Below are 72,089 nucleotides of genomic sequence, written 5' to 3'. Positions count from 1 at the left end.
TGAAAACCAGATGACTGTCCATCTCAAGGGGTTAAACTCACTCACTGTCCCTCCTCTCCTCTGCACGCGACCCAAACCATCTCGACTTTGTTGATAATTCATTCAAAATGAACTTGTAGAGCTGTTTAATAGAGTTTCACTAAACACAGCAAGGGGAAACTTACCAAACAATATTATTAATATTCTATGATTTCCTTAGAAGATAATTACAAATAATGTTCATTAACTTTCTCTTTGCATGAGCCAAACCCACAGATTGGGAAAAACTAACACTGTTGCATTAGGATTCTTCTTTTCCTTTTATTTCGACAAATCTTGAAAGGATGTAATGTCGTAAACATCGACGCTGTTGATCACAGCAGAGTTCCAGTACAGGAGCAGGTGCAATGGTTTCCCATTGCTAAATAATCACTCCAATTAGGCAATTAAAATCTGAGGCAGAATCAAGTTATGGATACCCCCCCCCCCCCCCCCCCCCCCCACACACACACACACACTAATCACAAATCAATGAGGACACGTTGGATGGTTTCGCTCTCATTAACCTGTTGCTGTTGCACTGCACACGCAGATTTTACCGCAGCTCTAATTAGACGTAACACAATAACTCCATGTGTTGATGATGTTAGTTTTTGGGTTCATTAGTAAATGTTGTAAGTCACTGATTTGAGTCGTGAAAACTTAATCATGAGCCGAATGTGAACGGGATAATGAACACGACTGACCCTGAACAATCCGGGTCTTCACTCATCACTCGCATCTGTAAACCTGTGCTTTGTTGTCTTATAATCATCTTGTGTTTGTCTCTTGTCAAATGCTGTGAGCTTTTCTGCTGCTTTCCTTATTACACTTTTACATTTATTCTTGGAAGTTTTCAGATTGCAGCATCACTATCATTAAGAAACATACATGTTTAAACCTTCACGTGTTTCCATGTTCGTCTACAAACACAAAATACGGTTTCAAGTCAAACGTGATCTCAATTAAAGTGCGGTGAGACCTTAAATCACTCGCGTGTGAAACAGTCTGAACACTGAAGCTACGTCTACATCAGTGCAATGCCACGTCCTTATTATCCCTGTCATTTATGTGCACCAGCAGGGCCGTAGCAACAGGGTCAGCCTAACTGGCTGGCAGTCGCCTGGGGCCATGAGCGGAGAAGGGGCCCTCAAGAACAGGTGATGTTTTTTTTTTTTGCTAATAAGAACCCCCTCAACATTTAGACGACTGCAGTTCCACTAATGCCCTGGGGTCTCTTTTGCCTTGGGCCCCCAAAGTCTCTTGAAACGCCCCCCAATGCACCAGCAGTCAATAATGTGAATGAATGAATTCTGCTTGAATGTGCACTCCTCTCTTGCATTGCTCTGTCTTTTGCTCTGATGTCCCACAAGGGTTTGAATGTAGCACCAGCTCAGACACGGTATCATGCATACTTATAGTCCATAATTACTATTTTAATTTATCATATCCTCTAAAACTATGCATCTATATGGACACTGGACTCAAACCTCTCCTTAATCAGTGCAGCGACAAAGGAAAGAACATGGAGCAAATGTTTTCTGGGAAAGATTTATTTCCATTTAAAGCACGTTAACGATTTAAAAAACAGCATCACACAACAATAAAATATAAAGTGCTAATAGATGTGCCAAGTCATAGGAAAATGCATTTTTATTCATCTTCTGAAGGTCCAGTGAGAAGGAAAAGAGAACTACGGTGGCCTTTACATAGCATCCATAAATACGGATATATTCAAATATCATTGATTTTTGTTTTGTAAGATTTTACATCATAGTCATATAAGATATAGCAAGTATTAGTGTTACATAGGACGCTTAGTCATTGTCTCTGCTGCAGAAACAAGATGGTGACCTCCAAAAAGCAAGGCCCTTGACTGAAGTATTTTATATCATGAAAATGTCTTTGTTTAAAGTGATTATTCTCTGACATGAGCATATTCATGCTATCGTTTGTCAAATGTCTCCAAGCAACCACACTTTTTAAATCAGATTTTATTTTTAATAAACAACAACATTTGAGTTTGGTTCCTCATCGTCTTCGTCTCCGTACGCTGCAGACTGTCTCCACTGCTCTCTCATGCCTCCGTCCTGCCACCTCCAGCCAGGAGGGTCTGCAGGACACCGTGTAGCCATGCTGGAGTCACTGAAAGCTGGCGTGGTTGGAGCAGATTGCTGCCTAATTGTGCTTTTCAGAGCTGCTGTGCACTCGGGGTTACAACAGGGCTGCATGCGGTCTGGGGCCACTTCAGTGGACGCAGCACTGAAGGAATCCGACCTAGCAGGGTTTCATTGATGTGCCGAAGCAAAGGTCACCACAGTTATGCGTCTGTGGGCTGAGTGATGGCCACCACAGCTGCACCACTGAGGTCTTATCCCTCACTTCAGGCCCTAATCACCTTTTTTTATTTGGCTTGTGATAATTTCTAGCCTGCAGATCTCATTTCCACTTTGTTTCATCCACTTCTCCATTATGCACCCTGAGACTGAATGATCCATCTCTCTCTCTCTGTCTCTCTTTCTTTCCATCTCCTGCATCTCTGCATCCCCCCAGCACTCCACCAGCCAACCCCTGCTATTTTCACCCCACACACACATCCGTCGCTGCACTTATCCAGCCTCAGACGGCTGCTGGCTCGATAGCTAAACAGATTATCCAACAACAGAGCACCTCTCCTTCTCCCTCTCTTCCTCTCCCTCGCTCTCTGTCTCTCCATGCACTCTTCTAGCCCTGGGTCCTCAGAGGCGGAGGGGCCCTATTGAGCGGGGCCCTGGCTCTCCACTAGCCAGGCTCTTTATTGAGGCGTCTATGGGGCTTTATGCTGCCGGTGCTCGGCCTTGCCCTCGCCATCATCAATCATCCTTGGCTCCCGGGCTGCGATCACAGCCCAGACAGGCGGCCAATCACAGCCTTCCAGGCAACTCTAAAGGAGAGAGGAACAGAGAAGAGAAGAGAAAACACAGAGGATCAGTTTGTTTCTGTTGCTGCCAGTCTCAAGTCTGATGTGATTGGCATCTCGTGTACTTTCTGGGCGCATGACAACACTGGCAGATTGGCCTTGCATGTGTGGTATTTGATTAGATCATGAACTGAGAGTCTGAGTCCTGAAAGCACACGTAACCAAGTTAAAATAATAATTACAGAAGGCATTTGGGCAGCAATAACAGAGCCTTTTATGACAGATCTATATTAATCTTATAAGTTTGGGTTTTCAGAAAAAAAAGGGGGTTCGGTGTAGAAATAATAAAGAAAATACAGTAAATCCCTGAAGGAATAAGAGAGTATTACGGGATAGAAGCTGATAAGGTCACTGTACAGTGATGGATGGGCATGGCCGGCCTGTGCATGTCTGTGAGAAACATGTGGCAAACTACAGAGAGGAGTATTTAAAAGAAGATAAAGAAAAAAGAAGAAGAAGCTAATTCCTCTCCTTTTCATCAGCTTTTCAACAGCATGTTGAATTTCTTCTCAAGGCTTAACTTTTTTAATAACGATTTTCCTGTTTCTCCTCTCTTCTCTTCTTTTGCCCCATCTCTCTCTCCCTCTCTCTCTCCCTCTCTCCCTCTCTCTCTCTCTCCCCCTCTGCAGCCCTGAGCTCTCATCCTGCTCCAGGAGAAATAGGCGGAATTTGATTACAGACCTATTTTACAGCAGACGCCGGGGCGCAATAAAGGGAGAGAGAGCACGGAAACGGGACTCTGCCCATCAATTAGATCTCTATTAGCAGCCAATGCAGACCTCACCTCAGGAAACGCCAGGACCCTGAAATTAAACAATTCTTCAAGCACGACAAGCCGCTCAAACTCTGCCATGGCTCTGAGAAGAGGATCCAACAGTGGAAAAACATTAAAAATGGTAAATGCTTCATGGTAAAACACTCATTTCCAAAAATGTGCACATTGCCCTTTGAAACACATGAATTTCTTCTTTCAATGTCCTTTTCTAAATGATCATACATGTGTCATTATGCCACAAGAAATTGTTTTCCTGTACAATAATTTTGTAGGAACACGTTCAGTCGGCCTATTACGAGTTGGTGGTTATTGACATCAATGAATATGTAATTCAAAGCAGTTCATCATTTTTGAAGGGGGTGCCCTCTTTCAACTTGAGCCCCTGTCCCTGAAATGCCTGTGTACGCCACTTACCCACATGTAAACACATATATTATTATTATTATTATAATAACAAAAGGCTTCAAGAGAAGAAACACAACAAATGTATTGTTATTGTTGTGCTGTTTTTCCTTGTTTTCTAAAAGCTTCTTCCAGTGCCATTAATCTCCAACTGTTGACCCGCTGACCTGAGGCGGGACAAAACGTCAATATTGGATAATTAGCCACAGCAGCATTAAGGCCGTTTAGAGAGCGGACACCTTGAGAGGTGTCTGTACGCGCGCTCTTTAAATCATTATTGCTTTTTTTCTAATAAATGAAACGTTTGCATAGAAATTTGCTCAAACTTCATTCTGGCTCTGTTCAAACGAGGCCCCCCTGCACGTGAGAGAGATGCCAGTTAATTGGATTTTAGTCACTGCTGTGGTTTCTCCGCGTGTTGTTAACAGCAGAGTTATTTGATGTGCAGAGCTTCATGCGGTCCCGCACCAAACACTCCGGTAAATAGCTACATATGTGTCCTAATCTGGTTTGTTTCCGTCAGAATAATCTGGTTAAGAGGGGCTGGTTTTACTGTGGTGATGTCTGACACCACAGTCCCATCCTCTTGCAGTAACTGTTGATATTTGTTTATAGAATAAAAGTGGAAACTTAAAGAATTCAGGTAGTGGCATGTCCGTGCGTAATTGCGCCTCCACCCATGCTGCGTCCTGCTCCACAGTCTCACACATTTCTTATGTTTTGGGGGAAATGCTGTTGATTTCCCAGCCTTGTGTTTGTGGTGGATTCATTTCTGCCCTGACCTGACGTAAGAGCGCGAGTCCTCTCACAACAATCTTTGCCTGTTTTCTCACTATACTGTGGCACGTATTTTCCTCTCGTTGTTCAATCAAAGGATGGCCATTTATCATCGAGAGAGACAGCCTCGTATTTTCTACCTTGTCCGCTCGGTTCCAGGACCAAATTCAGCATTTTTATGGAAAACTGCAGTCATTTTGATTGATGAAATCCAAAGATGTCCACAACAATCCGGGGGATCCCCAACTGTGGCGCACCGGCGGGGTGCTCCAGTGTTGTCATTGTTCCCCAGAAAGAAAGGAGCTCGTCCGGAGAACACCAGGGGAAAAATCACGATTTTCAGTTCAAAGGAGCCAGAGAAGCAGCGTTTCTTTACAGGCAGTGGGAAAGTGGAGGAAAACCTTTTCCTCTTGCAGACGGAAACAATACTTGCTTGGCTTTTTCTCCCTCTTGGTGCATTCAGCTTTAAAGGCTTGGGCTATACGAGAAGCAGGCCAGAATAATGAATTGATTATTTTACTGTGAGGCTTGATGTTATTTGTGTTCTCGCCTCTGCAGCTGAATGGCTGGTGCAACACATCATCCCCCTGCATAGAATCAGATTTGCGCATATAGCCTGCATGGCTCATTGTGTGTCATGTAGCTGCAAATAAAAGCAAAAAAGTATTCCTTAAAACCTGATTTCAGAGCAGCTCCAGCGTTTATTTACCCACGCTTGTCTTGTTTGCAGTGATTCATAATGTCACTAGAAATGTCACCTGTCTGGCCTAATTGGCACCCTCTGTTATTAATACCGGGAGTGTGGCTCCCTCTTGCACCCGTGGAAATAAGCCTATATTGCGTACTTAATACAGCGTCACCCAAAGGGAGATTCAATAAATCTCCCTTTAACGGCGTTTCCCCCTCAAAACTCCTTCAGGCGAGTGGAGGCCGTGTCAAGATTGCGATTGTGCGCCAGTGCTTAGGACCAGCTGCTCCCAGGACAGACAAGCCCTTGTCAATTAGGCGGTGACAAGCAGGTCCTCCAACTGCCTGCAGGCGCTGCACCAGCCAGCAGTGTACAGTCCCCGCAATTAGTATCAATTTCTGTCGAGACCTCCTCGGAGCGCGCAGACACAGGGCCCGGGCTAAATGGCCAAACATTGTCCAAATAACACCAAGAGCCACAAATGACAACGTGTAATGGGCCAGTGTTAACCACGCCGCGCGCGCTGTGGGGGAAGCAAAACCTTTGAGAGCAGAAGACAAACCCAGGATAGTTTCAAATAAATAACACCTTAATAATAATTATTACTGATATTCAAAGAGTTTATATTTATGGAAGAATGACGTTCAGATTGTATTACTCTCAAAACACACTGACATTAATTATAGATTTCTCACTTTCTTATAAGCTTCGTGTCTGTTATTATAACATGGCACTGACGTGTTAGTGATATATTAGTAATATTGTTATAGCATCGTGTTATTTCTAATGCAATTTCCAGGTGGGTAATATCCCGTAATCGTGTGGTAATAATAAGATAATATTACAGTAATATCGTGTTAATGTCATGTAATACAATTTGCTACATGCTACAGTGGAATGTGGACTGTGAAAATGTTTGTCAATCAAAAGTGATCATTTCAAAATAATTAAGCTCGTGTTACATAATTATAATTCTATTGTTACTGAATGTTTAGCGTTGTTAAATACAACTGTCGTTTCTCTTAATACCAGGTTCATGTTGGAGGAATCATGTTGGGTGAAGCTGTGAAGAATGCCAGTCTTCCCAGTGGGTGCGTAATTTGGCACAGGTATGGCACACACTGAGACCAATGGTGGACTGTTTTGAAAAGGTATTATTATTATTATTATTATTATTATTATTAGTGTTGTTATTGTTGTTATTATTATTATTATTATTATTATTGTGGACATTATTAAATCGATTGGCTTCTGCTATTGCAAGTGTTTGAAGTTGTGACTCCATATATTGTTTTTATCAGTTCAGATTCAGTTCAATCATTGACCTCTTACATTGACATCATGATTAAAATCTCTGATGAATGACTTACATTAGTATTATGGTCTGTAGAAGATATATTCTCAGTCAATTCTTAAAAGATTGACACTGTCCTTCAATCATGATAATAAATCCTTTCTTAATGCTGTATAGATCCGTTATAAGTCATCAATGATAACCAAATAAATACTGGGTTTTTTTGGAGGGTGGGTAATAATAGGCCTATACATTAATGATCCAATATATGTTAATGGTTTTCTTGATTGTAGCTGCAAATGTAAAAAAAAGGGAAATTTAATAGAACCTGGCAACCCAAAAGTTCTTATTGATCATATCTTAGCCTATATTGTGCATATCCTAGTGTTGCACTATTTACATTAGGTGTATTCGTATGTCCTGTTGTTCTTATCTTATCTTATCTTATCTTGTGCTAAGGCCTTTTCTAAGGATTGCCTAATGACTGAATGGCGTCAGATTTTGATTTACAGTTGATTTACAATAACGTGGAAACAAACTGAACTTTGTAGGTCGGGTGCTTATAGACCAAACCACCATGTTGGGTCGTATGAGAGAGTAAATAAATGTCAGTCCAGCTCTGTCACAACACTGACAGCCCATAGAAGGATGGCTCACCAAGCCCCTTTTGTAAATGGTGTCACCGCAAGCAGCTGGTGGTGGCATTCCCGGGACTTGGACGCTGCCCTTTGGCCTCTGGGGGGATGGACTCCGGACAGGGCGGTCCAGCGTCTCCACAGCGCCCTGATAGCTCGGGTCAGCGGGGCCAAGTTTCCAGCAGGAGAAGATGGAGCAAAGTCAGCGAACAAAAACCCCAGCGCTCACCAGGCCAGTGGGATCATTAGTATGAGCGTTTGTTTAACTAATTAGCAAGCTGGGCAGCCAGAGGGAGGCTTGTATAGGCGACATGGACGTCATATATGGCAAAGGTATATGGACATCCGTCATTGTGCGTCCACAGAGGATAAATGCGGTTTGCAGAATTTGACAGAAGCGCAGAAATCAAAGGGAGCCCAAGCCTGAGCCTGGAGGAACACCTCCGTGTTCCTTATAATGTCCAGATTATGATACTGTGTCTGCTCCAACACGACATCCCCTCTGCTGCTTTCCGACTAATTAAAGCGTCTGCAGTGGTTCAGTGAAGTGACTTCATGCGTTTGTGAACAATAGCTCGTTATTTTCGGGGTAAAGTTGCAGGGTTCAAAGTACAGGATGAGGACATGGCAGCGCGCTGAAGTTCAAGAACAGTGCAAACAGCACATGCCAACAAAAGGAGCTGCAGAGCTTTCAGCTGCGGGCGAGCAGGAGAAGTTGGAGGGGGCGCGGCTCCCGCGTTAAATATGGGAAAGTTTGGGGAACGAGGTCGACGGGTCAAGAAAAGTCAACAAGAGAGCAGTCTTGATGACAGAAGGAATTTAATATCAAAAATACATAAATCTTCAAGTGAGGGCAGGCGCATAATGGGCACAATGGAGGCGAGTGTTAGAGTCAACACTGATTTTGTTGTTGGTGATTAAATGGATCAGGCAAAGTTGTTAACATTAACACAAAACGTTGGCACTAGAATAGAGGTTTTGGCAGAATGGAAAGGGGAGGGGGGGCAGCCATGACATGCACACGGAGACAACTGATGAGCTGGAACAGATCCGCAGGAGCATGCGCCAATGCATGAAGTTAATTCTTTAGATTTAAGTCAGATTTTATTTTATTTGTCTCGTATAAGTACAGGCCATCATTTGGCAGCTGTGTTGCGCATTTACGCACGACTTTTACGCATGAAGAGATGCACTGAATTCAGGGTAAACTCACTTCAGCTTGTTGAATCACAGTGCCACTGCATCAGTGTCTCTCTTCTTGTAGAGTGTAGAGATAAACATTCCCATTTTGTAGGAAATAGGCTCGCACTTGTCCCCACATCCTCCCTGGCTGAGTCTCTCTGCTGGTGCCGCAGTGGCCGCAGCTGAGAACTCTGCCTGACCTTCGCCCTCGCCCCTGCGAAGCCCTGCAAGTTCCCCAGCAGTCGCAGACAACTCTGAATTCCATAATTCTTCACGAAAAGGCACTATTAGGCAAAAATCTTCCTTTTTGACAATTTAATAGTGCAAACTAATCATCCGGTTGACACGGGCCATTTATCTCCGCGCAGGCAGACAAAGACAAGGCCTTTTCCATAGGTTCGTCTGGATCCGGCAGTCACAGCAGCCTCTATTTTGAGATCAAGTGCACAATAAAAGCATTGTGACTGCTTAATGGCTATGTTTGTGAAGCCACCCAAAACCCAGTTTATTAAATACATTTTTTTTTTTCTTTTTAACAAAGAATGAAGACGTGGACTCAGCGCCAGTGCAGTGAGAAGCAGAGCGGCATAAAAACTTTGTGTGTATACTAAAGCAATCAAAACACGAAACAAAGGAAAATATGAGAAAATTGCTTAAACCCCCCAAGTTATGAATTCGTTTCTGAATCAATTTAGCGGTGCAGGCATTTTCCAAACATCCTCTTGCGGGAGTAACAAGACAGGGAAATTGATCCGGTGAGACCTCACCTCTCGGTGCGCCTCAATAACAGAGACATCAGCCTCTCTCGACGACTGTATAATTTTTAATATATATGCAATAAATGTTCAATTTGTTTCCAGAAATGACGGGAAATAATAACGTCAAATTTTAAAGCCATCCATTATAGCCAAACAATGCTCATGCATACTTAGCTTATCGCAGAGTGCTTTGATTAATTCGCGCTTTTATTGTATTTGATAAAAGCAATAATGTTACAGCGCGTGCTTTTTGGGGCCATTGTTTTCCTCCTGGTGGTGGCAGGCGGCACATTTTCTTTTTTACTTTATACTTTATTATTATTTTGAGTTTTTTTGGCCAGTTGGTGTCTGATTATCTGAAAATATGAATGACATCTCATCACAGCTGTCACTTTATCGCTTGCAAAATATGAGATGTAAAAAGAAAACAGATATGAATCTGAAATAATGAGCTCGTGTTGTTTACAAACTCACCAGTTTAAGCCTTGAGGTTGTGCTTGATTTCTTAGTCCTTGTTAGTTAAATATATCTTAATATGTGCAGAAGTTTTGACTTAAAAATGTTCTTTTCTTTTCTTCTTCTCCACGGTTACCGGTCAGATTTGTCCCTATATGAATAGATGTACATTCGTAGTTGTATGCTTTTCTCTATTATTTATAATTACGTTAAAATACCAATAAAATCACACAACATACACATTTATTCACTTTAAACCACGTGACTGTGAATATTAAGGCGATAATTGATACATGTTCATGGATCAATAGAATCAAAGGTTTTTAGTGTCACTTCAAATGTCCCCAGACTTTTAACGACACAGATACTGCAGGTCTGTGTTTGGGATGGAAGCAGTGCAGGTATACAGCGCGAGGCCGCGGGTCTCAGATCAGCGCATGCAGACCTTGACGCAAAGTGCATTAAGTTGGCTGATCTCTCTCAAACCATTTGATTAATTCACTCCCCATTCAAACCCAAAGCGAGCAAGGAGTGGAGGGACGTGACCAATGACATAATGGGCTCTGTCAAACAGCCTCGCAAAACGCCCAGACCATTTGTGGTGACAATCCTGATGCCATCAGTTCCATTACAGGCCTCCTCCATTCAAGCCACAAACAAACATAGCTTTGCTCCTGAAAAGGGGGAAACGTCATTTTTCTGGTTGATTCCTTTTTTCTTTTTGCTTCAGGGACGTCAATCGTGTTTGGCTCAGGCCTTGATGAGGACATCACATCCCCATTTTGTCCAAGTATTAAACACAGACTCAGACAGAGCACCGCAGTGATTATATTCTGTTTATGCAGTAAAAAAAACAAATATCTAAATGCTGTGTTTCTGTGGTGGGCTTTTGTTTTTTGCTGATATACATGTGTATCAATGATTTCTGAGGCACTCAGTGAAGACTGTGGTGATGTAGCTGATATAGAGTCTTTGCTATGAAATGGATGACCTGCACTCATGAGGAGAGAGTGAAGAGGTCGGGACTGAAATCTGGTCACTGGGTGTTGGTTAAAAAAAGGGCAACATTTCAGCCACATCTACAAGAAATGACCGACCGAAAATATCACTCAACAATCGCCTATGAATATTCAGTCAGATAAAATTTTGCTGCTCGGCAAATATAAAAAAAAACACAAGAGGAACAAAAGTGTCTCTGCAAAGAGTTTGGAGATTTTATATTGAGTTGTCACATAAAACTAAATGTATTCATGACAATAATATCTGTACAATAATTACACTGCAGTGCATAACCTACATTTAATAGTGTGTTAAAAGTCTCAGATAAGTTCTCTCTTGGATGTGTTTTTAATCTACATTATTAAAGGTAAAAATGCCAAAATAATATAATTTAAACGACAGCGCGCTTCTTAATTCTGTAAGAAAACATATTTTTTAGATATTAGGTTTCTTTTCTGTGATTGATTAAAATATCAAAATTAAACCAAAAACATGTTATTTACCTGCTTTTCATCATCAGATTTATTTTATTTTATTTGCACATTATCAGAAAAGTTTGATTTTTACTCATTAATTGGCAACGTTCTTCCTCTTTCGTGTTTATAATGTAGTAAAAAAATATACACACAGTGAAAGTGTGTTAAAGGCCCTTTTACGTCCATAAATCATTCCCGTCGCAGTTCATCATGAAATCCTCTTGAACAGAGTCTGCACCGCCTCATCTATCAGGCAACAAAGACATAAAAGGCGGACGAGCCTGTTGATATCGCGCGCTATTGTCGCTTTAACCAGTTTGCTGGAAATTCACCGTGTCCTTCTTTTCCTCGCGAGCACAAACCGACTCTTTATGGCCGTCGTCTTCCTCGCTTGTCGCGATTTTCATTCCCTTCCACAGCCGTGTTTGTTTTTGGCCCAATGGAGCAAACACACACACACACACACACACACATTCATTTCACTTCACCACACACACATTACACGGTTTGTCCCTTTAAACAGACTTTTCTCTGCTTTCTCAGAGTTGTTGGTGCAGAAGCGTCGAGGGGAAAAGATTAAAGGCGGAATACAAAGATTTTTACTTCATCAATGCCTTCAAAAAAATCTGTGAAAATCATTATTATTCATTTAAGTATTATTATTTTTATTATTATTATTGACTGTGAGTGTGATTTCCCTAAATAAACGTATTTACAGTACTAACTAAAAACAATAAATAAACTAAAAAAAAACGACATGACTACTGAATAAACCGAATATAAGTGCAAAATTCAGATGTTTTTTATTTAGATTAATCGTTTAAAAAAACGTAATAGTTATGCTATAAAATGCAGAGAAGAAGATACAATGTTTCAAATTCCCCTGTTGTAGAAATATCCTATCCTTTATTTAACCAGTGAAACCTCAATGAGATGCATTATTATTATTGTTATTATTGTTATTATTATTATTATTATTATCGTTATTATTATTATTATCTTTTTACATGTACAGGCAGAGCAGCACATTTTGTACGATGATCAAAATCTGTAGAAACATTCATAATTATAAAGCACAATTGAAGTATTTCTAAGTAATTATTTAAGTAAAATCAGCAAAAATGGAATATGTAAGGTTTTCTCCCCTCAAACATTTCATATTACTCCTAAAATAAAAGTTATTTCAATATTATGAGCGATAATGTGTCTTCTATTCCTCGTCTCTGTCGCTCCTTGGCAACACTGCAGTCTGTTTAAAGCACCTCTCTCCTGTAAAAGCGTCTATAATATTCATATTTATCAGCGCTGCAGCTGCAGGAACTGTTGTTTCTGTGTGTGAAAACGCACCGAGGCGCTTTTACAGTTTGTTCCTCGGGAGCTCGAGCAAATTAAAAGAGCAGCAGAAAACGTTGTCTCATTTAAATTCTCACCTTGAGCTCTCTAGTGACCGTTAATGGTCCGAGAGGAGCTGACGCTTTAAAAAAACATCATCAAGCTCTGTATAGTCTCACTTTACACACGCGCAGATATAGAAACGGTTGCAACAGATTAAGACGAAAAGAGGAAGAAGGACATGAAAGAACGCTGAGGTTTTTGCAGCAGAAAGACAGAGAATCATGAATTAAACATAGAAATGCATGCAAGGCAGGAGGCTGCAGCCTTACCTACTCTGTGTGCTGTGCTGTGCTCAGTCCCCGCGGTTTAATTACGAGCTCTAATTTCCAAACTGCAGATAGTGTCAAAAAGCCTGCGACTATTTCTCAGAGATTCCCTTTAACAAGTGGAAACTTAGTGTCCTCCTGCACCATTTTATACATGATGAGCCGTCAGTAATGGGATTATTAAACAAAAACGTTTCAGGCGCTGGCGTTAACCTTTTTTAATGCCTAATTAGGTTTTGCAAAGAAATAATTAGATTCTACAGTGCTTACACTGCCTATATTTTCAAATGGCATCTGCGGCAAACACATCATCCTGCGACACTCGTGCCAATAATCTGCGCACATGTGCGCCGCAGTCGCAGTCAGATGTAACATTTTTAAACATGTTGGGACCAAATAAGGTGCACTTAAAGGTAAAATAATTATCAAACGCAGGCTATAGGCCAGACTGCGGCAGTGTGATCGTCTGGCCGAGTGCGCCCTCTGCTGGTGGCGCATCTAATAACATTCACATCAACAGAACCACACTTGGATCAAAGCAAGAACAGAAATAATCCACAAATTGAAATATAGCAATATTCTTCCTTATGAAATATACACAACCGTGTAATTATTTTTAAAGGGGAGTTAAGTGTTTTTTTTGTGGGGGGCGCTGACCAGGGCGCATGCGCTTTCGTTGAACGCGAGGCTCCAACAGAGTAACGTCACAGAGTGTGCTCGATCACAGAAGGGCCTTAGTAACGTTAGTGTATCGCTGTGTTCTTGTATTTCTTTCCTGTTGAGGACCTTAAACACCTTGTCAGGACCAGTAGTCGTAGTCTCGTGGAGACCAAAACCTGGTCCTACTGAGGCAGAACCTCATATCAGAGCTGAACTGTTTAAGTTTAGGGCTTAGATTTGTGATTAGGTTAGGGTTAGGGTTTTATGGTTAAGGTTTGGGATAAGGCCTTGTCCAAATGAATGGAAGTCAATGCAGTGTCCTGCGAACAATAGCTCTGCAAACATGTGTGTGTACTTGTATTTATATCTTTATTAGGTCTAAAAAACATACAAACCTATCTTTGTGAGGACATTTTGACAACGTTAAATGTCTTTTTAGTGTTAAGACCTGGGTGAGTAGACCAACCTTTGCTGCTTCATCTTTGCTGAATCTTATAGAGATCTGGTCTGAATTAATGTTTTAAAATGCACTCTCACTAACTATATGTTAACCTGATTTATTCTACACCTGACTGATCACTGAATGCTGATAATTTTATGGTGTAAATAGTATGTGTGACTGTATATTGTTCTAATGAATTTGCCATAGACTCTATGTAATCTGTAGGGTAAAAACAGTATCCACTCATACTAAAATAACATTAACATATATGTCTGTTGTTGTTTTTTAAATCTTATTTCTTATATTATGGACCATAATCCTACAGGGTGCAGTTATGGCCTGCACCCATGATTAACCCTGATTAAAGTGCAGTGATTACAATTATTTTATAAATCAAATGTATTATTATTATTAGAAAATAATAAATGTATTGTTATAATCCGATTTAAAAAGTATGTAAATCCAACTGAAATTGTACTACATCACATTTCTGTTAAATGAGTCGAACTGACTCAGTGTAAGCAATGAGGTTTTTGTCCACTAGAGGGGGCTGCCAGCACAGATCCGTTGCCAATTTCTGTGGACTATTACTTTGAAGGATTACTATTACTATGATTTTAACAGAAGTGATATGCCTTTTTTCTTCATAAGAAAAAACATATATATGAACAAAGATTAATCTTTATTTTATATCAAATCACACCTGTCCTTAAATCACTGCACTGGCCCTTGTGTGTCAAAGGATTGCGTTTAAATCTTGTTACTGGTCTACAAGTCACTAAATGGTCTTGGGCCTAAATCCATGTCAGAGCTGCTCGTGGGGTATAAAGCACCCAGACCCCTCCGTTCATCAGGGACAGGTTTACTCAGCTTCCCCAGGGTCAGAACCAAGCAGGGCGAAGCTGCATTTAAACTCCCTGATCAACGGTCAGCTTGTTAAAATCAGGGTTGAAAACATTATTGTTCACTGCAGCTTTCTGATATTGCATTCCAATGTTTTATTAATTTTAAGTTAACTGATGCTTTATCTGTTCAGTGTTTCTCTGAGTTAAAGGGGGACTAATTAGATGAAATGGGAAGAACAGGTAAAAGGGCACATGTCGAGTCTTGGAGAATCGAGCTGAGTGGGAGTGTAAGCCCTGTGACTTATTTCATTTTCACAAATAAGGGAGGGCAAACACAGAACAGATGAAAAACTCTTTGTCTGATTGATTTTAAATTGTTTAATGTTTAAAATTGTTTTTATTTCTATAATTGATTTTTTAATTGATTTTGTTTTAATTTCCAATGTATTTACTTGCCTCTGTAAAGCACTATGAATTGCCTTGTGTAAGAATGGCGCTATACAAATAAACTTGCCTTTCTTGCCTTAAACACAACCAAAAGCTATTTGGACTATGAATATTTAAAATATACATATGTAATATTTAAATGTACATTACTGTCTGTTCATCCTGTGTGTGTTTCATTATATGTTCTCTTTTTAAAAAATAAATAAACCTGAAAATTGGTGGGGGGAAAAGAGCGATGACTGAAGATCTCGCGATACTACTTCTCCTCTCGCACCGGAAGGTCAGGTGACGTACAGCATCAGCATACACATCCCGCAACATCACTGTCTCAGCTCGGCACGCAAAGGAACCTGTCGACAGTGTAACCCTGGTAGGCTACTCATTTCATTATCCGCATATTATATACATTATTAAAATGAGTGTGAACGGCGCGTCTCTTCAAACAGCCGATTCAGATAACCGTGAGATAAAGCCCCGAGCTAACAAGCGGCTAGGTAGCTAACCTTAGCTCATATGCTAGTAACGATAGTAACAGAATCTTCTAGAGACCTAGCAGTCTTGTGTTAGCTACCGATATCGTTAGCATCCATTCAATACATGAAATGATTAAATACACTGACACGCACACAAGTCACCGACCAGTGACATCACGCGTCAGTAACTAGTAAAGCGCGTATTCTGTTCACCGGCAACTAAAACAAAACGTCCATATACTCGCGCTAGTCTCCAACTCACCCACTTTAGCTTAAGCTAGGCAAGCTAGCTAACTCGGGTACGTCAAAATCTCCAAACGGTTAAGATTTAAGGAAAAAGATAATCTTATTGTATTCAAATAAAATACATTATATGATAGACGTCTGTAAGGATTCTATGTTACCTTCACTATCTTTATTATTTGAGTGTGTATTTTAGACTGTACACGTTGTTACTTGTTAATTCATTCTTCACTTAAAATGGGATTATATCTTTATTATATATGTATTATATCTCAGTATTGATTATTGGCCCAAGCACTCACAATAAATTGGCATATATGATAGAGACAAAAGTTCAATATCATGCATATGCATTAGATATTTGGATAGATGCCTTTTTCATCCCACTGGGGGAATGGTGTGCTATGACTTTAATTTGAATCGGGATCAAAGGCAGATGAAGTTTTATATATAAAAGAGATTAAAAACTTGTAGGAAAGGGGGGGAAAGAATTAAGAAAGGCAGTACTTCTCATCACATAGAATCAAAGAGGCACCGAGAAGCAGAGATATTCAAGTCAGTTTAATGAAAGTCACCTCTTGAAAACTTTCAACTTCTCTTTATTCATAAGAAGAGATGCATGGAACCTAGCAGATACTGGCTTGTTGTGTTGTAATTATTGGTTTTAAATGAGTGTGTTCTTTTCTACAGAAAGACCCCACACTTTCCCAAAGATGGCTGACAGTAACCAGCAAAGTCCTCCTCAGTTGGGGCCAGTGGTAAGTTTGCAATGCAGCAGTATCTTGTAGCCATTTCTCATCCATTAAACTGCAGTTTGCTGATTTGACATATTCATAGTCCAATTGCAAGACATTCTGCTCATTTCATTAAATGTGTAAGTCGGATTAACGTATGTTAGTGTGTCCAAAGTTAACCGACACACATTTATGATACAGAAAGTCTGTTACAAACTAGATCATTATGTTACAAACTGGGGCTATTTGCATAACAGAAAGACACACGGAACACACTGAATAGAAGCTGTAGGTGGTGGAGGTTTACCTGTAGGGGATTTAGGCTTGTGCTTTGTTTGTTTTTGACTAATCTTCCTCTGCCACACTGTCATTACTCTCTAATTGCTGTGCCCACGCGTTGGGATAAAGACTAGTGCCTTTCTATATTTGCTATATTTGAGTTAACCAGGCTTTGTAGAAATTTAGGAATTTGTAGTTTTATTTACAAACTCAGTGTTTCAGCTATGTTATACATTTAATGGCTGCAGTTCTGGATTGCTGTATGAAAGTTATTTTTTGTGTAATTTTGTTTATGATTTGTGTTAGTCACACTTTGCATTCTGTTTATTTAAGAAATACTGAAATGTAGAGTCGGCTGTACTGTGCCGTCTTCTCAGCAGGTTGTTAAATGAGTTACAGCTTGATCTTATGACCTGGTTTTTGATGTGTAAAATTAACAGTTAGATTGAATCAGGTTGTTTGTTTGTTTTAGTTTGACTCGCTGACTGTTGGGAAAACCAGACTAGTGAACCATCAGTGAAGCAGTCTTCAGTTTACATGAGAAAACAGATGCTTATCCCGTCTTTGCAATTGTCCAAACAATACAACACAACAGCATACTAATTAAAATGGATTATCCAACTCTCAGTTAGCCTGGCTCCTGTGTGCTGTCAACAACATACAATTTCTCACACATACTTGTATAAGCTTGAATCCCCTGAATGTATTTTTCTTTTCTGTTTTTCTTCCTCAGCAATTTTTATTGAGCAACAAGCTAGAAACTGCAATGTGGCTGTCACGACTCTTCACTGTCTACTGCTCTGTAATGTTTATTCTACCAGTTTTGGGGTAATTGCACTCACTGAGCACTGCTTACAGTATCAGCATTTTTTTTCTCCTTTCGACCATAGGATATATATCTCAATATTTGTCTTTGGTACTTTTCAGACCCTATGCAGCAGCAAACTTCTATCAGAGAGCATTGTTAGCGAACGCCCTCACCAGTGCTCTTCGCTTGCATCAAAGGCTTCCGCGCTTCCAGCTGAGCAGAGAGTTCCTTGCCCAGGCTCTGCAAGAGGACAGCTGTCATTATCTGCTGTATTCACTTATCCTGGTCAACTCATACCCCATCACAAGTATCCTTTCACCTTGGAAATCACAGGAAACAACAGATGTGATGTTTTGTTTACGATAACTGGTGAGACCTGTGAAATCACACAGAGGTGCTGTATATGTATATGTGTTGTATCTGCTTTCTCTTGTTATTTGATGTGTAGGAAAATACTGATACACTATAATGTTGTAGTATTTCATGGATACTGATTCTTAAAAGCGCTGTATTGATGTGGAAATAATATTGACAGTGGGTTTTTGGCAGCAGGCTTTCAGCCATTTGACTCTCACCGTGCTTCCAACTCCTCTCCCTCGACTAAAAGGAGTGTTTATGTGTACACTATTGTTTGAGCTTTTTGGAGCAAAAACAGTTTCCCAATTTATCGTAATGTATCTCATCGTCACCCCTGTATCAGGATATGTGTCGTTTGGCCAAATTTCTGGCAATACGCAGCCCTAAACATATAAACTGTAAACATATTTTCAGATTACTCATGTAACCTGATTTTCATGTTAAACCTGGTTACTTAAATGCATTAAGATATTCTGATTTGGATTAAAAAAAAAGTTCGCTCTCCACTTTCAATGATTCTTATTAGTATCTCATGATAGCACATGTTGTGTTGCACCAGGGCAGAGAGATGCAGCAGGTACCATGTGCTTCAGTAGTACTAAATCACATGTTATTAAGCATTTAATCATATACCATCCTATGCCTATTATCACCACTTGTTTGTCGGTTACTGAGGTTGATTCCGTCTTTGTTGTTGGTCTTTAACTCTTTTGTCCAGTGAGCATTTTCCCAGTCTTCCTCTTCTCCTTGCTTCACGCAACTACCTACACAAAGAAAGTCCTTGATGTGAGTATGAGGGAGCAGTCACCTGCTGTGACCTGTAATGCTGTTTAGTATCAAAATGTCTCGACTGGATGAAGCTATTTAAAGACCCAGTGGAAACATTAGCGGCAGCCAAATGGCGTTTTAATTATGTACTCAATCAGCCAGCCTTTGCTCAGGGACACAATTTCAGCCTAAAAATCTAATAATAGTCAATGATTGATAATGTTGTTCTTTAACATTTACTTTAATGTATCACTCTTTGCTTTAACCCTCTGACGTTGTGTTCTGTGTCCTGTTGCAGTCAATGGGTCCAAACAGCCTAATGATCATCAGAAATCTCCTGGACAAACTAACAACCAACCAGCAGAACATTCTCAAGTTCATCGCCTGCAATGAGATCTTCCTGATGCCAGCTACTGCTTTTATGCTTTTCAGGTATTTTTCAGTTCATTTACCCGCCTGTATCAGAGACCGTAGAGGAAGTTCTCATTGTCGTCAGTTGTCAGTTGTTCTGCTTATGCAGCCGTCACAAAGAAGTACTTCATGCTGTGTGATGATTTTCATCTAGTAATACACAGAAGTAAGGGTTCTGTAAACGATGTGAATCGGTCCTCCAGCACTCTTATACTTGTAGTTTTCATGTTAAAATTGTCTCTAGATTTACACAGAGGTGAGATTGTCTGTATTTTTGCCTCTTGCAAAAATATTTTTAGAAATTAGGATTAGCATTCACGTTATTGATTATTGTTGATTTTCACAGTCCACAGTTGTGTAATGTCAATTTTGTCACTCGTGTCTCGTTAACAGTGGTCAGGGGAGTTTGCTGCTGCCTTTCATTTACTACAGATTCCTCACTCTCCGCTACACATCCAGAAGAAACCCATACTGCCGGTAAGATGTTGATAAAAGAAAAAAAACATGCAGCTTAAAGAAATCCTACGTGAGCTCAGCTCAGACATAGTACAGTAGTATCAACCGGATACTTTTCATATATTGTGTGTAATTGGGAAGAACATCATCCAAAATGAATTGTTTATGACCTGTGATTAAACTCAATTTCGAAACAAATCTAATTTAAAGTTTTCGTGAAAACCAACCAAACTGTAACTTCATTTAAAACCTTGACGTCGCTCTCTCTCTTTCCACCGCAGCACGTTGTTCACAGAGCTGCGGATTCTTCTGGAGCACTTCATCATGAAGCCCGCTTGTCCCGCCTTCTTCAGGAGGATGTGCCTCAGCAGCATCGCCTTCGTCAGCCGCCTCGCCCCCACGGGCGTCTGATTTCCTGATGTAAAAAAAAAAATGTTGTTTTTCTTTTTCTTTTTAAATTTGTTTTTCACCATTTAGGATGTGACTTAAACTGTGATGGGGACTGACAATGCCATCAGCAGAAGGAACTGTTCTCTGAATGTCAGCTTTACAGCCTGTGCTCCAATCTCTCGTCACATGCGAGTGGAGTTGAAGAGCAGCCAGTAATGCACTGAAGTCTCGTGGTGATGTTTCTGTTCCCATCCTCCTAATGTGACCTCGTTCAGGCAGTGGACACTCCTCACCTTGTTACGTTCACTGACGGGAGCACAGTAAACATCGGCTGTGTTCTCTATTTATCAGCTGTGATTGTTCTTTCCTCTTATGTCCTTATTTATTCATGACAATTAGTTCTTCTGTGATGAAATGTTAACATTCTGAGATTAGTAACTTGAATTAAACGGTTCTTATACATTTTTTTTAAATTCTTTTCCTTTGAAAGATCATGCTGTGCTTGGATGGATGCAGAACATCATGTTTGCAGTTTCAATCGCTCTTTTTTTTTTACGTGCAAATCATCTGAGTATTCTAATACGTCTCAATGACTAACTTTCTATCAATGCCATCAACTGATTATTTTGATTTTGTAAAAATCTGTAGGTCTGATGTCAAAATGGATGTAGAAGTAAAAGAAAAAAAAACAAAGATATCGGCTGTATTTTATAGAATACTTTCAGGTACTAGATCTTTTTCAGTTTGTAATGAATTGCACAATGCATGTCATGCCTGTGTCTCCATCCTGACTCATTTTTACTTGTTTCTATTGTAGATTTCTTAATTATTGTGCGCCACATTTCTCTTTTTTTTCTGCCATGTTAATTGTGTTCATTTACCTACAGAGAAACCACATTTTTATGACGAGAATGAATCGATCCCTTAATTAAACTAATAAAAAATATTATAAAGTATAGAAATGTGGGTTTGTTCTCATTAGATCCTCGGGCTTTGGGCCTGCTGTATTTCTTTAGACATTTATTGGTTTTCATGGATCTAAATTCAGGAAAATTTCCCATATAAAAAGTCGCCAGTACAGTGCTTTGTAATATAGACAGAAATGTGAGTTTATAATATGATTTATGATTTCAAATAACTGAATTAATCATTGACAGGGGCCACTACTCGTGGGCAGTGTCCAACTGACTTATTTCCTTCATATAACAATACAGTTTTAATTCAGTCTGAATTATTTTGCATGTTCAAATTTGCCTAAAATAGATTTTTGCCACACTTATGACTTATTATTTAAACACTTTTATAATGTTATGGCTCATTGGTGAATATTAAAAAGAAGGGTAATTGTGAATGTCAATGCTGTAAATCTTGTAGTTATAGTAATTAGAATAAGTCAATTAAACATATCTGCTACAACAGTAAGCGTTTAATGTGGTCAGTGTATAAGAGGAGGATCTGGTTTATGTGGGTTTTTTATTGCATTGCTGGTTTGTGTGTAATATAATGTCATTCTGAGATGGATATTTAAGTTTTGATCATGTATCTGAACGTTAACACTACTGTTTGTGATGCAAAACCTTGAATGAAATACTATTATAAGAGGTTTAGTTGATTGACATTTAAATCAATCTGACTGTATTGTCCCCTTAAAACATGTTAATATGTTACCTTTATAGAAAAATATTGTGCGTTTATATCGCATCACACACAAAATACTAAGTAAAATCCGTATTTGACATAAGGAGCCAGGCAACCAATCAAACGAGAGCTCTAATTTTAAACATTCAGTTTTTGTCCAATGGCGTTGCAGCTTGTTAGCGCGAGAGCGTCACCATTGGCAACGGACAACTGCGTCTCATCTTTAGCATCACAGTACAGAGTCACGCTAATACGAGCTAATACGTGTACATTTACATTCAACTGTGCGGTTTTATTGAATCGTGTCGATTTATTTCGCTTTAGTTATTTATTTATTTTTAAAATCTCTTTTTAAGCGAATAAGAAGTCATGTTAGCCGTTTAGCTCGCTGGCTAACGCTAGCACGCCCTGCTAATCTCCTCGCTGTGGATAATCCCAGACTGTTTTCAGCATCAGAAATTATTCACTTATACACTGTGACAGCGAACGATTGCTGCGGATTTATGAGCGAATAAAGTGGACGTTTGACACCAGAGAGAGAAAGAACATGGAGCTTCACCTGAATCGAGTTGATTACATTCAGGTAAAAAGAAAATGATTGTGTGTTTTCATCTGGACTGAGATTATTTCAGTGTTTATCTTGTGTTTGTTTGTAACCTGATATGTAATCGATTTAAAAACTGCTGCACTGATCAGAAGTAGCACTGATCATTTTTGTTATAATATTTTGTACAAAGACAATGAAGACTTTGTGTTATGTTAGATGACTGATACTCTCTCCACTCACAGGTCGGTGTCACCTCCCAGAAAACCATGAGGCTGCTTCCAGCCGTGGGGAAAAAGGCAACTCAGAAGGTCATTTTACTGTCAGAGCAACAGCCGTGCATGATAGTCTGTTGTTTGACTGTAACTCTGCGTCTCTTTGTGTTTCTCTGTGTTTCAGGTGGCTATCGCTGATCACGACGGCATATTGACATGTTTTGGGATGAAGAAGGGAGAAGCAGTGGTGTGTGTGTGTGTGTGTGTGTGTGTGTGTGTGTGTCCTGGTTCACATTTTTGTTGGATGTTATTTTGTTTTTGACTTTTAAGAAATTTGAGTTTATGACGTTACGTTTCAGCCCGTGTTCAAAACACTCCCGGGGCAGAAAATATCCAGAATGGACCTGGGAGGAGCTGCAGGAACTCTGCAGGAGAAGATCTTTGTTTGTTCCGGTTCTCAGGTCCGAGGATTCACCAAGAAAGGAAAACAGTTCCTCACCTTTGAAGCCAACCTCACCGAGACCATCAATGCCATGTAGGAGCCACTAATGCACTTTTTCACACTTGTTCTGCTTGAAGTTTAGTTTAGTTTCATTTATGTTATTCGTACCCCTCATTAGCTTGGTAACAACTTCTCAACAGATCTGTAATACCATATATTTGGAATCACAAGTGCAACCACTAAAGAGTGGAAGAGCCACGTTGATTGTCAGGATTCCATCATGTCAAAAACCATATGAATGTGTGATTTTGTCTTGCAGGCACGTCTCAGGCGCTGACCTCTTTGTTTGTGCAAGTTACATCTACAACCACTACTGTGACTGCAAGGACCAGGACTATTATCTGTCTGGAGACAAAATCAACGACATCGTGTGTGTGTCCTCGGAGGACACGAGTCGCTTCAGCCCAGTCCTGGCATGTCAAGATCGTGTCCTCAGAGTCTTACAGGTAAACCTCATTTACTAAAACTGTTCTAATCAACTGTTCTGCTGGAACCAATAAGATGGAATTCACAGGTTTTTCCTCTTTTTCTTATTTTCTGTAGGGATCCGAGCTCGCCTATGACATTGAAGTCCCCGGCCCTCCATCTGTCTTGGAACTGTACAACAAAGATGGAGGCAAGCAAACGTCTCTGTGTTGCTCTGTATCGGGACAATTCTACAGCATCATGTTTTACACACAACATAATGTCAGTGATTTTTCCTGCAGGAGAGGAAATCCTCTTTGGTACCACAGATGGTAAAATAGGTTTGGTCCAGATCGGCGAGCGCTCGGCTGCAACCAAATGGGAGATCGACAATGAGAAAAAGAAAGGAGGTGTGTGTGTGTTGTTTGTGTGAAAATAAGACACATGAACCACAGCACGTCCAAGAATACTTCACTGAGCTCCTCTTGTCTTCCATCAGGAATTCTTTGCATTGACACCTATGACATCATTGGAGACGGCGTGAGCGACGTTCTTGTGGGCAGGGACGACGGGACGGTGGAGGTTTATGGTTTCGACAGCTCCAGTGAGCCCACGTTACGCTTTGATCATGTATGTTAAGTACAGTATATTCTCGCTTCAATAGAAGTCAATAGAGTTTGTAGTTTTGATAAAGAGTTACAGAGGAAAATCTTCACCAATTAATGTCATTATTTTCATCACAATATCCATTTAAAAGATGTTTTGTCAATATAATTGTGTGTAATTGACCAACGGTTTGCTGAGCAACAGCGCCCCCTGTATGCACAGTTGTACATGTTTTAAAAAAGATTTAGAACATCCAGCGTGTTTTCACATATTTACCTGAATCCTCCCTTTAATATTGTAAATCAAGTTAAAATGCAATTGCAATATCCTCCAGGAAAAAAAAACTGAATAGGATATTATCGTATGTTTTCTCTGTTTTCTGTCTTCAGATACTCTCCGAGAGCGTGACTTCCATCCAGGGTGGCTGTGTGGGGAAGGAGTCTTATGATGAGGTCTTGACTGCCACTTACACAGGTTCATTTTTAATATATATACATATATACATATATAAAGTACTTGCTGTTCATAGTTTCCTCTCAGAGTTTCTACAGGTAAATATGTCAATAAATGCCATTACGTCTTCCAGGATGGGTGACTGCTTTGACCACTGAGCCCCAGAAGGCTGAGGCCGGCCCTGGAGACGAGGTCAGGATGAGTAAGGAGACCCAGTCCAAAATAGAAGCACTCAGGTATCAAACATCAAAACACTGCTTCCTGTTCTTGTACCTTTTTAGTATACACGTGTTTGTGTGATAGATGACGTGTGACGTACGTGGTTCACTTTCAGGGCCGAGCTGGAGCAGCTGCAGGTCAAAGTCCTGCAGGGACGAGAGCAGTACCAGCAGACGTCTCAGTCGAGCACGGCCGTCTCTGCTGTGCCCGTCTTCAGCATTAATGACAAGTTCACCCTCTGCCAGGATGACGCCAGCTACAGCCTCACCCTGGAGGTGCAGACTGCCATCGACAACCTGCTGCTCCAGGTACAGCAACAACAAACAATCTCTGGTTAACTTGAGAAATGATGTAGACGTGAACATCTATCTTCCGTGCAGAGTGACGTCCCCATAGACCTGCTGGATGTGGATAAAAACTCAGCTGTGGTCAGTTTCAGTGAATGTGACTCTGAGGTGAGCAGCATGAACTTATGGTGAAGAGTCATGAAGCAGCTGCTGCTCTCACAGGCCTCACTCTTTCACTCTTTCACTCTTTCACTCTGTTTGCAGCAACCGAACGGCAACTTCCTGCTGGCCACATACAGATGTCAGGCTAACACAACCAGACTGGAGCTCAAGGTAAGAAACGTACTCCTGGATCAAAAATCTGTCCCGAGTTGACCTAGTTGGAACATGTGTTTTTGTCTATAAACAACTGTTTTCTTAGGTGAGGTCCATTGAGGGACAATACGGCACCCTGCAGGCCTACATTACCCCCAGACTGCAACCCAAAACCTGCCAGGTCCGCCAGTACCAGATCAAACCTCTGTCCCTCCACCAGCGCACGCACAGCATAGACCGCGACAGGTGAAGACTGCAACTGGAATATCTTACGGAGACAGTTTAGGGCTACAACTAACAATTATTTCCATAACTGATGCATCTGTCAATTGTTTTCTGCACAATTATGGTCTGAAAATGTCATGTTGTCAATGTTGAACAGTGTTTACTAAACCTGGAAATGATGATCTTTTTAAATGTCTTGTTTTGATTTGAATGATTTATTTGTGATATGGAGCAAAGAATCCAGAAAATATTCACATTTAAGAAGCTGAAAAATCAGAAAAGCTTTTTTTTTATTAAAAAGACACTCAAACCAATCAATTAATGTTAAAAATATTTAATAATTAATTTTGTAATCGATTAATGGTTGCAGCCCTTTTTAAAACACATTTAAAAAGGGGTTTTCTATTAATTGGATGCACTTTCTACGATTTGGTCTTTAAGTTAATGTGAAATCAGTCTGGTTGGTTAGTTATTGGTGATCAAAATCTCTTTTTACTCATTATTTTTGACTTGAAACATATCTGTAGTGTCTTACTTATCTCTGTCTCTGTTTGTCTTACAGGCCCATGAACCGGCTCAGCTTGGTGGGTCAGTTCAGTTTTGCAGAGATCCACTCGTGGGTGGTCTTCTGTTTGCCAGAGGTGCCTGAGAAAACACCAGCAGGAGATAGCATCACATTTCATTTCCATAACACTTTCCTCGGCACACAGCTCGAAGCCAGCTACTGGTAAACAACAACACAAAGATCACATATACATGTGTACCTGTGTGTATGATCTAGAGATTTTACAGTTGGGTTAAGAGTTTGTTTGAAAAGTGCAGTGGCGATTTGTGTCATCATTTACTCGGAAACAAACTAAAATGTCCTCTGTATATGTAATTTTAGCAAAGGGGAGGGTCACTTCAGGTCAGACAACATCTCCACAATCTCCATACTCAGTGATGTCCTCTCTAAAGAAGCGACTAAGAGGAAAATCAATCTCAACGTTTCATATGGTAGGTTTATTTTTTTTAATTTTATTTGAATGTCCAATTGAATCAAATGTTTAAAGAACTAAATCTTGTTTTTTTTTTTATTCATCCTCCAGATATAAACGATGACTCTGTGAGTCACACCCTCAACATGATTCACCCAAAGCTGGAGTACCAGTTGTTGCTGGCTAGAAAAGTTCAGCTCATTGATGCTCTTAAAGTAAGTATAGGTTAAAATATTTAATTAAGTTATTAAAATGATCTCCAATGATAAGAAAAACTACATTGTAACGCTAATGTTTATCTAATTTTGAGTATTTGTGTGTTTGAACTCTGTATTTAACTAAATGAACTACTCATTTGAGTTGTACTACTCAATTAATTGTCGTTTAAACAGTAAAACAATCTGAAACTCAGAAAGCATTAATATCTGTTCTTTTTAGATAACTTTATTGCTGCTTTGTTTGTTTTAAAGACTGATCTTGCTTGGACATTATCTGGTGGAGATATTTGAGAAGAACCAAATACCTAAATCATGAGAACTATACATTATTGTGACTTAATCCTGCTCATGCTGATGCATGAAGTTTTCACTTTTTTAAGGACATAAAATATGTTCCACTTCGTCTCTGATTGGCAGGAACTTCAGGTTCACGAGGGGAACGCTGACTTCCTTATCCCAGAGTATCGTAACATCCTGGACGAGTCTGCCAATCTCCTGGAGGAGTACAAGAAGCAGCCAGCGCACCTTGAGAGGCTTTATGGTATTTCTAATATCCTCACTACAGCTTTTTAAGTTTGCTGTTTTTGGTAACCGATACTTTCTTTACCTTTTTTTTCACCATAGGAATGATCACAGACCTCTTCATTGACAAATTCAAGTTCAAAGGCCAGAATGTGAAAACCAAGGTGTCGTCATTGTTGGAGATCCTCGACAATTATGACTTAAATTCTCTCTTAGACTTTTTCAGTGAGGCGTGATGTCCCACAGTTGAGAGGATATTTATTTAGTTGTCTGAGTGCTATTTTTGTATTGTAAATACATATATTTTGTTTATGACAGATGCTCCACTGTGTCCCACTGTCATTTAGATCATGTTTGTCCCAACTGTGGTCTGTAATATTTAAATATTTGTAATATGTTTTGATAGCAACCAAATCAAAGATGGTGATTAATAAACCATTAAATGTTACCCGCCTACAGTATTACCTCTTTTAATTTGTGGCTCCGGTCATTGAATATAATCCAATCAAAAGCACATACAGTATCATGTATATTTTTATCTTTATTTATAATTGTCATGAGTTATATCCCCTTCAAAATAAAAAAAGTATATACATACATATACATATACTGTACATATATATACAGATCCCCTCAAGATATATATAACCCTAATTATATATACATATATACACACATATATATGTACATATACACACACACACATATATATATATATATACAAATTCTAAATTTTAATTAAAAACAACAGTTCATACAATCAAAGGACTGTATGAATTGAATTCAGTATAATTATTTTATCTTCATATACATATTTTTATCTTAATTGTTTTCATGCTACTCTATATTTGTAAACCTTTATTGATAAATCAGTGTTTGGATTTGTGTTTTAGTTGGTAACACGTTCAAATGAATCATATTGGTATCATTTTGTTTTTGCAGGAGACAAAATATGTTTATAACAAAAACATATTTTGGGAATAAATTCACAAATATCTTGTGAAAAGCAACGTAGTAACAGTGGGAAACAGACGTGCTTCGTTTTGTTGTCGCCCCACTGAACATTATGCGATTTTCTCAAACCGGATTTGAATTTGCAATCAAGCGAATTGTGTACTCCGCCAGCTTCCGTCTACAGCCTACGTCACCTCCTGTGTCGCCTGTGATTGGTCCGTTTCAATCCTCGCGGGCTACTTGAATTGGGAGAGAGCGCAGTGTATCTTTGTAAATGGACCGAGGCTAACAGCTGCGCCTTTTTAGCATCTTTTGGAAACGTGTACGAGTATGGCGACTTAAGTTCACATTTTCCGCAAATTGTACGTGTCGAACCGCCGTTTGTGCGTGTTTCAGTTTGTGTTCCGGCTGCTCCGCGTGCCGTTGTTGTCGTTTTTTGACTGTAAACGTTTCTGTAACTTTCGCCTGCAAGGTAGCAGCTCATGCTAGCCTCGGTTTAACCTCTAACTGTCCACTCCAGAGTCACTTTGACTTTACATTAGCGAGAAAAACAGCACACGGCAGCCGCAGCAAAGGTAGTGCGAGGACGGTGTGGATATGTCAGGAGTTAACGGAGGACAAGCGAACGCGGTTAGCGAGCAACACAACCAGGAGAATATGCTGTCAAGACTGAGGGGCTCGCTCAAGACCCGGGCTGCCGCTGTAAGCGAAGATCAGGAAAACCTTCCACCCAAACAAGCATCCAACAGAGCCGTGCTTGCCCCCTTGCAGATCAACAACCAGCGGGGGAAAACTCAGAACCAGCGCGGCACAAAGCAGGTTGGTGGTAATAGTGATGCTAAATAGCTCGCTTAGCTGCAGCTGCTAGTGTCTGCTAATGATGGCTATTGTCACAACATGGTCCTATTGTGGGTTTTGGAGGCAACACGTATCACTCACCATGTCATGTGATATTACACTGACCAAGTCACTTTACTTGCATTATCACCTGACTGTGTAAATATGTGTTCTTTAGCTGCAGGTGTTTTAAATAGTTTACTACTTTGTGACGCAGTTGTCCGCCATTTTACTGTCACATAAGCGGCGATCAGTTTCATTTCACCCGCATCAGTGTTCTGCGTTTTCTCACCAGTTACTAACAAATGGGGAGCTATATAATTGAGGGCTGCACAATGTTTCCGTTTTCTATTTATATACGAGTTTGTCCTACTGTGACTTGTCATGAAGAACGCATGTCTAACAAAGTCCCACAAAGAGCAGAGTTTTGCTCAAATGCATTTACTTTTGTGTAAAATGCATTTTCAGTATCTTTAATTAAGTTATTCATATGTTTTCTGTGTATCTTTGTTATTATCACAGCTTAAACTTGACTGACTTTGCCCTTGTCTTGTGTCCATGCTGCAAAGAGATTCCTCACAGAACTAAGCTCCAATGAGACACTGCTCTGTTTTCAGGAGTCGTCACAGTCCTTGTCTTGTAAAAATGAAGATTCCAGCAAAAGCTGCCATGAGAAGCCCTCTACCAAGCAGTCTTTCCAGATCCATGTGGATGAGCCTGATGGTCCCTGCATCAAGAAGCCCCAGCAGGTGGTTGAGGCTGTTAAGGCAGAGACTGAGGAATCGCCACTGCCCATCGATGCCGTGGCACGGCTCAGGCAACCCCTCTCCACCATTGATATTCCTTCGGCAATGGATGTCAGCTTTGGTGTGTTTATGGATTTTCAGCTTTACGTCAGATAACAGTTGTCTAAATTGATGTATGGATTTCATACATTGGATTTCACTGCATTAACTGTAAATCTCTTTGTTAGACTCACCCATGGACATGTCGGTAATTGAGGGGGAGGAGAAACCCGTCAATGTAAATGCGGTCACAGAATATGCTGCTGAAATCCACACGTACCTGAGGGAAATGGAGGTGAGAAATTTGGTGTCAGAGTGCCTGTAATTTGTCTCACTAGAAACTTCATTGCTGTCTCCCTTTCTGGAACTTCATTAAACTTTCCTGCGTGTGTTTCTTCACAAAAATCAATAGGTAAAAACCAGGCCTAAAGCAGGCTACATGAGAAAACAGCCAGACATCACAAACAGCATGAGGGCCATCCTGGTGGACTGGCTGGTCGAGGTTGGAGAAGAGTACAAGCTACAGAATGAGACACTTTATCTTGCTGTAAACTACATCGACCGCTTCCTCTCTTCAATGTCTGTCCTGAGGGGGAAGCTTCAGCTCGTCGGGACTGCTGCTATGCTGCTGGCTTCGTACGTCTCATAAACTGATGCAGTCTAAGTTGTGCTTGATCAGTATGAGGTTCTTCATTTTTGTTTTCTAAATGCAGGAAATTTGAGGAAATCTACCCTCCAGAGGTGGCAGAGTTCGTTTACATCACAGATGACACCTACACCAAGAAGCAAGTGTTAAGAATGGAGCATCTGGTGCTTAAAGTGCTCTCCTTTGACCTGGCAGCACCAACTATTAACCAGTTTCTCACTCAGTACTTCGTCAACCAGTCTGTTGGCAAACAGGTGGAAAGTTTGGCCATGGTGAGTGTTTAGTTTATTTGACATTGGTGTGTTGACAAGTGGCATTTTATAGCCAGATGGTTGAACTATATTCTGACTGTTTGTTTTTTTTTTCCTCTCAGTATCTTGGGGAGCTCAGTCTGGTTGACTCGGATCTTTTCCTGAAGTACCTACCATCACAGACAGCTGCTGCCGCCTGGGTCCTGGCCAACAACACAGTGACTGGTGGTTCATGGGTAAGTTCCTGGAGGTAGTGACGCACAAAGTGGAAACTTATATTCCCATAACTTAAGCTGGTTTAAATCCAGCACATGGCACTGAAAAATGTATTCAAACATCTTCTAAACAAATTCATCAAAAGTTTAAAGACTTTCTGAGTCCAAACATTTGTTAAACCAGTTCTCCCTGTGGATAAACACTGGGCTCCTGTGACATATTTAAACATGTAGAAGATGCCTCCAGATTGACTCCAGTTGTCTCTTCTCAGTCCAAGTCCTTGATGGAGATGAGTGGCTACTCCTTGGATGATCTGATGCCATGTGTTGAGGATCTGCATCAAATTTACCTCAATGCTTCTCAGCATGCACAGCAATCTGTCCAGGAAAAGTACAAAGGCCCAAAGTGAGTGAAAGAAGACACGGTTGATCATTTTGACTGTATGATTTGTATAAATTGCCTGAACCCTGCTTTTCTGTTTCCTAGATACCACAGTGTTTCTACCATCAAAGCTCCAACTAAATTACAGCTCAACTGACTCCTCCCCCTTGTCCATATAGAGTTGCACCTCCTGCCAGTCTTTATTTTTTCTATTTTTGTTTTTTTAATCATGTCTACCTGTTTGTAATAACACAGCCTGCTCTTCTTGGAGTAGCGCTAGTCATTTAGAGTTTTTAATGGTATTTTTATACTCGATCCCCAAACGTTGAAGCCAGATTGCTACAGTTGTGTTGGCTAATCAAGCAGTTTTAATGTTGACATTTTAACTTGAAGGCAATGTACAAGTCTGGGATCACCACTGTGTAAACCCCACTGCCACTACATGGTCTCAATCTACTCCAACCCACAAAGGTGTCATTTACGCTTCACATTTTCTGGGTTGTGTTATGAGCAGCTGTTGCTGGTTACACTATATCCACGAGGAGATGCGACGCCGCTTACGCACTGTTAAGTGGTGTAACCTTCAAAGTGTTTGGCCTCATGAGATGCAGATTAAAGTGCATTTTTGTCTTTCACAGAGTCAACTGTCTCATTACATCTGTCTTGGAAACTGCTTTTCAAGGCTTCTTCTGCACTGTAAAATATGGATCTTGTAAATAAAATTCATTTAAAGTAAGACTTCATGTCTACATGTTATGATCACATTGGACTCATGGGGGCAGCAGAGGACCAGTTTTTAAACCTTAAGTTATATAGAACAAAATGGTAATTGAGTGTATGACAAGTGAAGCCTTTTTGTCCTATGCTATTACATGCAAATTCAATGTATAGTACCTTTTGTACATTACATGGAACAAAACTGGCTGAACCTTAAAGTAAATATAATTACTTAAACCCTTCAAAATCCTAAACTTTAACTGACCAGTTTCACTGGGCGATTTGCTTCATATTTTGCTATACATGAGAAGTTCAGGCCTATCGCAAAAGTTTAATTTGTGTGCTGTTAACATAATGTCACCATCAGTATGTGATAGAAAGTCTCTAAAACTGCACTAACCACCACAGGTTTTATATTTGTTAATCATGCAGCAATTCATGCAGAATAAAATGAGGCTGAATACAAAGAAAATGAGTTCCAGGTGGTGGTTTTTAATGGTGTTTAGGTAAAAACTAATGATGAACCATTACATTGAGTGTTAAAGCCTGTAAGAATACTGTAATGTGGAAGTAATGGTAAACAAAGGCTGCCCCCTTTGTCTACATTTTTAATTAGTAAATGACAGAACAGGATTGATGTTTTCATCAGGCCCCCCCCCCCCTTGTTAAATTGAAGTGAAGGCAGCCAATGGTGTGAAAGGCATTTCTCAGTCTCCCCACACTCTCTCTCACTCTCTCTCCTGTGATAAATTGGGAGGCTGGCTTTGTGCGAGGAGTCTGACAGGAGAGGAGAGGGGAGGCAGAGCCCAGCTGCGCACAGATTTCCACCATTTCATCTCAGGAGAATGGGAAGCTTAAAGACCATGCACACGCACTCAACAGGTCTGCTGTATCACTGACAGCACACACTTGTGGCTACCGGGAGGATTAAACCATGGGAGCAGACGGGAATTCTATAACATAGCCCAGACCAGCTGGATACCTGCTTCAACAATGGCACCAACAGCCACAGGACTGCGTGTTTCTAACGTCTGAGAAGATCAAGTGCAAGGAAAAGAGTTGTTTTTATTAGAGGTGGTGGAGGTGGGTTGCTGCCTAACCTCATGCCTGCCCCCAGAAAATTTCTGGTGGCTTCCACCTCGCTGCCCCTGGCTCTTGGCTGGGGCTGGAACCTGGGCTTATATGTGGGGATGCTTCTGGGGCTCCTGCTCCTCCTGATGCTTCTCCTCTGGGTGCTCCTCAAGCAGCTCAGGAACTCGGTGGCAAAATCCGTGCTGCAGCCTGTGCGCTCCTTTAGGAAGCCTTGCTTTGACCAGAGCTTTCAGCAGGTGATGTGACTCAAACCTGGGACAGTTCTGCCTCAACACTGCCAGGACTGAGGCTTGTTGGAGTGCTTGAATGTGCCTTTTGCAGTAAATTGTGTAAGAAAAATACTTTGAAATGGTAAAAACAGCAGTTTTTTCCTTATTTTCTCTCCCAAAATAAAAACTCATGGTGTTATTTATAGAGACCACTGTCTATTCTTTAAACATAATTATATTTAAACATGTTGCTCAGACAAGCATGAACAGGAGAGTCCTCTCCATGTTCCTCAGAGTAATTAAACGCGTTGTTATTCTTGTGCAACGGCTATTTGTTATCAACCCTTCAATTGAATGTGCGCAGCCGAGCTAAACCATCCGAATTACCTGAGCGAGGGCACAAGCCAAGATTAAATCTGCATCTCGATTCATGCTGATTAAAGCAATGCATTCAGGAGGGCAATTTGCACTCCTCTCATGTCATTGGAGAATTGGCAGGAGGAATATTCAGGATACGCCGCTGATGAAAAATGTAAAAGGACTTTCAAAACTCCTGTGTGTCCATGTCAGGGAGCAATAGAAATGACACTCTCCCAGGCTTAACACTGTTTGATATATATATATATATATATATATATATATATATATATACATACATGTGTGGAGAACCTGGATAAATGTAAGTTGGTAAATCAATGTCTATTGTGTTTTAGGTTCCTTCCTCTTCAACCATCAGTCACAGGTGGCCTGGCAGGTGTTTGATTGAACAGTCTGAGAGGAATCAATAACTCCTAAACCCCGGAGGCAAGCATGTTAATTAGACCCTGACAGTCAATGTCCTTATACGAGTGTGTCCATGATTCTTCTGTGTTTAAATCCTTTTATTAAAAAGTGTCTCCGGGGGATGAAACCATTTGCTTTAATTAAAATGCTATCAGCAACATGTAAGATGTACCGGCCACCGTTTCACATGCTACACTGAAATGATTCTTTTAAATTTGCAGCCTTGTGCAGCTCAGTGTTGCATGGAAATTAAAAAAGAAAAAGAAACAGGGAAACAGCTATAAGCATTTGGCCTTTTTCCAATAACAAGCAGCATCACTAAAGCACAGAGAGCAGCACATTATACTTCCTTTGTTTTATCTGTGTAAAAACAGATGGGTTCAAAATTAGGTCCAATGAATTAAGCTATTTGGACAGCCCTTTAGTATACAGCCATTAACAGTCCTCTCAGCTGCTTGGCGTGGTTCCCTGATGAAAAATATGAATGAATAATTTGAAATGATCATATTTTATCCATGTGAAAATGCAACATTTTCTCTCAGACATGTACAATGGTCTGTCTAAAAATAGCAGCAGTCTTTGAGGGATTCTTGTTTTGCCCACATATAAATCCTCTGTGGTCTCACTATCGTTCCTTAATAATCAAAAACACCAAGAAGCCAAGTTCTTTGTTTATTTTTTAAATGCACATTGGGAAAAATAACTAAACCCCAGACATGATGTGGTAAGAGAATTCTCTTAAATGTGAGGAAAACTGAAATCTAAATGAAATCTCTGTTGAACTGTGTTGACTTTGCAAAGAGGCAGCTGCTGTTACTTAGCATTTTTTATAAAATTGTATAAGCTAATTGTTTTCATAGAGCACAAAATATCTGAATCAGTAAAAATCCCTAGCCTAATGTAATACATCAAGATGGAAAATCACATTTACTGCAATGTTGATAAAGAATAACAGGGAAAACATAAAATAATCCGGCCTCTTTCCTGCCATTTTGGTAGAAAAACCAGCATTGACCAGAACCAAAACACAATGAATGCTGGTCTATGCTGGTCCACCACCATCATCATGCTGGTCCATGCTGGTCCATACTGGTCCACCACCATCATCATGCTGGTCCATGCTGGTCCATACTGGTCCACCACCATCATCATGCTGGTCCATGCTGGTCCATACTGGTCCACCACCATCATCATGCTGGTCCATGCTGGTCCATACTGGTCCACCATCATCATCATGCTGGTCCATGCTGGTCCATACTGGTCCAGCACCATCATCATGCTGGTCCATGCTGGTCCAGCATCTCTATCACGAGGTGTAATAATCAATCTAATGGAGGCGGGGTCAGTTTAGCTGCTACAGCTCGCTCAAATGTCAGGTCTTATAGACTCTTTTGTGTCCCGCCTTAAATGCGTCCGTCATGTGTTTGCATTTTGGCTCCACACTGGAAGCTAATCAGGCAGTTAAGGGATCAACCAACCGGCCGATAATGTGACCTATTTTCTGCCTTCACTTGTGTTTTGTGGTAATGCTGACTGACAATGTGATGCATTCATGTCTGAATGTTTGCATTAGAGCTGTTCACAGTCAAACTGCAGGAGACTGAACAAAGTATTGTGATAGAGTGATGATTCATACTCTATAAGGTCCGTGATGCAGGTTATTTTTGCAGAAATGGATCCATCAACACTGTGGAAGACAGCAAACAGAGTGGAGCAGCTGTGGCTGGGGAGGTCCCGGAATTGATGAGTTTATTTTTTTGTCAGTCAAAACATGACAAATTTAGCTGTCCACAACTCTCCATACCTGCTTTTCCCTGTGTGCTCTGCTCATGAATCAGTCATCTGCTCAGTATGGTTACGATCTTTTTATTTTTTTTATTTAAAAACAATGTACCCTTGGATTACAGGAATTTGCAATTAGAATTGTTTTTGTATTTGAATTGAATTTTGTGTAATTAATTAGATGTAATTACATTGAATTTGGTGCAACATTCAATGATACAAAATATGCAATTGTTATCAGCTTTTTGCTCGCTGTTAAATTGGAAATAACAAACGCATCTCAATCAGGAAAAGTAGTTAATTATGAATAAAACCTCAATATAAATTCCATATCCAAAGCATTATGCTGATTCATTCGACATGCTCAGACCTGATGCTGGCAGATCATAACAATGTTCACTTACTGCATGTGGGAAAATATTCCCTTTTAATCTGATATTAGCAGCTATGGTGCGCTTGTTTGTCGAAGGAAATTGTCTCCACATCAGTGTGGGAGATGAAACAGCGAGCCTCTGTAACTGGATCTCCTCCGAGATGGTGTTCACACTCTCCTTCTGCAACAAGTGCTCACTTTAATTAAGGTTTGCAGGGACGAGGACTTAGCTGGTGATATGTGAGCTGCACCTCAGAGCTTCACTGAGACATCAAGCACCTTCTGTTGGCCATAACACACACACACACACACACACACACACACACTGTGTGTTAAAGAAGACCTCGGAGAGCATAACGTGAGTGACATCGAGAGCAAATGGGGAAAGGGACACCTAATTAAAAAAAAATTACGTCATGAAAAATGAACTCTAATATGTGAACAATCATTTATTAAGTTTAATTAAGAAAAGTGACAAGTAAACAAAGACTGATGTCGTTAATGATGTCAAATAATTGGCTTATATATGACATTTAGGCTCAGTAATGAAAATTGACGAACACATTTATTTCTGCATGGATAAGTTTAGACTTTATAGGACATTAAACGTACCATCAACATGCAATACACTTTAATAGGCAACCAATACGCTATGTGTCTAAGTGCGGTTATATGTACATCTGTAAAAGTGTGAATGCTAATTGTCTGGATTTGATAACAGCTTTTCCTGAAAAGGTTTTTGTTTAGAAAATAGAAAAATAATAAAATAATGAGCCTTTATTGTCAAGAAAGTACACGAAAAAAACACTGACAATGAGAAAAAGACAGAACACGTGTGGTTTGGATGTGTGAGTTTAAACCATGTATGTTATTTATTGTCATTATGTATATATTCCAGAATTATTATTTGTTAAAGGATTAAATCTAAAACTTTAAGGGTTTAACATTTAAAATCAATTTACAAAATACACTGCGGTAAAAACCTTATATTGAATATAAAATAAATTTGGTGTAATCCAGGTACACTCAAATGTGGAGAGCCATTGAACCCACACTGAGGAAACTGGATACACGAGGTCACGATCTCCTGTATGACTGAGTGAAAGATAACCCTGCAGGTGGACGAGGAAGTGTGTCCTCTCAGGTTTTCCCCCTGTGACACTACAGCCTCGAGGAGTGCCTGGAGGACGTTGTAGTTTAAGGGATAGAAAACACAAAGCCTCCACCTGGACTGAGGAGAACAACACACGCAACAGGTGGTGAGAACAACAACAACTACACAAACTGAATATAAAACAACCTCATACTAACTTAAGAAATACATTTTCTGCTCTTTTTCAGTCCACAACTCTGGTCTTTGAGCAGCACGAGGATGGTGAGTCTTCTCTGAAACTCAAATGATGCTAAATATTTGGATTTTAGTTGTTGTTTTAGCCACAGCACCAGAACTAACCTGCGTTTGTGTAATGAAGCGTCTTTGACTCATGAAAAGGTCACTGCCTCTTTGAAGCCTCAGTGACAGCGGTGCTGCCTGATGTGTGTCTAAAACAACACACATGCATGTGACCCTATTAACTAGGATTTCCCCCATAACTGCAATTGAACTGTAATCACACCCAGTTCCTCTTTTGCACTCGTGGTCACGACTGGATACTGTGACTCCAACGATCGTCTCATCATTAAAACATCCACGTACTAAGCGGTGCGGTTGAGACTGGGAGAAAGCTGCATTTGATATGATCTGTTCTGCCTTGTTGAAAGAACTCCAAGTGTCTGTTGAGGATAAGTTGATTTAAGAACTCATTTTCAGTTGAGCATGGCCGTCTCTAATTTGGACCATATTGTATTACCACGTGAATGGAAACTACAGGCGCGAGTGCCTATTGTATCCCTGCTGGGTTACAATTTCATCACAAAGAGAACTTGGAGACAATGTGCCCTAATGTGGCTGAATGTGATGCTGGGTGGAAAAGATTTAATGATGAACATTGACCGTGTTCTGCAGGAGGTTCTCTTCTCTGAGAGTGAACAAATCATTAGACCACCAGGAAAAATCCATGTTGGAAAGCTTTACAATTACTGTACAATTACTTTTTAAGAACCAGAACCAAACTAAAAAGTATAGGATGAAACTTAACAAATTGTACGTTTGACAGAGTAACATTCCTCAGCATGTCATAGATGATCCCCTGAAAAGCAGCACCAACTGGCACTATCATCCATAGATCCACAAAATTACCATGGTGAGAACCACTTTGACATTTTGACATTCACTAGCTCTGCAGACAAAGAACTCTGACAAAAAAGAGCAGATTAAACGAACAAAATGTTGATGATTCACATCCTAGTAATGAATGGGAGTTTAAAAATATCTGATGATTGGCTTCACTGCAGAAAAACAACACCATTGTGTGTCTCCAAAGAGATGTGGTGTCAAATTTAAGCCCGTTTTCACGACACATGTAGGCAGGGATGGAGACTCATCGTCATGTTGCAGGAACAGGCTGTAATTCTGTAGACTATCTGAGTCTGACTGCGTGGAAACAGATAGAACCCTCACAAAAGAAGTGATGAAGAGAAAGCTTGACCGAGAGGCAGTGGAGGGGGAGACAATCTTCTTTTACCTCTCACACCTGCGGAGAATGTGAAACAAGTTTATTGAGTCTGAGGCAAATGTTTCTGTTTTTCCTTCAAATGAAATTTTCCCTGGAGAACAATGTGAGTCAGACATCTGACTCACATCTTTTTAAATGATCTGCGTGACAGACAGTTTGGATAGACAACTATTTTTTATTATTTATTTAAAGTAACATATCTCCACTGGAGTTCATTTATTCTTTCTAGGAAGGGGAACCAGCTTGACATTGACAGATAAAGTGAAATAATTTATTCTATCATTGTCGGGCATAATCTACTGCTGTTGATTGTGTTCTTTAGTTTAATGTTGACCCAAGAAGCAGGTGAAGGTCGTCCCACGTCAACATGAAAATGTTGTTACTGCACAGAATAGTACAACATGAACGTATCTGTCCTCCACCCTAATTAAGTTGTGTACTTTTACTCCAACTATCTTTGTTACTCGTTACGACCAAATAAAATCAGAAGAAGAAGAGTTGGTATTATGGTCTGTATTTATATAGAGCTTTTCTAATCTTGATGAGCTGCTTTACGCTAAAGTTTTCACCCATTCACACACGCTCCAACCCCAACAGGAATTGAACCCACAGCCACCACCATGGCTCAATCATTACTCATACTTAAGTACAGTAAATGTCATAAACTTTAAGACTTTTACTTCAGTAATATTATAAATAGTGACTTCAACTTCTGAGATACTTGTACTTTTACCACCTGCATGATGATTATTTACGTGTGTTTCCACAGGCGTACAGAGGCAGCGTGAGACCGTTCACCAAATTCAACGCCAAACAAGACGCCGAGCTCCTCCATAAAGCCATGAAAGGAATGGGTCAGTTTTCAAATGCATGTCTGACTCTAAATCTAAGATCTTTGTGTGTTTTGTGTTTGTGTTGAGGGCAGCAGCTTGTGAGGTCCCAGAAACCTTTAAACGTTTTATTATTTAAATTGAATGAAAGTGAAATTTGTATTTATAGTCACTCTCCAACACATTTAACTATATCTATAGTTTACCTTCACAAATATGTGAATAAAAACAGATCAATAGCAACACAATCATTGAAAAACCAAGGAGACACATTACAATTTAAAATTGAATTTCCTTCTCTGGATTTCAGTCGCTGAACTGAAAACAAACTCTGCTTTTAGCCGTGAACGTCATTAATAATGTCTGTAACTCCACTGATAAATGTGAAAATCTATTCACGCTTACCCTAAGTGACAAATGAGTCGTTAAAGTTTAAAAATGTCCTTTTTTCCAAAGCAGTTTTAATGGTTTGCTTCATCCATAAAACCCAATAACGACACAGCTGTCAGAAAAAACTGCCGTTTTTGTTTGTTTTGTTTTTTAAACAAGTGAAGTTGTCTCGAGTTTAGGAGATAATTGTGTTTTTTTTCCTCTGTGTTTGGTCTAATTAGAGGAGAACTGAAGTTTCCCAAAACTTCCAAACATGCGTCAGAGTTATTTCCACAAACAAACACATTAATGAGCATTTACACTGAGTCACCACCGCAAATCATTTACACAAACGCAGCAGCAGCGAGTGAGTGAGTGAGTGAGTGAGTCATTAATCTGAAAGGTTAAAATGAACTTGCAATTCAAAATGTTAATACATGTTAATATGGAACATGGCAACTTTTATTCATTCTATTGTGCATAATAAATATACATTTAGATCATGATGATGTTGTCATCACTGAGAAGTGGATTTGTTTTTCTTTTTCTCACTGGTACCTGGTGCAAATGCAAGTTTTATTATTGTTTTTCTGCCTGAGCAGAGCTGAGGAGGAACGCAGCATCATCATCATCATCATCATCATCATCACTTAATCTCTATTTTTCTTTTATTGTGCTCAAAAAACAAATGTGTCCTGATATGATTTTGATCTAGCAAACATGTATCTGTGTTCTGACCTTTGATCCAGTTGTTGTTGTTGTTTTAATGTGGTCTAATTCTGCATTACAGTGATACAAACCTGTCCTTGTGCATGAGACGAACACTCCAATCATCTGTGTGTCATAGTTTTAATCTATATATTGAAATAATACAACACACTGTAAAGGTCACCTGCTGCTCTTGAGCCTGTTTGATCCGTCTTTTTCACATGTGCTGGAGTCTTTTCAGGAGATATTGATTTTATATATATATCTGTAAGCTGTCAGTTATTATTTATCACATGTTATTTAGCCCACACTATAGGCCTTTGTTTGTGCCAATTTTTAAATGAAATGTCCTATGTGTTCCATGCGTTAATGCTTATTTAATGTGTGGTTCAGGTACGGATGAAGACGCCATCTTAATGCTGCTGGCGGCGCGAAGCAACGACCAACGGCAGCAAATTAAGGCAGAATACAAAAAGGCCTACGGAAAGGTAATGAAACATTAAGCTCCTGACTCACATGACTCCCATGACTCACACTCCCTGACGGATGCTTTAGAGTAGGTCATATCGGCGCCTGCGTCTCCCTCGCTCCCAAACATGGACCTGAACGACGCTCAGTTATGAGAGCACTCACTCAGAGGTCTGTTCTTCAACTTTATTGCCTTCGCCAAGGATGTTGTGTTTTTGGTTGCATTTGTTTGTTCGTATGGAAGCAGCAGAGTGTTGGTTATGGTCTGAGGAAGAAGTGATTAGATGTTGGCACAGATTAAACCGTGTTTTAAGCTTGAGAGGCAACTTGGATTTTAATGACACAAAATTGATGAGGAAACTGCTCTCAGAGTGCTTTCTCTTTCTCTCTTGATTTTGTTTTTAATTTTAAAAGAAACTGAATGAAAAGATGGATGTCACGATATCGCCCAAAAGTGCCCCCTGGTGGCTGGCTGTCATAAACCCGGCCTTCTCTACTGTCAGTATGTACTTTTTTGTAGAATGATGCATGTTGAAGGATTAAATTTTCAGATAAGTTGCATTTATATTTGTTATTTTTCTCAGATTGACTCACGACTGCACACAGTCTGGCTCCAAATGACGTCACCAGACCACATTTTCCTGAATTACACACCATCCGTCATTATGTACACAGTCATTTTAAATTAAGGTTTGTCATAACTGATTAACTAAGAATATTTGAGTCGCTGTAATAATTATTTTTAGTAGGGATAAACTAATTCTCCTTCTTCTATTTTTATTTACATTTTAGAGCCTGTGCACAGTAAAGCATGCGATATATAGGATTTTTGGATTGTATGGGATTATTATACAGATTCCCATCCATTTAATTTTAAGTGAGAAATTATTTAAAAAATATACTTTTATTCCACTTTTATGGGACTTAAATTTGCACAGAGCTTTTTTTCCATTACTATGTTAAAACATAAATACAGAGGCTATAATTATGTGCAATATTAAGTGTGATATTCTTTTCAGCACAACCTATAGGTAATATGATGACATTATTTGATTATCACCAACTATATAAGCAAAAAGGACTCAAATTTCTTTTTAATTGGATTGAATTTGTGAAATTTGGACATATATCATATTTCAAAGTTTGCTTGGCTCGTTTTTATGAACAGATATAAAATAAAAACGGTCTATTCTGTGATTTCTGCACAACCGCTGCTCATGAATCACAACTTTGAACAGAAGAAGATGACAAAATAAAAAAGAAACACATTCTGTAAAGCCTGAAGAAGTGACCTGTAAACACCCAGGATGTCCATGCTCCTGAGGAGCTGTGCATTATTCCAAAGGCAATTTATACCAAGGGTGCACCTGTGGCACAGATTTGTGCCGTGTGAGCACTGAGGGTTGAATCCTGTGAATCAGGACAGTCACAGTAAACTCAGCTGCTGTGCTCATATTTTACTTCAGTCCAGTTTAGCTTCTGAAACTACCCCCCGCCCTCAGTGAGCGGCACAGCGATGCCAAATCATGCTTGCATCAATATTTAAAATCTAATAATGTCGTATTATATGAATACATTACTCACAGGTGTCATTTGTCTGCAGAGGCAGGAAGAGCCGTCCCCCAGAGAGCAGCATTAGCAGTTAGCTCTTAACTTGGAGGCATTTTTCCAGTCGTCAGGCCTGAATGTTCCATCACGTTGCCGAGGTGATTTCATGACCACCTGTGGATTGAAAGCACCAAGTTAATTTGCTCTCTGTGAGGTTTTGCAAGGGGAAGAAGAAAAAAAACCCTCTGGCAAAGGAAATAGCCGCCTGCAGTATGAACAGACGACGCAGTTCGGGATATCAAATGAGAAATCAGAAAATCTACAAGTATTCAATGGGATATCCGTGAATATCACTGTGGTTTTTATCAAAAAAAACGAGGCACGGTACGAGCCCCATTTGCTTTTATTGCCCATTTCAATGAGCTCTTGTTGCCGGCCGTAAAATATAATGAGACGCGTTCTAAAACTACTCATTTGCATTAAGATGTGAAACCAGAGCAGGTGTGAGAGAGTGAAAAAAGAAAAAGAGACAAGTCAAGTGACATCTGTCAGTGTAATGGTGGCGTCTCTTTAGAGTCTATATTCCCCCGTGTTCACAGTGCTTTTCATTTTTATGACTGACTGTCTGCTTCCACATGTCGGCGACACGACTCTCACAGGGATTTGATTTGATTGTCTTTTAACAGATGAAGAGATGGATCGTGTGTTGTGATGGTTTTCTGTTAAGGTTAAACGGCTTGTTGGACTCGTGTGTGTATTAACCCTTTAACGTGTGCTTATTTTAACCAGAAAATGATCCTGTGTGTGCCTTTTTCACGATAACTTTCAATATCTGGCAGTTATTTACAATTTACTGCATGTTAACCCTTAGTGCACCCATGGCAAATTGCACAACTCCTTATATGGACATCCTGGGGGGGGGGGGGGGGGGGGGGTTATTGGTAACATATTCAGGCTTTAAAGAATATTTATATAGTTGGTGAAAATAAAATGTTTGCCTAGGTTATGCTGAGAAAAAGGATATAAAACATGAGATACTGTTAGTGGTTGAATGTGTTCTCAGAGAAGCCCAGTGAGCCAATAACATTTTTAAGAACCTACGAATAATAATAATAATAAAGAGCCTTTTATACATACAGTCCTTTAGGTAATGGTCTTGCATTACAGAGACCGCTGTTATCTGTCATGTTTATGTGGACAATTGCATTTTACACACATTCACACGACAACCTTATAAAAAGGGCCAGTTTAGTTCCCTGAGGAGGAGGAGGAGGAGGAGGAGGAGGAGGAGGAGGAGGAGGAGACCATTAGATGTCATTAACTCTTACTCACTGGACCTTTAAGGAAACGCATCTCACTCTCTCTCTTCTAATGGTTGCCGACGAATTCCTCTGAAAATGACAAGGATGCTGCGAAACGTTATATAACTCAGATCCTGGTTTGATTTGCATACATGAAATTAAAGGTGTCATGAATTCACTCCACAATTCTGCTTCCTCAGGTGTCACAGCATGTAAAACATAACTCATTCACAAGTCGTATGAAAATACAGAAAGAAATCTTTGCATTTCATGTTCGCTCATGACGAAATCTACAACTAATGGGTTTTTATGAAATGTATAATCGCTCATGATAATAAACGACGCAAAGACAAACTCCATACAAACTCAATTACTCTTGTTTTTCCTCTTCCTCTTGTCATGAATCCTCATTCGGCCGCAGGACTTGGTGAGCGCGCTGAAATCGGAGATCGGCGGCCTGTTCGAGTGTCTGATCGTGGCCCTGATGACCCCGCCCATCTTATACGACGCCACTCAACTGCACAAGGCTATCAAGGTAACGGATAAATGTTTCTTCTTGTTTCACGTCGCACAGACTCACAGGATCCTTGTATGATTTTATCTGAGGAGACAGACTCCACACAAGCCTTTAGCTTTTGTCTCCGTAAAAAATAAATAAATGAGCGTCTACTTTAATACGACAAGGTGGTTAAACTCCATAATAAACTTTTGAAATGACAATAAATCAAATGGGGGAAATGATCTCTGCTGTAGCTTAAAGGCTGCTGATCCATCATCGTCTCACATAAAACAGACTTAGATTTGGTTTTCTTACGTTTTTGCCCCAAATCGTCACGTGAGCTAAGTAAAAAAGTAAAAAACTTATATGACAATGTTCCTTCATGCTATAGCAATAATAATAACATTTAGTTTCAATGTTTTCACATCATTTCAAAATAAAAGCATATGCAGGATGCAAAATGAATCAAAAACTATTTCAGACACCGAGGAAGAAGTTATAGAGTAAAAACATGACCTGCTATGTTTACATGGACTCAATAATCGTGAACTGTCATGTAAACATGGCAGTGTGAAAACTCTGATCCGGTCATGACTCCCTGGTTTGGTGCTGTCACGTTTCTGATCCACGTAAACGAGACATTGTAACTGCTGCGTTAACCATTCTAAAAAAAAAAGATTAAGAATGAACAACAGACACGATCAAAGGCTTCAATATGGACATTTCATCCATTTCACTTTAAGTGGATCCTGTCTCCAAATGAAAGCTGGTGCTGACATTATCATTGCTCAGGTCGTATTTGTCGAAACTCTTTTGTTCCAAAGTGCTCACGAAATAAAAATCAGACAACATTGTTTATCATTTTCTTTTTAAAAAAAGATCAAAATCATTGTTCTTTCTCTTCGCTTGTTGGACCCTGACAGCCGGAAAATGACAAAGACAAAGACAAACAATGGCAAGGACACGAGATTACATAAAAAAAAACGTTTCCCTGCTCACAAACTGAGTCAATTTACATTTTATTACTGGAAGATTTGAATAAATGTAGAAAGAAACATTCCTTTATGACCAGATATGGAAACATGTTTCCTTATCTTTCTCTCTCTGTATCTGTGTCAGAGGTCAGAGGTTAATGATATTTCTCATGCGAGCCAGTCTGGACACGTAAACGCTGGAACCGCGTTCAATTTCTGTTTTCCGTTTTTCGGAATCGCCTCGGAAATTATCTCTGTCGTAATTTATTTTTCCTCCATTTCAATTCAAGTGTGAAATGATGTAGTCAGCGTGCGTCACTGTGTCCACATCTGCTCGCTATACATACACACACAGGACAATGAGAAGATGAGATAAGATTCACATTTACAGATACTAAAATATAGATATAAAAAGTATTAAAATGTGTAATTCATTCTTTTGATATTAAAATGACCAGTGAAAGACTTAAGATTTCACATTATTTCTGTTCATTATTCATTATTTCTAAGGTTTAAATGGACTCTCTTAGTGTTTTACTGTCTGAGCATCTTAATGTTTTGATACTTTTGTCTATTTTGAAATTGTTTCGCTCAGTAATTCAATAAATTCATGAAGTGAGGAAAGAGGAAAATGTGTGTCAAAGGTCACACTGAAACTTTTTCTTGTCCTTTTGCTTTTTTAAAAACAAAAACAAACACATTTTAATTTCCACTGCGGATTCAATTTTCAAATGAGAAACCTTGACAGTCCCATCCCACTCATTTTATTCATGTATTTATTTATTTATTTAAATTTCAGCTCCTATTTGTTCCTTAATCACTGTGGGATTTCTTTTTTTCCTCTTTTCTCACACCATTTTTTTTAAAATCTCACTTTACAGACCATTGTTTGGGATAAAACGATGCGAGATAAGGTTGCTGTGAGACCACGCCGCCACACGTTGGTTGTTTCATTTCACATATTATTGTGTTTTTGGTTCCCAGGGCGCCGGGACTAACGACGAGGTGCTGATTGAGATCCTGGCCTCGAGGACCGGCGAGCAGATTAAAGAAATCGCTAAAGTCTACAAGAAAGGTGAACTTTATACTCAGCTGTGAAAGAGAGAGAGAGACAAAAGCCGCTTCTCTGTGTGATAACAGTGTTTTTAAAGTATATTTCAGCTCTGATGCAGTAATTGGCACCTTAATCTCTGCCCTAAAGAAGACAAGAATAAAGCAGAAATAGACAACAATTTGACTATAACTTGTCATTATGATGATACAAAGTGACTGCACAGAATAACGACGGTGTTTTCTCGTCTTCATTTACGTTGATCCTCTCTTTATAAAACCCTGCTTTCACTCTGTTATTTGCTTGAACACCGGGGATCAATTCTGTGTGAAATTCTGTGGCTTCAGACTCAGGGAACTCAAATCACCTGGGGGTCACTGCACATCTAGTCTGGTCAGGAGTGAAAATTATTTTTTTTATTGTTTTGCCTTGTGTGAGCTTTTATATCTTTTTTTCATTCTGTCTTTTATCTTTTATTTTGTGCAGCGTTTAATGATTGTTTTTCTGCTGTTAGAATTCAAAAAACAAACTTATCTCAGTAAAAACAAAATAAAACCTGAAGTTTTTTTGGCTTGTTTTATGTTTAAAGTAAAATTTGGGCAAAATTGATTGTAGCCCTGTATCACAGCCTGAGTTCAGTCTTTAAATCATTGAGTCCACTTTTCTCTCATTAACTCTACAAAAACATCCTAAATAGCAGCTTTTACAAACATCCACAAACCACAATGAAACAGAATGTGACAACAAAAAAGGGCCAATTTATTTGATCAAGAGGGAAAGAAAGACCACGCTGAACCCTCCGCCAACTGTCAGAGATCCTCCTGCAGACAGACCCTCAGCTGGGGTTGATTGCATCCATTAGTGAGTGTTGTGACCAAGAAGTGTGAAGCAATCTTCCTCCTCCTTCTTCTCTTCTCTTCTCTTCTCTTGTTTCCCCCCAGAGTTTGGCAGCAAGCTGGAGAAAGATGTCTGCGACGACACCTCAGGGAACTATCAGAGACTCCTGGTGATCCTGCTGCAGGTAGAGACACTGATAATGAGAACCTCTGGTGACGCCATTACAGTTACAAGTCATGAGGGTTAGGTGTGAGCCCGGGGACGGGAGGACGGGGGACGGGAGGACGGGGGGACGGGGGGACGTCATGGCAACACACTCTAGTTGGTTTCTATAATGTGTTTTTTGCTACACAGACAGAAATGTAATCTCTGTGGTTCCGGGACACTTGGTGGGTAATTTAATCTTCAGGGGGACGAGAGAGACTCAGACTCACTCGTCCACACTAACCTACTTTTGCTTTTCTGTTTGTCCACCTGTCTGTCTATCTGTCTGTCTGTCTGTCAGGGGAGCAGAGAGGAGAAGGTTGACGAGGGTAAGATCGAGAAAGACGCTAAGGTAAGAAGAAAAAAAAACCTTGTCAATCACCTGAAAGTGTGTAAGAATGATGGCGCTTTTCCACTACGCTCGACTCAACTCTATTTTTTTGCTTTTCCATTCGGGAAACAAATCCAGTTTTTTGTTATTTTAATACGGACTAAATGTTTCAATAGATGCTGTAAACATCACTAACATAATCTTTTATTTACTTAAGATTTACAAAATTTAATGACTTAATAATGTACTGGCACTTATTTTTTCATGCACTGAATTTGATGATTTTTTATTTTACACTTATATATAATATAATATATAAATTCTGGAAAAAAAAAATCCCCAAATGTTACACACTGCATGTTTAAAAGAGCAAGTATTAAATCTGTGACACAAAGACAATGTTCGTCTTTATGAAGAACAAAAGAAATATGGACCGTCCATAAACTATCAAAGACATCAGAGAGCAGATCACTGCTGCTCTCTGATTTATCTTTAATAGATTTATCTTTATTGCAACGTCTTCTTTTAAATGTCATTTTGTCGAGGATTTGATCGGCTGCTCGTCAAAGTGCCGTGAAGCCAGAGACTTTGAGCGAGTCTGTCGATGGAATAAATTCATTAACCTTCAGGAGGAACTGGCTCATAAAGCATTTCTGGGATCCAACACTAAGGATTAATCAATAGTGTCAATTCTGTTATTTATATTTAATAATGAAGGGAAATGTTTGGTCCTGGAATGCAGAAATTCTCTTTAACAGCAGAGAAAAGGGGGAAAAAAGAATAATATTCTTCCATGTGTGTTCGTATTTATATCTTTGTGAGGTCCAAACTTACAAAACAATCTTTGTGGGGCCATTTTGTCTGTGCCACACAACTTTAAGGACTTTGAGGATTAAGACCTGGATTTACAGTAGGCTTAGAATTGGGTTTAGGTTAAGGTAAGGGATAAGGTTAGGTACTTAGTTGTGATGTTTAAGGTTAGGGTAAGGGGTTAGGAAATGTCCAATTGTCAAGCAAACCTATCTTTGTGGGGACATTTTTTCTGGACCCCAAAACCTTTAAAGGGCTTTTTCAGGGTTAGGACCTGGTTGTAGGGTTAGAATTAAGTTTAAGCACTTAGTTGTGAAGGTTAAGGGATAGGGTAAGGGTAAGGGGCTAGGGAATGCATTATGTCTATGATGTGTCCTCACTGTGTGTGTGTGTGTGTGTGTTTAGGACCTGTACGCTGCTGGTGAAGGCAAGTTTGGCACAGACGAGGAAACATTCATCACAATCTTTGGCAACAGGAGCGCCGCGCATCTCAGGAAAGGTGAGGTTGTTTTTATTCAGTTTTAATTAAACGTAACGATTGTTGTCAGTCACCTGCTCTGTAGATAAACTACAATTCAGGCAGTGATGAGAGAAATGTTGAATAAATTAACCAAATGAGAGACATAAAGGTGCAGCGTGTGAAACATTAGCAGCATCTATTGGTACGTTAATGAGGATGAGACTGCAGTTTATAGCAACAAGGTGAACTACGGTGGCCTTCATGTACCAAAAAGTATGTTGTTCTCCTTTGTTGGTGATAGTTGATCTAGAAAACAAACATTTGCTTTTATTTTAAACAAATTCTACACTCTTTTACATTCATATTTATGGGTAGTATATTCAATTTATGCCAATAAATCATCATCGTTTTTTACACACTGAACATTTAAACAACTCAGTGGAACTTGCATAGTAAAGGGGATTTAAACAAATTAAGGAAAATTATAATAATAATAATAATAATAATAATAATAATAATCAACTAAAATATGAAATGAAAATGAATAAATAGGTTTAGGGGTGCAGCATGCAGAGACCAAAGCTTGTCCACTGTAAACAACACACAATTCACAGAGAACATGACACAGAAGCAGGAGTTTATTAAAGTGTAATGAAGTACAGCCTTGGCAGAAGTCCTGAGACTCAAACCTTCTCGCTGTGAGGAGACGTCGGGAGAGGGGAAAGTGCTCGACAGAGCTTGACTCACTGAAAAATTAAAGTGGAGGGACCTGAATGGCCCAAAACACATCACTGCTCCCATAATGACACAGATGCTTGTTTTTGCCCTTGCACTTTTATTATTAGGCAACAATACCTGTAATAATAAATGTTATAATAAAACAATTTTATAAATAAAGACCCATTCCAGGTAAAAACTGTAGGTAGTAAAATTACACAGGAAACTAAACTAAAACTAGGACTGCTCATGGTACTTCATTGTCTCTCTCACTCAATAGTCTTCACATTTATTCATTAACCCCCTCAAAACGCAAAGTCACTTTTTATGTAAAAATTTGGATGACATACTAAAGTTTGACTTTTTTTAAGCGATTTTAGACGACATGCTATACTATGACATTTTTGACAGATTTTGGACGACATAGTATACTATGACTTTTTTGACCGATTTTGGACGACATACTATACTATGACTTTTTTGAGTGATTTTGGACGACATACAATACTATGACTTTTTTGTCTCATTTTGGACGACATACTATACTATGACTTTTTTGAGTGATTTTGGACGACATACTATACTATGACATTTTTGACAGATTTTGGACGACATGTTATACTATGACTTTTTTTAGTGATTTTGAAACAACATGCTATATTATGACTTTTTGGACTGATTTTGGAAGACATACTATACTAAGACTTTTTTGAGTGATTTTGGACGACATGCTATACTATGACATTTTTGAGTGATTTTGGACGACATACTATACTATGACTTTTTTGACCGATTTTGGACGACATGCTATACTATGACATTTTTGAGTGATTTTGGACGACATACTATACTATGACTTTTTTGAGTGATTTTGGACGACATGCTATACTATGACTTTTTTGTCTCATTTTGGACGACATACTATACTATGACTTTTTTGTCTCATTTTGGACGACATACTATACTATGACATTTTTGACAGATTTTGGACGAAATATTATACTATGACTTTTTTAAGTGATTTTGGAACGACATGCTATACTATGACTTTTTGGACTGATTTTGGACGACATACTATACTATGACTTTTTTGAGTGATTTTGGACGACATACTATACTATGACTTTTTTGACAGATTTTGGACGACGTACTATACTATGACATTTTTGACAGATTTTGGACGACATACTATACTATGACTTTTTTGAGTGATTTTGGACGACATGCTAAACTATGACTTTTTTGTCTCAATTTGGACGACATACTATACTATGACTTTTTTGAGTGATTTTGGACGACATACTATACTATGACTTTTTTGAGTGATTTTGGACGACATGCTATACTATGACATTTTTGAGTGATTTTGGACGACATACTATACTATGACTTTTTTGACTGATTTTGGACGACATACTATACTATGACTTTTTTGTCACATTTTGGACGACATACTATACTATGACTTTTTTGAGTGATTTTGGACGACATACAATACTATGACTTTTTTGTCTCATTTTGGACGACATACTATACTATGACTTTTTTGAGTGATTTTGGACGACATACTATACTATGACTTTTTTGTCACATTTTGGACGACATACTATACTATGACTTTTTTGAGTGATTTTGGACGACATACAATACTATGACTTTTTTGTCTCATTTTGGACGACATACTATACTATGACTTTTTTGAGTGATTTTGGACGACATACTATACTATGACTTTTTTGTCACATTTTGGACGACATACTATACTATGACTTTTTTGACCGATTTTGGACGACATGCTATACTATGACATTTTTGAGTGATTTTGGACAACATACTATACAATGACATTTGTAGTGGTTTTGGGACTCTTCGGGAACCTTTTCAGTTGGCTGAGTGGTTAGTGATGCTCCCATTCAAAACCAACCCTTAAGGGACACTGGTTCGAATCCCATGACTGACATATAGCTGAGCCAATGTTGGGTTGACACAACATACTATACTATGATGTTTTGAGTGATTTTGGACGACATGCTATACTATGACTTTTTTGTCTCATTTTGGACGACATGCTATACTATGACTTTTTGGACTGATTTTGGACGACATGCTATACTATGACATTTTTGAGTGATTTTGGACGACATACTTTACTATGACTTTTTTGACCGATTTTGGACGACATGCTATACTATGACATTTTTGAGTGATTTTGGACGACATACTATACTATGACTTTTTTGACCGATTTTGGACGACATGCTATACTATGACTTTTTTGACCGATTTTGGACGACATGCTATTCTATGACATTTTTGAGTGATTTTGGACGACATACTATACTATGACTTTTTTGACCGATTTTGGACGACATACTATACTATGACTTTTTTGACTGATTTTGGACGACATACTATACTATGACTTTTTTGAGCGATTTTGGACGACATGCTATACTATGACATTTTTGAGTGATTTTGGACAACATACTATACTATGACATTTGTAGTGGTTTTGGGACTCTTTGGGAATCTTTTCAGTAGGCTGAGTGGTTAGTGATGCTCCCATTCAAAACCAACCCCAAAGGGACACTGGTTCGAATCCCATGACTGACATATAGCTGAGCCAATATTGGGTTGACACAACATACTATACTATGACTTTTTTGACCGATTTTGGACGACATGCTATACTATGACATTTTTGAGTGATTTTGGACGACATACTATACTATGACTTTTTTGACCGATTTTGGACGACATACTATACTATGACTTTTTTGACTGATTTCGGACGACATACTATACTATGACTTTTATGACCGATTTTGGACGACATGCTATACTATGACATTTTTGAGTGATTTTGGACGACATACTATACTATGACTTTTTGACCGATTTTGGACGACATGCTATACTATGACTTTTTTGTCTCATTTTGGACGACATACTATACTATGACTTTTTTGAGTGATTTTGGACAACATACTATACTATGACATTTTTGACAGATTTTGGACGACATACTATACTATGACATTTTTGACAGATTTTGGACGACATACTATACTATGACTTTTTTGAGTGATTTTGGACGACATACTATACTATGACATTTTTGAGTGATTTTGGACGACATACTATACTATGACATTTTTGAGTGATTTTGGACAACATACTATACTATGACTTTTTTGACTGATTTTGGACGACATGCTATACTATGACATTTTTGAGTGATTTTGGACGACATACTATACTATGACTTTTTTGACCGATTTTGGACGACATGCTATACTATGACATTTTTGAGTGATTTTGGACGACATACTATACTATGACTTTTTTGACCGATTTTGGACGACATGCTATACTATGACATTTTTGAGTGATTTTGGACGACATGCTATACTATGACTTTTTTGAGTAAATTTGGACGACATGCTATACTATGACATTTTGGTCTCATTTTGGACGACATACTATACTATGACGTTTTTGAGTGATTTTGGACGACATGCTATACTATGACATTTTTGAATGATTTTGGACGACATACTATACTATGACTTTTTTGAGTGATTTTGGACGACATGCTTTACTATGACATTTTTGAGTGATTTTGGACGACATTCTATACTATGACTTTTTTGAGTAAATTTGGACGACATGCTATACTATGACTTTTTGGTCTCATTTTGGACGACATACTATACTATGACTTTTTTGACCGATTTTGGACGACATGCTATACTATGACATTTTTGAGTGATTTTGGACAACATACTATACTATGACATTTGTAGTGCTTTTGGGACTCTTGGGGAACCTTTTCAGTTGGCTGAGTGGTTAGTGATGTTCCCATTCAAAACCAACTCTTAAGGGACACTGGTTCGAATCCCATCACTGACATATAGCTGAGCCAATATTGGGTTGACACAACATACTATACTATGATGTTTTGAGTGATTTTGGACGACATGCTATACTAGGACTTTTTGAACTGATTTTGGACGACATGCTATACTATGACATTTTTGAGTGATTTTGGACGACCTACTATACTATGACGTTTTTGAGTGATTTTGGACGACATACTATACTATGACTTTATTGTCACATTTTGGACGACATACTATACTATGACATTTTCGAGTGATTTTGGACGACATACTATACTATGACTTTTTTGACTGATTTTGGACGACATGCTATACTATGTTTTTTTTTGAATGGTTTTGGACGACATACTATACTATGACTTTTTTGAGTGATTTTGGACGACATGCTATACTATGACTTTTTTGTCTCATTTTGGACGACATACTATACTATGACTTTTTTGAGTGATTTTGGACGACATACTATACTATGACTTTTTTGACCGATTTTGGACGACATGCTATACTATGACATTTTTGAGTGATTTTGGACAACATACTATACTATGACATTTGTAGTGCTTTTGGGACTCTTGGGGAACCTTTTCAGTTGGCTGAGTGGTTAGTGATGTTCCCATTCAAAACCAACTCTTAAGGGACACTGGTTCGAATCCCATCACTGACATATAGCTGAGCCAATATTGGGTTGACACAACATACTATACTATGATGTTTTGAGTGATTTTGGACGACATGCTATACTAGGACTTTTTGAACTGATTTTGGACGACATGCTATACTATGACATTTTTGAGTGATTTTGGACGACCTACTATACTATGACGTTTTTGAGTGATTTTGGACGACATACTATACTATGACTTTATTGTCACATTTTGGACGACATACTATACTATGACATTTTCGAGTGATTTTGGACGACATACTATACTATGACTTTTTTGACTGATTTTGGACGACATGCTATACTATGTTTTTTTTGACCGATTTTGGACGACATGCTATACTATGACTTTTTTGTCTCATTTTGGACGACATACTATACTATGACTTTTTTGTCTCATTTTGGACGACATACTATACTATGACTTTTTTGAGTGATTTTGGACAACATACTATACTATGACATTTTTGACAGATTTTGGACGACATACTATACTATGACATTTTTGAGTGATTTTGGACGACATACTATACTATGACTTTTTTAAGTGATTTTGGAACGACATGCTATACTATGACTTTTTGGACTGATTTTGGAAGACATGCTATACTATGACATTTTTGAGTGATTTTGGACGACATACTATACTATGACTTTTTTGACCGATTTTGGACGACATGCTATACTATGACTTTTTTGTCTCATTTTGGACGACATACTATACTATGACTTTTTTGTCTCATTTTGGACGACATACTATACTATGACTTTTTTGAGTGATTTTGGACAACATACTATACTATGACATTTTTGACAGATTTTGGACGACATACTATACTATGACATTTTTGAGTGATTTTGGACGACATACTATACTATGACTTTTTTGACTGATTTTGGACGACATGCTATACTATGACATTTTTGAGTGATTTTGGACGACATACTATACTATGACTTTTTTGACCGATTTTGGACGACATGCTATACTATGACATTTTTGAGTGATTTTGGACGACATGCTATACTATGACTTTTTTGAGTAAATTAGGACAACATGCTATACTATGACTTTTTGGTCTCATTTTGGACGACATACTATACTATGACGTTTTTGAGTGATTTTGGACGACATATTATACTATGACTTTTTTGACAGATTTTGGACGACATGCTATACTATGACTTTTTTGTCACATTTTGGATGGCATACTATCCTATGACTTTTTTGACCGATTTTGGACGACATACTATACTATGACTTTTTTGACCGATTTTGGACGACATACTATACTATGACTTTTTTGACCGATTTTGGACGACATGCTATACTATGACATTTTTGAGTGATTTTGGACAACATACTATACTATGACATTTGTAGTGCTTTTGGGACTCTTGGGGAACCTTTTCAGTTGGCTGAGTGGTTAGTGATGCTCCCATTCAAAACCAACCCTTAAGGGACACTGGTTCGAATCCCATAACTGACATACAGCTGAGCAAATATTGGGTTGACACAACATACTATACTACGATTTTTTGAGTGATTTTGGACGACATGCTATACTATGACTTTTTTGTCTCATTTTGGACGACATGCTATACTATGACTTTTTGGACTGATTTTGGACGACATGCTATACTATGACATTTTTGACAGATTTTGGACGACATATTATACTATGACTTTTTTGACTGATTTTGGACGACATACTATACTATGACTTTTTTAAGTGATTTTGGAACGACATGCTATACTATGACTTTTTTGACTGATTTTGGACGACATGCTATACTATGACATTTTTGAGTGATTTTGGACGACATACTATACTATGACTTTTTTGACTGATTTTGGACGACATGCTATACTATGACATTTTTGACAGATTTTGGACGACATACTATACTATGACTTTTTTGACCGATTTTGGACGACATGCTATACTATGACATTTTTGAGTGATTTTGGACGACATACTATACTATGACTTTTTTGAGTGATTTTGGACGACATGCTATACTATGACATTTTTGAGTGATTTTGGACGACATGCTATACTATGACTTTTTTGAGTACATTTGGACGACATGCTATACTATGACTTTTTGGTCTCATTTTGGACGACATACTATACTATGACGTTTTTGAGTGATTTTGGACGACATATTATACTATGACTTTTTTGACAGATTTTGGACGACATGCTATACTATGACTTTTTTGTCACATTTTGGATGGCATACTATCCTATGACGTTTTTGAGTGATTTTGGACGACATACTATACTATGACTTTTTTGACCGATTTTGGACGACATACTATACTATGACTTTTTTGACCGATTTTGGACGACATACTATACTATGACTTTTTTGACCGATTTTGGACGACATGCTATACTATGACATTTTTGAGTGATTTTGGACAACATACTATACTATGACATTTTTGAGTGCTTTTGGGAACCTTTTCAGTTGGCTGAGTGGTTAGTGATGCTCCGATTCAAAACCAACCCTTAAGGGACACTGGTTCGAATCCCATGACTGACATATAGCTGAGCCAATATTGGGTTGACACAACATACTATACTGTGATTTTGGACGACATGCTATACTATGACTTTTTTGTCTCATTTTGGACGACATGCTATACTATGACTTTTTGGACTGATTTTGGACGACATGCTATACTATGACATTTTTGACAGATTTTGGACGACATATTATACTATGACTCTTTTGACTGATTTTGGACGACATACTATACTATGACTTTTTTAAGTGATTTTGGAACGACATGCTATACTATGACTTTTTTGACTGATTTTGGACGACATGCTATACTATGACATTTTTGAGTGATTTTGGACGACATACTATACTATGACTTTTTTGACTGATTTTGGACGACATGCTATACTATGACATTTTTGACAGATTTTGGACGACATACTATACTATGACTTTTTTAAGTGATTTTGGAACGACATGCTATACTATGACATTTTTGACTGATTTTGGACGACATACTATACTAATACTTTTTTGAATGATTTTGGACGACATACTTTACTATGACTTTTTGACTGATTTTGAACGACATGCTATACTATGACTTTTTTGACTGATTTTGGACGACATGCTATACTATGACTTTTTTGTCTCATTTTGGAAGACATACTATACTATGACTTTTTTGAGTGATTTTGGACGACATACTATACTATGACATTTTTGAGTGATTTTGGACGACATACTATACTATGACTTTTTTGAGTAAATTAGGACGACATGCTATACTATGACTTTTTGGTCTCATTTTGGATGACATACTATACTATGACGTTTTTGAGTGATTTTGGACGACATATTATACTATGACTTTTTTGACAGATTTTGGACGACATGCTATACTATGACTTTTTTGTCACATTTTGGATGGCAAACTATCCTATGACGTTTTTGAGTGATTTTGGACGACATACTATACTATGACTTTTTTGACCGATTTTGGACGACATACTATACTATGACTTTTTTGACCGATTTTGGACGACATACTATACTATGACTTTTTTGACCGATTTTGGACGACATGCTATACTATGACATTTTTGAGTGATTTTGGACAACATACTATACTATGACATTTGTAGTGCTTTTGGGACTCTTGGGGAACCTTTTCAGTTGGCTGAGTGGTTAGTGATGCTCCCATTCAAAACCAACCCTTAAGGGACACTGGTTCGAATCCCATAACTGACATATAGCTGAGCCAATATTGGGTTGACACAACATACTATACTATGATTTTTTGAGTGATTTTGGACGACATGCTATACTATGACTTTTTTGTCTCATTTTGGACGACATGCTATACTATGACTTTTTGGACTGATTTTGGACGACATGCTATACTATGACATTTTTGACAGATTTTGGACGACATATTATACTATGACTTTTTTGACTGATTTTGGACGACATACTATACTATGACTTTTTTAAGTGATTTTGGAACGACATGCTATACTATGACTTTTTTGACTGATTTTGGACGACATGCTATACTATGACATTTTTGAGTGATTTTGGACGACATACTATACTATGACTTTTTTGACTGATTTTGGACGACATGCTATACTATGACATTTTTGACAGATTTTGGACGACATACTATACTATGACTTTTTTGACCGATTTTGGACGACATGCTATACTATGACATTTTTGAGTGATTTTGGACGACATACTATACTATGACTTTTTTGAGTGATTTTGGACGACATGCTATACTATGACATTTTTGAGTGATTTTGGACGACATGCTATACTATGACTTTTTTGAGTAAATTTGGACGACATGCTATACTATGACTTTTTGGTCTCATTTTGGACGACATACTATACTATGACTTTTTGGTCTCATTTTGGACGACATACTATACTATGACGTTTTTGAGTGATTTTGGACGACATATTATACTATGACTTTTTTGACAGATTTTGGACGACATGCTATACTATGACTTTTTTGTCACATTTTGGATGGCATACTATCCTATGACGTTTTTGAGTGATTTTGGACGACATACTATACTATGACTTTTTTGACCGATTTTGGACGACATACTATACTATGACTTTTTTGACCGATTTTGGACGACATGCTATACTATGACATTTTTGAGTGATTTTGGACAACATACTATACTATGACATTTTTGACTGATTTTGAACGACATGCTATACTATGACTTTTTTGACTGATTTTGGACGACATACTATACTATGACTTTTTTGACCGATTTTGGACGACATGCTATACTATGACTTTTTTGAGTGATTTTGGACGACATACTATACTATGACATTTTTGAGTGATTTTGGACGACATACTATACTATGACTTTTTTGAGTGATTTTGGACGACATGCTATACTATGACTTGTTTGACTGATTTTGGACGACATACTATACAATGACTTTTTTAAGTGATTTTGGACGACATGCTATACTATGACGTTTTTGACCGATTTTGGATGACATACTATACTATGACATCTTTGACTGATTTTTGACGACATACTACACTATGACGTTTTTGACTGATTTTGGACGACATACTATAGTATGACGTTTTTGACTGATTTTGGACGACATACTATACTAAGACTTTTTTGTCACATATTCGACGACAAACTATACTATGACGTTTTTGAGTAATTTTGGACGACATGCTATACTAATACGTTTTTGACTGATTTTGGACGACATACTATACTATGACTTTTTTGTCAAAACATGTTAGAATGTTAGTTACATTCGGTCAGGTTGGTCCCTTGTGGCGGCGCGCTCAGTCGCAGCGGCTCTTTGATCAACCCTCCATCTGACCTCGACATCTCGTTGTACAATACCAGTATGATGACAATAAAGTTGCTTTCCTTCCTTTCCTTGTCACATATTCGACGACAAACTATACTATGACGTTTTTGAGTAATTTTGGACGACATGCTATACTATGACTTTTTTGTCTAATTTTGGACGACATGCTATACTATGACTTTTTTGTCTCATTTTGGACGACATACTATACTATGACTTTTTTGACTGATTTTGGATGACATACTATACTATGACTTTTTTGTCTCATTTTGGACGACATACTATACTATGACTTTTTATGGTGATTTTGGACGACAAACTATACTATGACGTTTTTGACTGATTTTGGACGACATACTATACTATGACTTTTTTGACCGATTTTGGACGACATACTATACTATGACTTTTTTGACCGATTTTGGACGACATACTATACTATGACTTTTTTGACCGATTTTGGACGACATGCTATACTATGACATTTTTGAGTGATTTTGGACAACATACTATACTATGACATTTTTGAGTGCTTTTGGGACTCTTGGGGAACCTTTTCAGTTGGCTGAGTGGTTAGTGATGCTCCCATTCAAAACCAACCCTTAAGGGACACTGGTTCGAATCCCATGACTGACATATAGCTGAGCCAATATTGGGTTGACACAACATACTATACTATGATTTTTTGAGTGATTTTGGACGACATGCTATACTATGACTTTTTTGTCTCATTTTGGACGACATGCTATACTATGACTTTTTGGACTGATTTTGGACGACATGCTATACTATGACATTTTTGACAGATTTTGGACGACATATTATACTATGACTTTTTTGACTGATTTTGGACGACATACTATACTATGACTTTTTTGACTGATTTTGGACGACATGCTATACTATGAATTTTTTGAGTGATTTTGGACGACATACTATACTATGACTTTTTTGACTGATTTTGGACGACATACTATACTATGACATTTTTGACAGATTTTGGACGACATACTATACTATGACTTTTTTAAGTGATTTTGGAACGACATGCTATACTATGACATTTTTGACTGATTTTGGACGACATACTATACTAATACTTTTTTGAATGATTTTGGACGACATACTATACTATGACTTTTTGACTGATTTTGAACGACATGCTATACTATGACTTTTTTGACTGATTTTGGACGACATGCTATACTATGACTTTTTTGTCTCATTTTGGAAGACATACTATACTATGACTTTTTTGAGTGATTTTGGACGACATACTATACTATGACATTTTTGAGTGATTTTGGACGACATACTATACTATGACTTTTTTGAGTGATTTTGGACGACATGCTATACTATGACTTGTTTGACTGATTTTGGACGACATACTATACAATGACTTTTTTAAGTGATTTTGGACGACATGCTATACTATGACGTTTTTGACCGATTTTGGATGACATACTATACTATGACATTTTTGACTGATTTTTGACGACATACTACACTATGACGTTTTTGACTGATTTTGGACGACATACTATACTATGACGTTTTTGACTGATTTTGGACGACATACTATACTAAGACTTTTTTGTCACATATTCGACGACAAACTATACTATGACGTTTTTGAGTAATTTTGGACGACATGCTATACTAATACGTTTTTGACTGATTTTGGACGACATACTATACTATGACTTTTTTGTCACATATTCGACGACAAACTATACTATGACGTTTTTGAGTAATTTTGGACGACATGCTATACTATGACTTTTTTGTCTAATTTTGGACGACATGCTATACTATGACTTTTTTGTCTCATTTTGGACGACATACTATACTATGACTTTTTTGACTGATTTTGGATGACATACTATACTATGACTTTTTTGTCTCATTTTGGACGACATACTATACTATGATTTTTTATGGTGATTTTGGACGACATACTATACTATGACGTTTTTGACTGATTTTGGACGACATACTATACTATGACTTTTTTGTCTCATTTTGGACGACATACTATACTATGACATTTTTGACAGATTTTGGACGACATACTATACTATGACATTTTTGACTGATTTTGGATGACATACTATACTATGACATTTTTGACTGATTTTGGATGACATACTATACTATGACATTTTTAAGTGATTCTGGACGACATACAATACTATGACCTTTTTGACCGATTTTGGACGACATGCTATACTATGACTTTTTTGACCGATTTTGGACTACATGCTATACTATGACTTTTTGGACTGATTTTGGACGACATGCTATACTATGTTTTTTTTTGAGTGGTTTTGGACGACATACTATACTATGACTTTTTTGAGTGATTTTGGACGACATGCTATACTATGACTTTTTTGTCTCATTTTGGAAGACATACTATACTATGACTTTTTTGAGTGATTTTGGACGACATGCTATACTATGACTTGTTTGACTGATTTTGGACGACATACTATACTATGACTTTTTTAAGTGATTTTGGACGACATGCTATACTATGACGTTTTTGACCGATTTTGGATGACATACTATACTATGACATTTTTGACTGATTTTGGACGACATACTATACTATGACATTTTTGACTGATTTTGGACGACATACTATACTATGACATTTTTGACTGATTTTTGACGACATACTACACTATGAAGTTTTTGATTGATTTTGGACGACATACTATACTATGACGTTTTTGACTGATTTTGGACGACATACTATACTAAGACTTTTTGAGTGATTTTGGACGACATACTATACTATGACATTTTTGACTGATTTTGGACGACATACTATACTATGACTTTTTTGTCACATATTCGACGACAAACTATACTATGACGTTTTTGAGTAATTTTGGACGACATACTATACTATGACTTTTTTTGTCACATTTTGGACGACATACTATACTATGACATTTTTGATTGATTTTGGACGACATACTATACTATGACTTTTTATGGTGATTTTGGACGACATACTATACTATGACTTTTTGAGTGATTTTGGACGACATACTATACTATGACTTTTTGAGTGATTTTGGACGACATACTATACTATGACATTTTTGACTGATTTTGGACGACATACTATACTATGACTTTTTGAGTGATTTTGGACGACATACTATACTATGACTTTTTGAGTGATTTTGGACGACATACTATACTATGACATTTTTGACTGATTTTGGACGACATACTATACTATGACGTTTTTCAGTAATTTTGGACGACATACTATACTATGACTTTTTTGTTACATTTTGGACGACATACTATACTATGACGTTTTTGATTGATTTTGGACGACATGCTATACTATGACTTTTTTTGTCAAAATCTGGACGTTTTTTTTAACAATAAAGTCATAGTTTAGTATGTTGTCGCAGAAATTTCTAGTTAATAAATAATATTTCTTTTGGTCTATTTGTTTCTGTTTTCTTGTAGTTTTTGACGTGTACAGGAAACTCTGTGGCTCTGACATCGAGGACAGCATTAAAGGGGAGACCATCGGGAATTTAGAGAACTTACTGCTTGCCGTTGGTAAGACACATGAGTTTGATCACAAACAAGACACAAAGAAAAACTTAAGTTTCTCTCTCTGATGAAAAACATGTCCAGCATGAACTCTTGACAGAAAACAAATATCTGCACTAATGAGACAACTCTTGTTTGTTTTTTATTTCCTCCACAGTAAAATGTGCCAGAAGTGTCCCAGAATATTTTGCTGAAAGCCTTTACAGATCCATGAGGGTTGGTAACTTTTCTTTTCAACACAGAGTTTTACAGGACATTATTTGATATTATAATTGATAATAGACTCAAATTTTGCCATGACATAGGAATAATACGACAGAGTATTAGGGAAGAAGAGAGACTGAAGAAAGTAAAATGAGTCTTTTGAGAATAAAGTTCTGATTATTATTCAAGCAAACTCTTAGATAATCACCTGCAGTGAAGATGAGGAACACAGAGCATTTTGCGTCATAGTTATATCTTGGTTTCAGCTTCACAAATACCAGGAAATACTTCTTGTATCTAAAAGCATCACATTATCATCAGCACCAAGACTTTTGTGACGGAGATTGGGAAAGAAACTGGTTTGAAAAGAAATAATCACACAGACTTGGAGGAAATCATCTCTCATGGTGGAGGAGATGGCAGCTGGTAGCTGGTTACATCCGCGTTCTGCTGCTATTTATTATTATTATTAATAATAATAATAATAATAATAATAATAATAATAATAATACATTCATTAAATAATGATACAAAAAATATAATATTCTGACTTTCTATGAATTCATCCTTGAAAGAAATGAAATTTCCCATAATGTTATGTATAACGTGCATGGGTTCTACTGCATATACTGTACATACAGCTGTCACTCTCGTACGGAGTAAACAAAGCTGCAGTGAAGGACAGAGATAGTTTGATTTAATTTAATTTTAATCTGGGAATGAGCTACTATTATAATTTAAAAAAAACATGGCACTGCAAGGAATCATCATTATCACTGAGAGGCATTTAGATTTTAATCGTTTTTAAAGCGCTTTCCTCGTCTAATCTTGCTTTACACCAGTTTTGCCATTCACTCATTCATATTTATCTCTCATCACTCATCTTTCATGGACACATCAGCATGTAGACTAGCAGAGCCAGGAATCAAACCCACAACCTTTGAGTTGAAAGAGAACTCACCCTTCCAACGAGCCACTGGCAGCCCCAGCAGATTCATGAGAGGCAGCAGAACGGTTTGGATTTCATTGCTGTGACCGTGCAGTTCCAGGTGGATGTTTACGACAATGTAAACAATGCAACTCAATTCATGCCAAAATTGTCTTAGAAGGACAAAAACAAAACAAAAAAAGACCTGGAGTTTTCTGGTCTAAATCTGCCTTTTTCCATGACGTCGTCACAAATCTCCAAGTCTGCCGCTTCTTACTGTGATCACGAATAATAATATGTGAAACTGAAGCCGCTTCCTGGTTTCCTTAAATGTGCTGGACACAGTTACGAGTAGATTGACACTGTGTCTGTGCTCATAGAGCAGATTCAAGTGGTTTAGAGTCCTAACATCACTGAGATTAATTCAGCATGATGAAAGAAAATGACTATTTAGTTTCTCCATTTAAACGACTGCGTTACAACTCTGTAAAATGGGTTTTTATTTCACTTCTGTTTGCAGCGCGCGGGGACTGACGACGACGCCCTGATGAGGATCATGGTGTCCAGGAGCGAGGTGGACATGCTGGACATCAGAGCCTGTTTCAAGAAGACGTACGGACAGTCTCTGTACACCAGCGTCCAGGTACGACTCACGAGCATTAAAGATAATCTGTGAGTGATAATCTGTGACAGAGTGAAACTCAGGGATTTACGTTAAACACCTTGTTCAGACTCTCGCTCGCTGAAGTGAATTCATCTGCTTTCCTGGGGCCAGATGTTCCCACAGAGAAGATGGATTACAGTCCCTCAACGACAAAATCCCTGAATAGATAAAAAAAAACCAGATGCAGTCAAATGTCGTTATATTAGATCTATTTTTTTACAGGTTTAGTAGATTTCAAACCTTGTTTTTTACCTCTACTTAAACTAAATGATTTTCTTTCTTTTTTTCTGTAAATTTCCATGGAAAATTTAGATTAGGGATTTTGGAAATAATCCAAATTGGAAACTTTCCACGGGAAATTTTGGAATTAATGGGAATGAATGAGAATTAACTGGAAATTTGGGATAATTCGCCTTGATATTGTACAGGTGTACCTAATAAAGTGGGCAGTGAGTGTCGACGCAGAACAAACAGTAAATCTCTGAGTGTTGATGGGCAGTAAATGAGCTGTAGGACAACAGCTGTGTTATGAATCACTAACAGCTGCTTCGACTGCAGCTGTTAGTGATTCATGGACCATTCTGCACATTTGGTCTGAGTCGTTGTTGTTGGCACACAAGTCTGTCTCCTTTTCTTCTCTTTTCTGATCTTGTTTCGTTAATTTAACGTGACTTTATACTATAAAGTTGGAGTTTATATATATTTTCGAATCTTTCGAGAATAAAGTCGTAATATTATGAGAATAAAGTCTGAATTTTTTCGGGAATATAGTTGTAATATTATGAGAGTAAAGTCAGAATCTTTCAATAATAAAGTTGTAATCTTTCAAAAATAAAGTCATAAAATTATGAGTAAAGTAGTAATATTACGAGAGTAAAGTCGTAATCTTTCGAGAATAAAGTCGTAATATTATGAGAATAAAGTCAAAGGCAAACACTCCATATTACATAAAAAAATAAATAAAATAAAACTAACAAAAACATTTCCAAAACTTGTGAATGTTATGACAAATAAAAATCCTAATTGTGTGTGTTGTGTTTTGGCAGGAGGACACGAGTGGAGACTATCAGAAGGCTTTACTCTACCTCTGTGGAGGCAATGATTAATGTTGTTGGGCAGCAGTGAACACATGTTTCTAACGTTAGATTGTGATTTTGACTTAGTTACTTATTTATAAAGAATAGATTGAGTGGAGCTGTCATTTTTGTCTCATGTTGAATATTATTTCATCAAAACTGTCTAATAAAATAAACAGTCTGATATCTGCATTGTTTGAAACAAGTTAAATGTTTTTTTTTTTTTGCGTTTCACTCGTATTCCCTGCATTCCTTGCCTGATGTAAACATTGTGGCCAGTTGTTTACATCGTGCTCACGCTGTGTGTTAAACGCAGCTGAGAAAATACAATACAGAATTATTGAGCACCTACTCACACGCCTGCTCTCATTAATTACCAATGAACTGCTGATCCCGACTAAATTGCCATACGGCTGTCGGTGATCAATAAGTAATGGGACGCTATTAGACTTGATTTGCTGACTCATATAAAGACATCCACCAAACCACGCCTCTCTGCACGGTGGGAACTGGTGTCAAACAAATTGCATTCTCGGATAAGTGGAAGGGAAGTGACCTCGCTGGGTTGAAGTTGCACCACAAGGTGGCAGCAAAGTTTATAATGAACGCGGGTTTCTGTAGTGGAGGCTACGAGCCCATATGACAAAGTGAAGCTGTCACTGATCTATAATCAAACCAACTGGGTGTTTTTATCCAACCATGATTAACAACTTTAATGTTGGACCAGGGGGATGAAAACCAATTACACTTTAATATCAATCAAATATATTTTAGGGGAGGGGGGGGGGGGGAATTAAAACATTTTAACATTAACCAAATCTAGATATCTAAATATCTATATAAGCTTTAAAAACCAAAGTCATTAAACTGGTCTTTAATTCAATGTCAGTGCTTTAATCATTCGTTTAAGGCCACATGGTCACATCATTTCAGTTAGCAGAACATGACCAGATAGAGTAAAATACATTTGAAGACATTGTTGATGAACAATAATGAACATAGATACTGTGATGTCTCCTCAGTGTGAAGTCTACCTCACAAATATTCTATGGAAACACAATTACTACGTATCTTGATAATCCTTGAAGTACATTTTTCCTGAGGTGTGCAGAGTTTCCACAGGTGTGGTGCAGTCGTACGGCTTCTCGTGTGTACGAGTAAGTTTACACCCAAAGCTATTCTTACTAATGTTGCAAGGCCTTATATGAGTTATGAGTTATTTTGTGCTTAATCAAATTATACCTTAGAATGAACTACTTTCAGAGGAATATGACTTCGGACTAGTGTGAGGTTTTTTTGTGAGTTAACAAACAGGAACTTCTCTTAAAACACTTTCCACACGTTTCACAGGAATATGGCTTCTCAGCTGAGTGACTTTTTTCATGGACTCTCAAATATGAACTTTGCTTAAAACACTTTCCACATGTTTTACACGAATATGGCCTCTCAACTGTGTGAATTCTCTGATGGACTCTCAAACTCCAACGGTGTCTAAAACACTTTCCACACATTTCACAGGAATATGGCTTCTCAACTGAGTGACCTTTCTCATGGACTCTCAAATACGAACTTTGCGTAAAACACTTTCCACATTCTTTACACGAATATGGTCTCTCACCAGTGTGAATTCTCTGGTGCAGGCGCAAACTCCAACTTTGTTTAAAACACTTTCCACATGTTTCACAGGAAAATGGTTTGTCACCTGTGTGAGTTCTTTCATGGACTACCAAATGTGAACTTTGATTAAAACACTTTCCACACGTTACACAGGAAAATGGTTTGTCACCTGTGTGCATTCTTTCATGGACTATCAAATATGAATTTTGATTAAAGGACTTTCCGCATGTTTTACAGGAATATGGCTTCTCACCTGTGTGAGTTCTTTCATGGACCATCAAATGCGAACTTTGACTAAAACACTTTCCACATGTTTCACAGGAATATGGCTTCTCACCTGTGTGAGTTCTCATGTGAAAAATCAATTTCAATTTGGTTCTAAAACGTTTAGCACATGTCGTGCAAGGAAATGGTTTCTCTCCTGTGTGGACTCTCATATGCAGAACAAGTTTAGACTCGTAAGCAAATCTTTTTCCACAAGGATCACATTTTAAAGACTTTTTACCTGTGTGAGTTTCAGACTCAATCTTTGATGTGTGACAGTTGTCTACTTTGTTCCTGTCACTTCTCTTGCGTGGCTTTGACTCAGCTTTTCTATTAGACACAGTGTCAACATGGTTACTTCCTGTCTGAACTTGACTCTCAGCTACAGGAGAGCTGTGAGAGAGGAGCTGATGGTCACTGTCTGATTCTGCTTCCATGTGATCACCTTCTTCACTATCAGGAGTCAACAATGCTGCATCAGCCTCCTGCGTCAGTTCAAGCTGTTCACTCTCATGAATGGTGGCAATTTCCTCCTGGTCTTCTTTAATCAGAGAGTCTGGTTCTTCTTGGTCCAGACTGGCATTCCTCTCCTGGTTAGAGAGCTGCTGTTCAGCGAGAACCTCGACCTCTTTACAGACGTGCTGCTGTGGAAGCTCTACAGACACAAACAATAACAACAATTTAACGATAAAACAATTGAGGTGTAGTTTCAACAATTAAAACATCTATGATAAAGGGGATAACATCACCATTAACAAGAGCTGTACGAGCACATACAGAAATAGTGGGAAGAGCACAAACTAGCACTTTATGCAGATGATATAATCACGTTTATTTCACATCTTAGTAAAAAGCATCCCGTCGTTGTTGGAGTTAATAAGATCATTTGGTGGCATCTCAGGACATACAATAAACAACAAGAAGACCTTGGTTTTTACAACTCGATGAGAAAAGAGGTGGAAAATCTAATTAGTGAAGCTTTCCAATTACTTTACTTACTTGGAAATAGAAATTAGGTCAAAATTAGATTTATAACTATGAACCCATGGTATAGGACACAACAGTATCAGTCAATAGTTAAGATAATGTATCTATTCCAGAATATTCCATTGCCTTCATCTGAAGTTTTAATTCAGAAAATTCAAAAGTTATTTAATGGTCATTTACTTCAGTACTACATATTGGATTTTTGTTTTTATTGTAATTAATTGTCTTCATCGGATCTAGTCATGGTGAAAAACAGAAGCCAAATTCTGGCTGTACAGACCTGTCCTGTGTAACTTTATTACAGGGCCCCACTTCACATGGAACAGTCTGCACTGAGGATCCACATCCCCCTCGTGTTCAATGATGTTTTTCTCCACATGGTGACTTCCTGTCGGATCTTGACTCTCAGCTACAGCAGAGCTGTGAGAGATGAGCTGGGGGTCACTGTGTGGTTCTGCTTCCACAGGATCACTTTCCTCATGATCAGGAGTCAACACTGAGGCATCAGCCTCCTGCTTCACTTCAACTTGTTCTCCCTTGTGACCGGTGCAGATTGCCTCCTGCTCCTCTTTAATCTTTAGAGACTCTGGTTCCTCTTGGTCCAGACTGAAGTTCCTCTCCTGGTTACAGAGCTGCTGCTCTGTGAGAACCTCCTCCTCTTTAAAGACATGCTGCTGTGGAAGCTCTGCAGACACAGAGAGATAGATTACAACAAGCACAAAAGTAAAATGAGACAGAAATTTGTTTCAGATTGGAAAGATATTGATTAATTTATAACAGTGACTGAAAATTAAAACTATTAAAAAAAGGTCAATCCTCAAGCCCTTAGTTTATCTCCATGTGGCCCTGTGATGGACTGGCAACCTGTCACGGGTGTACCCCACCTGTCACCCTATATCAGCTGGGATTGGCACCAGCGGCCCTCATGTGGTGGTTACAGCGGTAGAAGATGAGTGAGTGAGTGAGTCAACTCCTCCCTCAAATCCAGATGAGACTAAAAACTCAATTTGAACAAACTACCAAACCCTTCATTCAAATGACCATTTTAGTCCAAAGGGTGGAACATGTGAGCTCTGTTGAGGACATAGAAACCAGTTTGAGACCAGTCTTACCTTCAAAGGTCATGTGAACTTTACAAAGTAAAGACTCTGGAGAGTTTACAAGTCCATACTTCATCCTCTTTTTAAACATTGTGTCTGAACTGTACATTTACAGGCTGTTAATAAACCAAAATGTTCTTTCACAATAGTAATGCAGCTCAGTGTTAAAGTGCACTGTGTAAAGATTAACATGAACGAACCTCAATGTACTTTCTCTCCAGACAACACTTTACATTTAGTTTCTAGTATTCTATGCATTTCATTCTACTGATTTAAATGTTATTATTAACTATTATTTTCATAATCGATGAATCAGTCAACTATTTTCACAAGTAATCGTTTGGTCCATAAAATGAAAGAAAACGTTAAAAAAATGTCGATCAGTGTTTGAAAAATTATGTTCTCGTTTTGTACACAAACCAAAATGATTCAGTTTTTAATGATTCCTTTGGTTTATGAATATATTAACTTTTAAGAAGCTGAAACAATCAAAACTTTTAATACTGAAAAAAGCTTCAAACCGATTCATGTAGTAACCAATTAATAATCGATTAATCGAATAATTGTTCAGCTCTACAATTAATAACTTAATGTTTTGTTCTCTCCGTTTACTTTACTAATTAAAAGACTTTTAAGGTTTTTACTGACCTATTCGTGGTAACTTTACTCGAGGTTTACAGCGGATCTCCAACAGTCTGCGCTGACGATTCGCCTCGTCCTCGTACTCGACGATCGTTTGTTCGAAGGCTCTGAATATTTCTTCCGCAGCAGCAGTTAGTCGCTCGGCGATTAAATCGCTCAAATGCTGACGCGAATACATTGCTGCTCGGTAAACAACTGGAATATTTACCCGCGACACACGAACACATCCCCGTGTTTCCACTGTGTTTGTTCGCGTGGAGAGTACGGACATAACGCTGCTATGCTACACTAGCTTCCGTTTGACTTCCGCCGCCGCCGCCGCCGCTAATCCGGAAGTAAAACAATTAAAAGCGGAAGTAATCCAACAGTACGTATTATATTTATTTATGTGTTTACGTACATGTATATATGTATTTATATGAACCAACTCCATATATATATGAATATATACGCAAATAAATAGTCAGATATGAACATAAATACTTTTTGCCTTTTTGTTTTTTAGGCCTCTAATTTTGGTGTCATAGTGGAGAATTTCTGTCTCAACATTGGGTTTGCAGTCCATCCATTTCATGGATTCATTTGCACACGAGAACGTACATTTAACTTAGTGTAGTTTATGTTTGCAGAATCCAGGCTTTGGAGAGTCTGTTCGATCAGGATAACAGAATATTATCTTCAAAATCGAATTATATTATGATAATCAAGTGCCATTAGTTGTTAAAATCGGCCGTCAGGTCCAGATTTAATACAAATTGGCCTGACTAATTGTCATGTTATTGATTCTTGAAATACACC

General features: G+C 38.4%; 5 protein-coding genes across 5 annotated transcripts; 4 read left to right on the top strand and 1 right to left on the bottom strand.

Annotated features, from left to right (window-relative positions):
• Positions 1–15,692: 15,692 nt before the first annotated feature.
• Positions 15,693–20,858, top strand: tmem33 (transmembrane protein 33). Its single transcript, XM_058650674.1, has 8 exons — positions 15,693–15,844; positions 16,881–16,948; positions 17,937–18,031; positions 18,131–18,318; positions 19,087–19,154; positions 19,435–19,568; positions 19,941–20,024; positions 20,285–20,858. Exons 2-8 carry the CDS (start codon positions 16,904–16,906, stop codon positions 20,412–20,414), a joined length of 744 nt encoding a protein of 247 aa, XP_058506657.1. The 5' UTR covers positions 15,693–15,844; positions 16,881–16,903; the 3' UTR covers positions 20,415–20,858.
• A 1,353-nt stretch (positions 20,859–22,211) lies between these two features.
• On the top strand, positions 22,212–27,967 carry bbs7 (Bardet-Biedl syndrome 7). The gene is made up of 19 exons (XM_058650009.1): positions 22,212–22,614; positions 22,821–22,886; positions 22,975–23,037; positions 23,150–23,325; positions 23,552–23,738; positions 23,836–23,908; positions 24,000–24,107; positions 24,197–24,327; positions 24,693–24,777; positions 24,890–24,992; positions 25,091–25,283; positions 25,356–25,430; positions 25,527–25,595; positions 25,684–25,823; positions 26,365–26,529; positions 26,689–26,798; positions 26,891–26,994; positions 27,415–27,538; positions 27,622–27,967. The coding sequence occupies exons 1-19, from the start codon at positions 22,579–22,581 to the stop codon at positions 27,753–27,755; spliced, it is 2,142 nt and encodes a 713-aa protein (XP_058505992.1). The 5' UTR covers positions 22,212–22,578; the 3' UTR covers positions 27,756–27,967.
• Positions 27,968–28,722: 755 nt separating this feature from the next.
• Positions 28,723–32,325, top strand: ccna2 (cyclin A2). Its single transcript, XM_058650524.1, has 8 exons — positions 28,723–29,292; positions 29,928–30,177; positions 30,284–30,390; positions 30,508–30,731; positions 30,809–31,013; positions 31,115–31,228; positions 31,480–31,613; positions 31,695–32,325. The coding sequence occupies exons 1-8, from the start codon at positions 29,071–29,073 to the stop codon at positions 31,744–31,746; spliced, it is 1,308 nt and encodes a 435-aa protein (XP_058506507.1). The 5' UTR covers positions 28,723–29,070; the 3' UTR covers positions 31,747–32,325.
• A 5,191-nt stretch (positions 32,326–37,516) lies between these two features.
• Positions 37,517–66,733, top strand: anxa5a (annexin A5a). Its single transcript, XM_058650653.1, has 13 exons — positions 37,517–37,801; positions 37,887–37,920; positions 39,930–40,014; positions 41,461–41,555; positions 44,806–44,919; positions 46,842–46,932; positions 47,850–47,929; positions 48,251–48,301; positions 49,496–49,589; positions 63,720–63,815; positions 63,967–64,025; positions 65,462–65,584; positions 66,652–66,733. Exons 2-13 carry the CDS (start codon positions 37,918–37,920, stop codon positions 66,709–66,711), a joined length of 951 nt encoding a protein of 316 aa, XP_058506636.1. The 5' UTR covers positions 37,517–37,801; positions 37,887–37,917; the 3' UTR covers positions 66,712–66,733.
• A 1,218-nt stretch (positions 66,734–67,951) lies between these two features.
• LOC131473113 (oocyte zinc finger protein XlCOF22-like) lies at positions 67,952–71,593 on the bottom strand. Its single transcript, XM_058650651.1, has 3 exons — positions 71,298–71,593; positions 69,830–70,234; positions 67,952–69,217 (listed from the first exon to the last, which is right to left on the bottom strand). Exons 1-3 carry the CDS (start codon positions 71,560–71,562, stop codon positions 67,962–67,964), a joined length of 1,926 nt encoding a protein of 641 aa, XP_058506634.1. The 5' UTR covers positions 71,563–71,593; the 3' UTR covers positions 67,952–67,961.
• Positions 71,594–72,089: the final 496 nt, after the last annotated feature.

Source organism: Solea solea, chromosome 14, assembly GCF_958295425.1.
Source record: "Solea solea chromosome 14, fSolSol10.1, whole genome shotgun sequence".
NCBI lineage: Eukaryota > Metazoa > Chordata > Actinopteri > Pleuronectiformes > Soleidae > Solea > Solea solea.
The sequence above is the reverse complement of the archived record's forward strand: the minus strand, read 5'-3'. Positions and strand labels throughout refer to the sequence as shown.

What these genes read in the sequence shown, in the direction of transcription:
- tmem33 (XM_058650674.1), top strand. Translation starts at nt 16,904, where the DNA reads ATGGCTGACAGTAACCAGCAAAGTCCTCCTCAGTTGGGGCCAGTG. An exon ending in TTTATTCTACCAGTTTTGGG is followed by an intron (nt 18,032 to 18,130) that starts GTAATTGCACTC and finishes GGTACTTTTCAG; the next exon opens with ACCCTATGCAGCAGCAAACT. An exon ending in ACTGCTTTTATGCTTTTCAG is followed by an intron (nt 19,569 to 19,940) that starts GTATTTTTCAGT and finishes TCTCGTTAACAG; the next exon opens with TGGTCAGGGGAGTTTGCTGC.
- bbs7 (XM_058650009.1), top strand. Translation starts at nt 22,579, where the DNA reads ATGGAGCTTCACCTGAATCGAGTTGATTACATTCAG. An exon ending in GGAAAAAGGCAACTCAGAAG is followed by an intron (nt 22,887 to 22,974) that starts GTCATTTTACTG and finishes TCTGTGTTTCAG; the next exon opens with GTGGCTATCGCTGATCACGA. An exon ending in TGAAGAAGGGAGAAGCAGTG is followed by an intron (nt 23,038 to 23,149) that starts GTGTGTGTGTGT and finishes GTTACGTTTCAG; the next exon opens with CCCGTGTTCAAAACACTCCC.
- ccna2 (XM_058650524.1), top strand. Translation starts at nt 29,071, where the DNA reads ATGTCAGGAGTTAACGGAGGACAAGCGAACGCGGTTAGCGAGCAACAC. An exon ending in CAGTGACTGGTGGTTCATGG is followed by an intron (nt 31,229 to 31,479) that starts GTAAGTTCCTGG and finishes GTCTCTTCTCAG; the next exon opens with TCCAAGTCCTTGATGGAGAT. An exon ending in GAAAAGTACAAAGGCCCAAA is followed by an intron (nt 31,614 to 31,694) that starts GTGAGTGAAAGA and finishes TCTGTTTCCTAG; the next exon opens with ATACCACAGTGTTTCTACCA.
- anxa5a (XM_058650653.1), top strand. An exon ending in CGCTAAAGTCTACAAGAAAG is followed by an intron (nt 46,933 to 47,849) that starts GTGAACTTTATA and finishes GTTTCCCCCCAG; the next exon opens with AGTTTGGCAGCAAGCTGGAG. An exon ending in CTCTGTACACCAGCGTCCAG is followed by an intron (nt 65,585 to 66,651) that starts GTACGACTCACG and finishes GTGTTTTGGCAG; the next exon opens with GAGGACACGAGTGGAGACTA.
- LOC131473113 (XM_058650651.1), bottom strand. Translation starts at nt 71,562, where the DNA reads ATGTCCGTACTCTCCACGCGAACAAACACAGTGGAAACACGGGGATGT. An exon ending in AGTAAAGTTACCACGAATAG is followed by an intron (nt 70,235 to 71,297) that starts GTCAGTAAAAAC and finishes CTGTGTCTGCAG; the next exon opens with AGCTTCCACAGCAGCATGTC. An exon ending in AATAAAGTTACACAGGACAG is followed by an intron (nt 69,218 to 69,829) that starts GTCTGTACAGCC and finishes TTGTGTCTGTAG; the next exon opens with AGCTTCCACAGCAGCACGTC.